Source organism: Hemiscyllium ocellatum, chromosome 7 (assembly GCF_020745735.1).
Source record: "Hemiscyllium ocellatum isolate sHemOce1 chromosome 7, sHemOce1.pat.X.cur, whole genome shotgun sequence".
NCBI classification, from domain to species: Eukaryota; Metazoa; Chordata; class Chondrichthyes; order Orectolobiformes; family Hemiscylliidae; genus Hemiscyllium; species Hemiscyllium ocellatum.
The window spans coordinates 4,272,208-4,344,296 of record NC_083407.1 but is presented as its reverse complement, the minus strand read 5'-3'; the positions used below and the strand labels follow the sequence as shown (position 1 = coordinate 4,344,296).

The window sequence follows — 72,089 nt, the reverse complement described above, 5'->3', positions numbered from 1 at the left end:
CACTCGAGTTCGATCTTCCAAAATGCATCACTTCACATTTATCCAGGTTGAACTCCATCTGCCATTTCTCAGCCCAGCTCTGCATCCTGTCTATGTTGCGTTGCAGCCTGCAGTAGCCCTCAATACTATCGACGACACCTCCAACCTTTGTGTCATCTGCAAATTTACTAACTCACCCTCAACCTCCTCATCCAAGTCATTTATAAAAACTACAAAGAGCCGAGCCCCAAGAACAGAGCCCTGCGGGACCCCACTCAACACTGACCTCCGGGCAGAATACTTTCCATCTACAACCACTCTCTGCCTTCTATCAGCCAGCCAATTCTGAATCCAGATAGCCAAATATCCCTGTATCCCATAGTTCCTGACTTTATGAATGAACCTACCATGGGGAACCTTACCAAATGCCTTGCTGAAGTCCATATACATCCACTGCATGACCTTTAATAACCTGTCTCATCACCTCCTCAAAGAACTCAAGAAGGTTTGTGAGGCATGACCTGCCCCTCACAAAGCCATGCTGACTGCTTTTGATCACACTATGCTTTTCCAAATAGTCATAAATCCTATCCCTTAGAATTCTACCCAAAACCTTGCTGACCACACAAGAACACTGACTGGTCTGTCATTGTCAGGGATTTCCCCGTTGCCTTCTTGAGAAGAAGAACAACATTTGTCTCCCTCCAATCCTGTAGTACGACTCCCGTGGAGAGTGAGGAAGCAAAGGTCTTCGCCAGCAGCTTAGCAACCTCCTTTCTCTCTTCCCAGAGCAACCTGGTCTGGTCCTGGGGACTTATCAATCTTAATGTTTGCCAAAGTTTTCAGCACATCAACTTCATCAATCTTGATCTGTTCAAGCCTGTTTCCCGGCTCTTGAAAGTTCTTATTCACAACTAGATCCCTTTCCTTAGTGAAAACTGAATCAAAAAACTCATTTAGGGCTTCCCCTATCTACTCAGACTCCACGTACAAGTTCCCTCCACTATCCCTGAGCAGCCCTGCCTTCTCCCTGATCATTCCCTTATTCCTCACGTATGAGTAAAATGCCTTTGGGTTCTCCCTAATCCTTCCTGCCAAGCCTTTTTTGTGCCCCCTCCTGGCTCTCCTCAGTCCATTTCTGAGCTCCTTTTTAGCAAGCCTGTAATCCTCTAAAGCTGTGCTAAATCCTTGCATCTTCCACCTTACGTAACTGCCTTCTTCCTTTTGACGAGAAGCTCCTCTGTTCTCGTCATTCAAGGTTCCTTAATCTTACCCCTTCTTACCTGTCTCAGAGGAACACATTTATGCATCACTCACAACAACTGCACCTTAAATAGTCTCCATATGTCTGTTTTGTCCTTTATGTGGAACAATTGCACCAAATCTGTACTTCCCAACTCCTGTCTGATAGCGTCATAATTTCCTTTTCTTCAATTAAATATCTTCCCTCAATAACTGCTTCTTTCTCTCTCCAAAGCTATGGTAAATGTGAGACAGTTGTGATCACTGATACCAAAGTGTTCTCCCACCGCGAGATCTGACATCTGTCCTGGCTCGTTGCCGAGCACCAAATCCAAAATGGCCTCTCCCTTCATCGGCCTGTCCTCATACTGAATAAGGAAACCCTCCTGAACACACCTGACAAAAACGGCTCCATCCAAACCATCTGCACTAAGGAGGTTCCCGTCGATATTGGGAAAGTTGAAATCACCCGTAGTAACAACCCTGCTACACCTGCATTTTTCCAAAATCTGCCAACTTTTGAGTTCTTTAATCTCCCTACTGCTATTAGGGGGTCTGTAGAAAACCCCCAATGAGGTGACTGCTCCCTTGTTGTTCCTAACTTCCACCCATACTGACTCAGTAGACAAACCTTCGTCAACAACCTTCGTTTCTGTAGCTGTGATGCACTCTCTGATTAGCAATGCTACATTCCCTCCTCTTTTCCCCCCTTCCCTGTTCTTTTTAAACATTCTAAACTCTGGAACATCAAGCAACCATTCCTGCCCCCGTGAAACCCACGTCTCCGTTATGGCCACAACATCGTAGTCTCAAGTATTGATCCATCACTCTTATTTCTGACACTTCCTGTGTTAAAGTGGACATACTTTAACCAATCCCTTTGTTTCATCACATGAGAAACCTTCCTGATAGATTCACTACATCCTGTCACTGCCTCATCTACAACTATCCCCTCTCAGATGTGTAGCTCTGGTTCCCACCCCCCTGTCAAACTCGTTTAAACCCTCCCAAATCACACAAACAAATCTCCCACCAGGACATTTGTGCCCCTCCTGTTCAGGTGCAACCCATTCTTCATGTACAGGTCCCACCTTCCCCAGAAGGTATCCCAATGGTCTAGGTATCTGAAGCCCTCCCTCCTACACCAACCTCGCAGCCATGTGTTAAGCTGCACTCGCTGCCTGTTCCTCATCTCACTATCTCATACCCATCCAGATCCTTTTAAATGTTGTAATTATACCCCCCTCCACCACTTCCTCTGGCTGTTCATTCCATACACTCACCACTCTCTGTGTGAAAACTTACCCCTTAGGTCCCTTTTAAATCTTCCTCCCCTCTCAGCTTAAACCTATGCCCTCTAGTTTTGGACTCTCCCATCCAAGGGAAAAGATCTTGTCTATTCACCCCTCATGATTTTATAAACATCTATAAGGTCACCTCTCAGCCTCTGAAGAGTTCCTTTGTCACTCCCATTTCATAATTTATTGCTGCTTCTGGGAGTGTCACCTCAGTAAAGACTGATGCAAAATACCTATTCAATTCATCTGCCATTTCCTTAGTTTCCATTATTAATTCTCCAAACTCACTTTCTATAGACAAATGCTCACTTTGCGAATTCAGAGAAATGCTTATAATCTTTTTTTAAAAATATTCCTGGCTAGCTTTCATTCATCCTCAAAATTTTCACACATTATTTGGTTTTTGGTCATTCTTTGCTGTTTTTTAGATTCTGCCCAATCATCTGATCTGGCACAGGTTCTAGAATATAGGAATCATCTATAATGTGAGAAATGTCAATGACTGTGAGAGATGGAAATATACAATCATGCAAACATGGAGGAGGTGGTGGTGTACTGGTAATTTCTCTGGTCTAGCAATCCAGAAACCGAGGTTAATATTCTCAAGACACAGTTTTGAATCCCACCACGGCAGAATGTGAAATGTGAATTCAGTAGGAAGCTGGATGAATGATGACAATGCAGACACTGTCGACTCTTATATAAAAAGCCAGCTGGTTTACAAAAGTACTTCAGGGAAGAAAATCTGCTGCTCCTTATCTTGGCCAGCATGTGACTCCAGATGCCCACTCTAAGCAAAAAATGCTGACTTCGCCAGCTACACCCACAACTTCTGCACAAATATTAAACAAAAGACTTATATTTTCGCCAGGGGCTCACCGAAGACAGCTTTCTTTTCTGAGTAGAGTGTAATGTGTGGCACAGGGACATGGAATGAGAAAACCATATTGTACAATTACACTCCAACCATACCTTTCAATGTTCCAGTATAACCAGTACACCCCAAGAAACAGCACAGCTGTGGAAAGTATTGCGACGATCTTCCAACTTACTGAACCCAATTCAAACACAGACAGATTGGTAACTCAATTCTAATTGCAACATTTCTGTTCTGTTCCAATTTTACAAATATAATTGAAGTATGATTTATATAGTGAGCATTTGAGATCAGTGAACATAATTCAGCAAGTTTTAATAGAGTTATGGTAAGGATAAAATTGGTCCTTGAGAGAAAATGCTAAATGGGGGGAGGGGAGGCTAATTACAACAATATTAGGCAGGAGCTGGAGAAATTATATTTCGGGGGTGGCTGTTTTAGAGTAAGTCCACATCTGATATGTGGGAGTCTTTTGATGAATGAATGATTTTTATTGTCACAATTATTTAACAGTAAGAATATAACAAAATAGAGCAAAAAGCTTTAATTTGTCAATATGATTTGGCACCATTTAAAATAATTTAAGAACAAGAAAACAAAGAGAGATCCAGCTTAAAGAGGGTCCATTAGTCCTGAGCCAGCTCATCATCATCAATGACATCAGCACAGCCATCCCTCCTTCACTGCGTCATTGTCAGCTACACTAAATCCAAACAATGGTTAAGTCACCGATCCTCAGGTGCTGCCTGGCTGATACTCCTCTGCCACCGCCTTGCCCCATTTGTACTGGACCAAGCAACGTCAGAGTCATGTCACTCACCACTGGGCCCACCTCATCGATGGTGCCATGATGCTCTTCCATTACAACTTCACCGCCCGCCAGCATCAGACCCAACCAACAATGAGGTGAAAGTGAGGGCTACAGATGCTGGAGATTAGAGTTGAGAGAGTGGTGCTGGAAAAGCACAGCAGGCCAGGCAGCATGAGGAGCAGGAAAATCAACGTTTCCAAAAACATTGATTTTCCTACTCCTTGGATGCTGCCTGTCCCGCTGTGCTTTTCCAGCCACGTACTCCCAACCAACAATGAAGTCTCCGATCCTCAGGTGCCATCATTTGCTGCTGGGCTGACCTCACCTCCACCAGAGCAGCATTCACCAATTCTGATGCCAAGCCCTGCACTCACCCTGGAAAAGTAAGTAAGGGCATACTTAGAGCCAGTGCTGAGCCCACTCTCCTCTGTACTGAGCCCACTTGAGATCCACGTTGGGTTCACTCTCCTCAGAGCTAACCCACTCAATATCTGCACTGGGTCCACTCTCCTCAGCACTGGGCCCAATGCCTCAGCAGACGATGGGACACATTTTACAAGGTCTACCCCAGGTTGCCATGTATCTTGATGATATGCTAATAACGTGGAAGGTGAATAAGGAGCACTTGGAGAACTTGGACATATCCTTAGACATTTCTCCCAGGCGGGCATATGCCTATGAAGGGAAAAATGTGTGTTTTAGGTACGCCAGAGTTGACAAGACTGGGTTACACCCATTGAAAAAAAAGTTAGGACAATCAAAGGTATCCCGCTGGATGTCTGTACTGGATCTTAGGTGGTTCCTTGGGCTAGTGAAGATTAGATTAGATTAGATTCCCCACAGTGTGGAAATAGGCCCTTTGGCCGAACTAGTCCACACCAACCCTCCGATTATTACTGAAAGTTCATTCATAAATTGACCTCCAACCTGGCATCTTCACATCAACTCTTTAAAAGGGTCAGACTTGAAAATGGTTGTGTAGCCAAGCCATAGCTTTCAGGAAAGTGAAGAAACAGCTATCACCCCCTATAGTGCTGGCACACGCTGATCTCAAGTGAGATCTGGTATTGAAATGCAGTGCCTCCCCGTACAGCTTTGGGGTAGTATTAGCTCATAGGTAGTCCGATGGAGTAGAATGCTCAATAGCTTATGCATCCTGAATTTTGGCTAATGCAGTGTGTAAATATTCCCAGATAGAGAAGGAAGGTGTGTCAGTCATATTTGGAGTCAGGAAGTTCCACCAATACCTTATGGACATAAGTTTGTAATATTAACAGACCACAAACACCTACAACTTCTATTTAATGAGAACAAGGCAGTGACACCCATAACTTCAGGCTGAGTTCAGCGGTGGGCTCTAATAGTCAGTGTGTATAATTACAAGTTGGAATATCGTCTGGGAGGCCAAGTAGCAAATGTGGATGAACTGAGCCGCCTCCATCTGGCAGATACATCACTGGTCATAACACCGTTGGAAGGGTCCGTAATGGTTTTAAATTTTCTTGACACACTCCCAATGTGTGTCAGACTATGATTGCAGAAAGATCCAGTCCTGGCAAAACTGAAATAACTGGTGGACGATGGGGGAAACCAAAGGGTTGTCCTGACCAGAAATGAAACATTTTTTGAATCCAGAGAGACCAAATCACCAAAAAGAATGGCAAACTATTATGGGGAGCAAGAGTGACTGGCCTCAGGCAAAGGTCCTGACTGAACTCCACTTGGAGAAAGTGAGGACTGCAGATGCTGGAGATCAGAGCTGAAAATGTGTTGCTGGAAAGGTGCAGCAGGTCAGGCAGTATCCAAGGAGCAGGAGAATCAACGTTTCGGGCATAAGCCCTTCTTCAGGAACTCCACTTGGGTCATCCAGGGGTTTGACATATAAGAGAAAGTGAGGACTGCAGATGCTGGAGATCAGAGCTGAAAATGTGTTGCTGGAAAGGCGCAGCAGGTCAGGCAGCATCCTTGGATGCAGTTTGACATATAAGGACAGCCCTATTCCATCAATCACCCAATGGCCTGATAGAAAGAGCAGTTCAAACTTTAAAGGTAGACTTGAAGAAGCAGCCTACAACTTTGCTAGATACCAAACTGTCTTGGTTCCTGTTTGATTTGGACCACTCCTCATGCAGCTACAGAGATAGCTCCAACAGAGTTGCTAATGGGGAGAGGAATCTGCACCAGGTCAAATCTGGGGTGGGGTGGCAAGAGGGTGAAACAGCATCAGGAATGCCCATGTTGAACGCAGGACTCGGCCAAACAAGAGAGACAGTTGGGTGTAGGAAACACGGGAATGGCCCTCTACATGTCAGAGTGTTGGTCAATGCAAGGGCAGGACCACCGATGCAGAGTGTTTGGGTAAGAGCAATGGTCCAGAACATGCACATGGACCATATGAATGTTGCAAAGTTGCTAGTGGTGCAGAAGCAAAATGTGTCCTGCTCCTTGGAACAATTCAAAGGGCTGTTGGAACCTGAGGGTTCTCCATTTTGGTCAAGTGTTGAATACACCTTTGAACCTGCGATCAACATGATGGATCTCACCATATAGATACCTTTGCTCCTGGAAGAAGAATACACTCAGCACACAAGAGGCAAGCTCCTGTCTGTCACATACCACCCCATACCTGCCGCAAAGACGTATCAAACATTCTGACGCTCTGTGAGCTAGTTCTGATGGAGCTGGATCACTGTCAAGGATTTCCCACGTGTAAATAAGGGGTGACTTGGTGACAGGATACCAGAGTTATCGCAACAAGATAATGGATGGGTATGTTGATATTAAAAAGGGAGAGGTGTCTTGTGTCTTGAGAAACAATGAGATAGATATGTCCCCATGGTCTGATTAGATATATCGCAGGATACTGAAGGAGACCAGGGAGGAGATTGCTGGGGCATTGACAGAGATATTTATAACCTTTTTAGCCACAGGTGAGGTCCAAGAGACTGGGGATTAGCCAATGTTGATCCTTGCCTAGATAGGGCAGCAGGGACAATACAGGAAATTACAGGCGGTTGAGTCTTACATCAGTAGTAGAGAAGTTATTGGAAAAGATTATTAGGGACAGGATCTGCCTGCATTTGAAAAAATAATTCACTTATTAGATATAGTCAGGATGGCTTTGGGTAAGGGAGGTCTTGTCTCATAAATTTGTTTAACTTTTTTAAGGAAGTGATGAAGTTAATTGATGAGAGTAGAGTTACTGAAATTGTTTCCATTGTCTTTACTAAAGCATTTGATAAGGTCCATCATGGTAGGCTGGTCCAGAAGATTAAGATTAGAGTGGTGCTGGAAAAGCACAGCAGGTCAGGAAGCATCGGAGGAGCAGGAAAATCGACATGAAGAGCTCCTGCCCGAAATGTTGATTTTCCTGGTCCTCCGATGCTGCCTGACCTGCTGTGCTTTTCCAGCACCACTCTAATCTTGACTCTGATCTCCAGCACCTGCAGTTCTCACTTTTGCCCAGAAGATGAAGTAATAAGGAATCCATGGTGAGTTGGTAATTTGGACACAAAATAGGCTTGATCATAGAAGACAGAGGGTAGTTGTGGCTATTGTATTTCTTATTAGAGGTCTGTGACCAGTGGTGTTCCACAAGTATCAGTTCTGGGATCTCTATTGTTTGTAGTATATGTAAATGATTTGAATAAAAGTGTGTGTGATCTGATTATTAGACTTGCAAACAGTACAAAAATTAGTGGAGTTGTGGGTAGTCACCAATGTTGTCAAAGGAATGTTTGTGAGGAGAAATGGCAGATGGAGTTTAATCTGGATAAATGTGAGGTGATGCATTTTGGAAGGTCAAATGCAAAAGGAAAATATATGGTAAATAGCAGGACCATTAGAGGCACTGATATACAGAGGGATCTTGGGTGCAAGTCCAGAGCTCCTTGAAGGTGACAACACAAGTGGATAAGGTGGTAAAGCAGGCATATGGTATGCTAACCTTAATTGGTAATCATGTGAATAGGAAAGGATTAGAAAATGGATAGGAAAGTATTAGAAGGATATGGGCCAAGTGCAGGGAAATGGGGTTAGCATGGATGGACATTTTGGTCGGTATGGACCAGTTTGGGCCAAAGGGCCTGTCTCAATGCTGTAGCACTCTACGGCTCTATGGTTGGGCAGTTGAGTATAAAAGTTGGCAAGTCATGTTGCAGTTGTATAAAACTTTAGGCAAAAGCGAGGACTGCAGACGCAGGAAACCAGAGTTTAGATCAGAGTGGTGCTGGAAAAGCACAGCAGGACAGGCAGCATCCGAGGAGCAGGAAAATTTTAGTTAGGCCATGTTTGGAGTATCGTATGTAGTTTTGGTTACCACACAATGGGAAGGACGGTTTACCAGGATGTTGTCTGATTTGGAGTGTATTGAGCTATAACGAGAGGTTGAACAAACTTGGATCACTTTTGTAAGACTGCCAGAGGCTGAGGGGCTGATAGAAGTATACAACATTATGAAATGCCAAATACTAGGGGCATTGGTTTAAGTGAGGCAAGGAAAATTTGAAGGAGATACACAAGGCACATTTTTACACAGAAAGTGGTAGGTACCTAGAACCTGTTACCAGGGGAGATGGTAAAAGCAAGTTTGATAACGAGGTCTAAGTGGCATTTAGACAAGTATGGGAACAGACGAATAGTGAGATATGAACAATGTGCAGGAAGATGGGATTACTTTAGAATGGTATCTTGATCAGAGTAGACATGATGGGCCGAAGGGCCTGTCCTTGTGCTGTACTGTCCTGTGTTCTGTGTTCTACATTCTATGATGTTGCAAGTGACCATTTATGGTAATTTGTCCCATTTTGTTAAAAGCACTTGAGTCAATTCTTACGTGGATTCTGCATTTCTTGCTTTTAATTACGTCACATATTACAACACAGGTCCTTTACAGAACACTCAATTCTATTTAACAAGACACACTCTGGACAGTTCTGCCACTCTGAAGCAAGATCTTTATTCATGCCTCCTGACATTGTAGAAGCCTCTGAATGAACTTGCTAGTGTCTAAAAAGTTAGATGGTCAAGAAAATTATATTTTCAGCTTACTTACAGGATACATCAATCACAGGCTGAGAAGGTATGGTAATTTTAATCAGAAGTTTAATTGAACTGATTTTGTAAAAAAAGATTGTGTTTATCTTTGTTTGATTCCTGTTTTATATTGTAATTATGACTGAGCATTCAATAGGAAAGTAAATAAAATATGCCCATATCGTCTCTAAATCCTTATTCATATACCCATCCAGATGCCTATTAAATGTTGTAATTGTAACGGTTTCCACCACTTCCTCTGGCAGCTCATTCCATACATGTACCACCCTCTGCGTGAAAAAGTTGCCCTTAAGTCCCTCTCACCTTAAACCTATGCCCTCTAGTTCTGGACTCATCCATTCCAGGGAAAATACCTTGCCTATTTACCCTATCCATGCCCCTCAGAGTACAACGGGATCTTGATCTGATGGGTCAATAGGCTGAGGAGCAGCAGATGGAGTTTAATTTAGATAAATGTGAGGTGCTGTATTCTGGAAAGGCAAAAACAGGGCAGGACCTATACACTTAATGTAAGGACCTAGGGAGTGTTGCTGAACAAAGAGACCTTGGAGTGCAGGATCATAGCTCCTTGAAAGTGGAGTCACAGGTAGATAGGATAGTGAAGAAGGTGTTTGGTATGCTTTCCTTTATTGGTCAGAGTATTGAGTACAGGAGTTGGGAGGTCATGTTGTGGCTGTACAGGACATTGGTTAGGCCACTGTTGGAATATTGTGTGCAATTCTGGTCTCCTTCCTATTGGAAAGATGTTGTGAAACTTGAAAGGGTTCAGAAAAGATTTACAAGAATGTTGCCAGGGTTGGAGGATCTGAGCTACAGGGAGAGGCTGAACAGGCTGGAGCTGTTTTCCCTGGAGCCGTCAGAGGCTGAGGGGTGACCTTATAGAGGTTTACAAAATTTTGAGGGGCATGGATATGATAAATAGACAAAGTCTTTTCCCTGGGGTCGGGGAGTCCAGAACTAGAAGACATAGGTTTAGGGTGAGAGGGGAAAGATATAAAAGAGACCTAAGGGGCAACTTTTTCATGCAGAGGGTGGTATGTGTATGGAATGAGTTGTCAGAGGATGTGGTGGAGACTGGTACAATTGCAACATTTAAGAGGTTTTGGATGGTTATATGAATAGAAAGGGCTTGGAGGGATATGGGTCGGGTGCTGGCAAGTGGGACTAGATTGGGTTGGGATATCTGGGCGGCATGGACGGGTTGGACCGAAGGGTCTGTTTCCATGTTGTATCTCTATGACTCTATGATGTCTTCCACTGTGAAAACCAATGCAAAGTACCTCTGCCATTTCTTTGTTCCCCATAATTGCTTCTGTATCCTCATTTTCCCAGCCTGCCTCTTATCTTTTATACCCTTGGCTTTCATTAACAGGAGGCTTGAGTTTAAGAACCACGAGGTTTTGCTGCAGCTCTTTAAAACCCTGGTTAGACCACACTTGGATTATTGTGTCCAATTCTGGTCACCTCATTATAGGAAGGATGTAGATGCTTTAGAGAGGGTGCAAAGGAGATTTACCAGAGTGCTACCTGGATTGGACGGCATGTCTTATCAAGAGAGGTTGAGTGAGCAAGGGTTTTCACACTGTTTTGCACCTTCTCTAGTAGGTACATCCACATACTGAATCAGAAAATTGTCTTGTACACTTAAGAAATTCCTCTCCATCTAAACCTTTAACACTATGGCAGTCCCAGTTGATGTTTGGAAAGTTAAAATCCCCTACCATAACCACCCTATTTTACTTACAGATAGCTGAGATCTTACAAGTTTGTTTCTCAATTTCCCTCTGACTATTGGGAGGTCTATAATACAATCCCAATAAGGTGATCATCCCTTTCTTATTTCTCACTTCCACCCAAATAACTTCCCTGGATATATTTCCTGGAATATCCTCCCTCAGCACAGCTGTAATACTATCCCTTATCAAAAATACCACTCCCCCTCCTTTCTTGCCTCCCTTTCTATCCTTCCTGTAGCATTTGTGTCCTGGAACATTAAGCTGCCAGTCCTGACCATCCCTGAGCCATGTTTCCATAATTGCTATGATATCCCAGTCCCATGTTCCTAACCATGCCCTGAGTTCATCTGTTGTGGTTCTGCTCGCCGAGCTGGAAGTTTTTGCTGCAAACGTTTCGTTCCCTGGCTAGGGAACATCATCATTGCTGTTGGAGCCTCGTGTGAAGCGCTGCTTTGATGTTTCTTCCGGTATTTATATTGGTTTGTTCTTGCCGCTTCCGGGTGTCAGTTTCAGCTGCAGTGATTTGTATGTGGGGTCCAGGTCGATGTGTCTGTTGATGGATGTTCTTGCCGCTAAGAACATCCATCAACAGACACATCGACCTGGACCCCACATACAAATCACTGCAGCTGAAACTGACACCCGGAAGCGGCAAGAACAAACCAATATAAATACCGGAAGAAACATCAAAGCAGCGTTTCACACAAGGCTCCAACAGCAATGATGATGTTCCCTAGCCAGGGAACGAAACGTTTGCAGCAAAAACTTCCAGCTCGGCGAGCAGAACCACAACAACTGAGTTCATCTGCCTTCCCTGTTAGGTCCCTTGCATTGAAATAAATGCAGTTTAATGTATTAGTCCTACCTTGTCTTTGCCTGCCATGACTATTTGACTCACTTCTGTTCTCAGCTGTACCCATCTCAGATCATTCTCTTTCCTCACTATCTCCCTGGGTCCCAACCCCCCACCTTACGAGTTTAAATCCTCCCAAGCAGTTCTAGCAAATTTCCCTGCCAGTATATTAGTCCCCTTCCAACTTAGGTGGAATACGATCTTCTTGTACAGGTCACTTCTACCCCAAAAGAGATTCCAATGATCCAAAAATGTGAATCCTTCTCCCATACACCAGCTCCTCAGCCATGCATTCATCTGCTCTATCTCCTATTCCTGCCCTCACTAGCTCGTAGCACTGGGAGTAATCCAGATATTACTACATTTGAGGACTCCTTTTTAAATTTCTGCCTAACTCTCTGTAATATCCCTTCAGAGTCACAACCTTTTCCCTTCCAATGTCATTGGTTCCAATGTGGACAATGACCTCCTGCTGGCCCCTCTCCCCCGTGACAACATTCTGCACCCTCTCTGAGACATCCTTGATTCTGGCACCAGGGAAACAAGACACCATTCTGCTTTTTCTCTGCTGGCCACAGAAACGTCAGTCTGTACCTCTGATTACAGAAACCCCTAACACAATTGATCTCTTGGAAGCCAGCGTACCCCTCATTGTATTAGGGCTAGTCTCAACACCAGAAACTTTGCTGTTTGTGCTATGTTCCTCTGAGAATCCATCACCCCCTACATTTTCCAAAACAGCAGACCTGTTTGAAATGGTTATATCCACAAAAGACTCCTGCACTAGCTGCCTACCTCTCTTACCCTTCCTGGAGTTAACCCATCTATGTGACTGTATCTGAGACTTTCCCCCCTTCCTATAACTGCCATCCATCACATACTGTTGCTGTTCCAAATTCCTCATCACTTCTATCTGTCTCTCCAACTCTATCTGATAGGATTCACATCCAACAGCATTTATGGCAGATATAATCCGCAGTAACCCTTAAACTCTCTTTAAACTCCCACATCTGACAAGAAGTACATATCACTACAAAGGCCATTTTTGCTCCTTCACAATCTACAAACCCAGAAAATAACACCGTCTTATCCCTTTACAAACACTGCCCCAGGTTAAGTTAATAGCTATGACTTATATTTTAAGTTTAATGAAGAGACTTATCTCCAAAAACATAAAATCAAGAAAGAATCCATTATACTCACTACTGCAGCCGTTCTCTTGGACAGACTTAAAGCAACAATTAACTTACCTGATTCTGTGCTGTGAACTTTGCCCAACAGTCCCTCCAAGATTAGTTGTGAGTTTCACTGTTTGTTAATTTTCCCAGATGCACTCCGATGTCCAGCAATACACAAATTCAAACAGCAAAGGCGGTAACTGTGCAGGTTTTCTCTCTCTCTCTCCTGCACTGATTTCACCATGTCCTTCCTTTGTCTGCTCTTCTCCTTTTAAACTGCTGTTGTTTTGACTTTCTTTCCCAAAGTTCCAAAACAATGCAACAGCATATACAACAGTAATTGCTGCTCCTGGAATTCGAAGAAATCACCTCCAACACCTTCAATGCCTCAGAAAAAGGAGCAGCTCTTCCAGCAGAAATTTTTCCAGTCCTCCATCTTGGATTACCTTATCCAGACCAGAAAACATTTGTTCACTGCCACTCTCTGTTTCTAATTATTCATCTGATTTCTGATCAGTTCTAATTCCTTACCTTTTAATACGTGAGCTTAATTTTTTTGCTGACAAGTCCACATGGCACTTTATCAAACATCTTTTGGAAGCCTATACATACCATCATCTGTATTCATTACTCAGAGTAGGTATCTCTGTTACCATAACAACCTGTGAGAGTTCATAGTTCACAGAGAGGTATTGATAGGTTAAGTAAATGGTCAAAAAGCTGGCAAATGGAATGTGATTGTGAAAATTTGAATCATAGAATCATAGAATCCCTGCAGTGTGGAAAGAGGCCATTCAGTCCATCGAGTCTGCACCAACCTTCTGAAAAGGATCCCAAATAGATCAAACCCCAATACCATCCGTGTAATCCTGCGTTTTACAATGGTTAACCCACCTAACCTGCTCTTCCCTAGAACACTACGGGGCAATTTAGCATGACCAATCTACCTTACCTGCTCATCTTTGGACTGTGGGAGGAAACTGGGGCACCCAGAAGAAACTCATACAAACATTGGGAGAACACGAGATTGTGGTTCATTTTGGAAAGGTGAACAAAAGAACAGGGTATTATTTAAATGGAGAAAAACTGCAGAAAGCTGAAATGCAAAGGACGTCATTTATATGAATGATTTGGATGTGAACATAGGAGGTATAGTTAGTAAATTTGCAGATGACACCAAAATTGGAGGGATAGTGGACAGCGAAGAAAATTACCTCAGATTACAACAGGATCTTGATCAGATGGGCCCTTGACTCAAGGAGTAGTACATGGAATTTAATTTAGATAAATGTGAGGTACTGCATTTTGGAAAGGCAAATCAAGACAGAACTTATACACTTAATGGTAAGGTCCTGGGGAAATTTTGTTGAATAGAGACCATAGAGTGCAGGTTCATAGCTCCTTGAAAGTGGAATCGCAGGTAGATAGGATAGTGAAGAAGGCATTTCCTTTATTGGTCAGAGCATTGAGTAAAGGAGTTGGAAGGTCATATTGCAGCTGGACAGGACATTAATTAGGCCATGTCTGAAATATTGCATACAGTTCTGGTCTCCCTGGTATTGGAAGAATGCTGTGAAAATTGAAAGGGTTCAGAAAAGATTTACAATACTGTTGCCAGGGTTGGAGGATCTGAGCTATAGGGAGAGGCTGAACAGGCTGGGGCTGTTTTCCCTGGAGCGTGGGAAGCTGAGGGGTGATCTTATAGAGGTTTACAAAATCATGAGGGGCATGGATAGAGTGAATAGATAGGGCATTTTCCCGGGGTGGGTGAGTCCACAACTAGAGGGCATTAGGTTTAGGGTGAGGGAAAAATATTTAAAAGAGATCTAAGGGGCAACTGTTTCACACAGAGGGTAGTGCGTGTATGGAATGAACCGCCAGAGGAAATGGTGGCAGCTGGTACAATTACAACATTTAAAAGGCATCTGGATGGGTATATGAATAAGTAGGATTAAGAAGGATATGGGCCAAGTGCTGGCAAATGGGACCAGATTAATTTAGGATATTTGGTCAGCATGGATGGGTTGGGCCAGAGGGTTGTTTCTGTGGCTCTTATGACTCTATGACTTGTATACAAGGCACAGAAAGCTCACATATGGGAGCAGCAGGTAATCAGGAAGGCTAATGGAATGTTGGCCCTTATTTCAAAGGGGTTGGAGTAAAAGAGTAGGGTAGTCTTACTGTAACAGTACGTCACTTCACCTGAGGAAGCTGCAGCACTCCAAAAACTTGGATTTCAAATAAACCTTTTGGACTATAACATGCTTTCGTGTGACTTCTGACTTTGTAAGTGTCCAAGGTGTGGTAAGACCACATCTGGAGTACTGTGAGTAGTTTTAGTCCCCATATTTATGGTAAGATATTATTGCACTGGAGGAAGTTCACAAAAAATCTGGGATAGAAGTCTAATGATAACCTTGAAACTGTTGCCAATTTTCTGAAAAAACCCATCTGGTTGAATAATGCCCTTTTGGAAGGAAATCTACCATGATTATCTTGTCTGACCTACATGTAACTCCAGACCCATAGCAATGTGGCTGATTCTTAACTGCCCTCTGGGCAATTAGGAATGGGCAACGAATACTGACTGAGCCAGCAACACCCACATTCCGTGAATGAATAAAAAATGGTGAAGCAAAGATCTGATAGAATATTTCAAAATCTTCGAAATAGATGTGGGGATAGGGAAGAAACTGTCCTGATTTTAAAAGTATCAATAAGGTAGAAGATACAGATTTAAAGTGATTTGCAAATGTAACGAATGTGATGTGACAAATATCTTTTTCACACAATGAGATTTTCTGGTTTAGAATACACTCCTTGGAAATGTGGTGGAGATGAAGACAATTGAGGTATTCAGTAGGGTTTCAATGTAGGGTTTCAATGATTATTTGAAGAGAGCAACATGAAAGGGTACAGGGAAAAGACAAGGGTTTGACACTAAGTCATAATGATCCTTTGAGGCATGCTGGGATGAATGGCCTCCTCTGTTGCATCACTTCTGTGATTCTGTGACTGATACCATATGGCACAGGCAGAACATGCTCAACTCAAAGAAACATAGAACATAGAACAATACAGAGGAGAACAGGCCCTTCGGCCCTTGATGTTGTGCCAACCTGTGAACTAATCAAAGCCCATCCTCTTACACTATCCCATCATCATCCATATGCTTATCCAAGGTCTGTTTAAATGTTCCTAATGTGGCTGCGTTTACTACATTGGCAGTCAGGGCATTCCATGCCCCTCCGAGGCTCTGAGTGAAGAACCTGCCTCTGATATCTATCTTAAATCTATCTACCCCTCAATTTGCAGCTATGCCCCCTCATACAAGCTGACATCATCATCTGAGAAAAAAGACTCTCACTGTCCACCCTGTTTAATCCTGTGATCATCTTGTATGTCTCTATTAAATCGCCTCTTAGCCTTTTTCTCTCCAATGAGAACAGACCCAAGTCCCTCAGACTTTCCTCATAAAACCTTTCCTCCAGACCAGGCAACATCCTGGTAAATCTCCTCTGCACCTTTTCCAGGGCTTCCACATCCTTCCTGTAATGGGGTGACCAGAACTGTACACATATTCCAAGTATGGCCGCACCAGTGTTTTGTACGGTTGCAGCATGACATCACGGCTCCAGAACTCAATCCCTCTCCCAATAAAACCTAACACACCGTATGCCTTCTTAACAGCACTATCAACTTGGGTGGCAACTTTCAGGGATCTATGAACATTGACAACAGGATTCCTCTGCACATCCACACTATCAAGAATCTTTCCATTGACCCAGTACTCTGCCTTCCTGTTATTCTTCCCAAAGTGAATCACCTCACATTTATTTGCATTGAACTCCATTTGCCACCTCTCAGCCCAATTCTGCAGTTTATCCAAGTCCCCCTGCAACCTGTAACATTCTTCCATATTGTCCATTGCTCCAGTGATTTTATTGTCATCTACAAACTTACTAATCCATCCACCTATGCCTGTGCCCAAGTCATTTATAAAAATTACAAACAGCAATGGCACCAAAACAGATCCTTGTGGCACACCACTAGTAACCAAACTCCAGGCTGAATATTTTCTATCAACCATCACTCGCCGCCTTCTTTTAGAAAACCAGTTTCTAATCCTAACTGCTAAATCACCCTCTATCCCATGCCTTTGCATTTTCTCCAACAGCCTAACATGTGGAACCTTATCAAAGGCTTTCCTGAAGTCCATGTACACCACGTCAACTGCCCTACCCTCATTTACATGCTTGGTCACCTTCTCAGAAAACTCAATGAAGTTTGTGAGTCATGACCTGCCCTTGACGAAACCATGTTGACTATTTCCAATCAAACTGTTGCTTGCTAGATGATTATAAACCCTATCTCTTAAACTTCCTAAAACTTTTCCTGCAACAGATGTAAGGCTCACTGGTCTATAACTACCTGGGTTATCTCTGTTGCCCTTCTTGAACAAGGGCACAACATTTGCAATCCTCCAGTTCTCAGGTACTAAACCTGTAGACAATGATGACACAAAGATCAAGGCCAAAGGCTCCGCTAACTCCTCCCTAGCTTCCCAGAGAATCCTCGGATAAATCCCATCCAGATCAGGGGACTTATCTACTTTCACACATTCTAGAATTAATAACACCTCCTCCTTGGTAACCTCAATCGCTTCAAGTATAATCGCCTGTATCTCAGTCTTCTCCTCTACAATATTCTCCTTTTCCTGAGTGAAAACCAATGAGAAATGTTCGTTTAGTACCTCTCCGATCTACACAGGGTCCACACACAACTTCCCACTTCTGTCTTTGACTGGCCCTATTCCTACCCTAGTCATCCTTTTATTCCTCACATATCTATAGAAAGCTTTAGGGTTCTCCTTTATTCTACCTGCTAAAGACTGCTCATATCCACTCCTTGCTCTTCCTAAATCCTTCCTAGCTTAGCTGTACCTCTTTTCTGCTTGACAAGAGATACAATTTCTTTAATAAACTACGGTTCCCTTACCTTATCACTTCCTGCCTGCCTGACAGGGGCATACCTACCAAAAACACACAATATCTGTTCCTTAAACCAGCTCCACCTTTCAATTGTCCCCACCCCCTGCATTTTGCTACACCATTCGAATGAATACTAATGAAAAACTCCACAGAGGTTGGTATCCATCACCAAGACATCTTTTATTTCCTGATTCTTGACTTTAGTACAGACTCTTCACAGTCAGCTCTTAGAGTGTCAGTATCTCTGACACTCCCCTTTTTAATATGCCAGCCAGGGTCCCTGACTGGACCAGATTAAAAGCCCTAAACAGGGACCTAATTTGAGTTAATTTGATGTTTGATTTGATTTATTATTGTTACATACACCTCGGTAGAGTATTGTGTGCAGCACTGGTCTTCTTCTCTGGCTCAGGAGGTTGTGCAACAAACATTTACCAGACTGATTCCTAGGACAACAAGATTTGCGGATGAGGAGAGGCTGAATTAATTGAAACTTTATTTGCTGGCGATCAGTGGTGGATCTCATAGAAACCTATAAACTTTTAACAGGATTGGACAGGGTAGATGCAGGAAAGATGTTCCAATAACCGGGAAATTAAGGGCCAGGGGTCACAGTCTAAGAATTTGGAATAGGCTGAGATGAGGGATTTGCTATCACAGAAATTTGATTTGGAGATGCCGGTGTTGGACTGGGCTGTACCAAGTTAAAAATCACACAACACCAGGTTATAGTCCAACAGGTTTAATTGGAAGCACTAGCTTTCGGAGCGATGCTCCTTCATCAGGTGTTCGTGGGACACAATGACCTGAAGAAGGAGCGGTGCTCTGAAAGCTAGTGCTTCCAATTAAACCTGTTGGACTATAACCTGGTATCGTGTGATTTTTAACAAAAATTTGAACCATCTTCCACCTTGATGTCCATTCAGTTTACCTGTCCATACCTCTTTGTCGTCTCTTTGTGTCTGATTACAAGTCACATTGCAACTTAGCTGTATGATGAACTCATGGGAAATGTTTCAATAATATTGTGTTCAATTCTGGTCACCACATTACAGGAAGGATGTGGAGGCTTTGGAGAGGGTGCAGAAGAGGTTTACCAAGATATTGCCTGGATTAAAGCATATGAGCTATGAGGAGAGACTAGAAAACTCTGGTACTTTTCTCCGGAGTGGTGGAGTCTGAGGGGAGACTTGATAGAAGTCTGTAAAATTATGATATGCATAGACAGGATTGACAGTTAGAAACCTTTTCCCAAAGTTGAAATGCCTAATACTAGAGGGCATGCATTTTAGATGAGGGGGAATTCAAAGGAGGTGCGAGGGGCAAGATTTTTATACAGTGATGGTAGGAGTCTGGTATGCTCTGCCAGGGATGGTGGTACAGGCGGATATTATAATGGGGTTTAAGGGGCTTTTAGATGAGCACATGAATATGCAAAGAATGGTGGGATATGGATCATGGGCAGATAGAAGGGATTAATTTAATTTGGCATCATATTCAGCAGAAAGTGCCAAATGACCTGTTCCTGTGCTGTACGGTTCTATTCAACAGAATTGAGAGTTCTGCAGAAAGAGGTGGAGGGGCGTGGGAATGAGGCTGACAGGAAAATGGCCTTCAGAGCCACCAGCCTTGAATTTATTGAGCAGCATGACATTCTTGAAGGGCCAAATGGTCGACTCCTGCTCATAAACCCTTTATCCCTGTGTGCATTTAGTTTCTCTATGTGTGCCTAGTTCCAAAGTTTTTTAAAACATCATAAATTGGTTTTATTCTGAATCTTCAGTTACAGCTGATTTGCTTTTGGAAAGAGACTTGAGACAAATGGAACAAGCTTTTTGACAATTATGCTGATCATTCCTGATGAAGAGCTTTTGCCTGAAACGTCGAGTTTCTTGCTCCTCGGATGTTGCCTGACCTGCTGCGCTTTTCCAGCACCACTCTGATCTAAATTATGCTGATCATGCTGAAGTTGATGATGATCGAAACACATTTGCCTGTACTTTCAGCAAAAACAAATCAATGAATGCAACACTGACTATTATCTATAGATTGTTCTCACTCCCTGATCTTCTTTCTTTCAGAAAATGGACATCAAGCAGTTTGACCTTGGAGAGATTGACTTTGGTGATTTATTTGAAAATTATACAAATAATTATGATGGTTACAATATTGATTCAGACACGTTACCCTGTACTTCTGTCATGAATGAGTCAATCAACGCAGCTCTGGCTGTTATCTATAGCCTGGTGTGCTTCCTCGCTGTGATAGGCAACGTGATCGTAATGATTGTCCTACTTTATAATCGAAGGGCCATAACATCCACAGACATCTACCTGCTTCATCTGGCAGTGGCTGACCTGCTCTTTGCCGTGACCTTGCCTTTTTGGGCAGTGGATGCCGTATCCGGCTGGGTGTTTGGTGATGCCATGTGTAAAATCATCAGCATGTTACAGGAAGTTAACTTCTACAGTGGGATTTTATTGCTGGCTTGTATCAGTATTGATCGCTATCTGTCCATTGTCTACGCTACACAATCCCACAAGCATAAGGGACCATTTATAATTAAGCTGGTTTGTGCTGCTGTTTGGTTGCTGGCTATTGTCCTGTCTTTACCAGTTTTATACAAGGGTGAATATACTCCACCTGGTCCCAACAGACAGATATGTTACGAGATACTTGATGGGGAATCAGCAAAAACGTGGAGAGTGACCACCAGATTTTTGCGGCATTTTATTGGGTTTCTTATCCCTCTGGCTGCCATGGTATTCTGCTACAGTGTGACAATCCAGAAACTGTGTCAAACGAAGGGATTTCGGAAACATAAAGCCATGAAAGTCATCATCGTGGTGGTGTTGGCTTTTCTCATTTGTTGGTTCCCACACAACATTACGGTGTTCATCGACACACTGATGAGGAGCAAACTCATTGCTGAGACTTGTGACATACGCAGTCGCATTGACAGAGCTCTCATTGGAACTCAAAGTTTGGGATTCCTGCACAGCTGCATTAACCCAATCATATATGGGTTTATTGGGGTGAAATTCAGGAATCATCTGGTCAAACTCTTGGTTACAAAAGGAATCATGAAGCAAAGCAATGATTCACGATATATGAGATCTGTATCCTCTTCCTCAACTGTCATGTAGAATCTTTGTGACATAGCTATTAAACTATCAGCAAGATGGCAACTAAAAAGAAAAAGCCAGAGATGAAAAGGAATGACTGACTTAGTAACTAATTGATTAGCAATACTAGTTTTTAAGTTCTATTTAGAAAATAGATCAGAATGACAGCCCCTTCATTTAAAAAATGAGGTCTGCAGATGCTGGAGATCACAGCTGAAAATGTGTTGCTGGTCAAAGCACAGCAGGCCAGGCAGCATCTCAGGAATAGAGAATTCGACGTTTCGAGCATAAGCCCTTCCTGATGAAGGACTTATGCTCGAAACGTCGAATTCTCTATTCCTGAGATGCTGCCTGGCCTGCTGTGCTTTGACCAGCAACACATTTTCAGCCCCTTCATTTGCTGAGTTAAAAATCATACAATCCCAGGTTATAGTCCAACAGGTTCAGTACTAGCGCCCTTAATCACCTTCACAACCACATGATGAAGTCCAACCCCATCCAACACCGGCACCTCCAATGCATTTGTTGAGTTGAAGATTAGTCCATCACTTTGCCTGTAGAGGGCTCACTCCTTGGTATGTGCTGCATTATTTCTGTCTCTCCACATATGTATAAAGGGTTTGTACTGAAGCTGTAGCTGAGTTAACAAGCAGTTATTGGATGATATTATCACTTAAGAAATAAAGATTGAATTCCTTCAGTGTGATTTCTTGTTTTCTAAGGCTCTCTGGCCATTTTTTGAGATGGTCATCTTTGCATTATTGTTACCATAATGTTCTGCTTTCTGTATCTCTGAGCACATACATAATGCTGACACTTCTAAATAATACCCTTGTTGTTCAGTCATAGTATCATGACAGTAGCTCAATCCTATGGTATAAATATATAGGCTCTCCCACTGATACTTCAACCATTTGCCCAGCATTATTATCTAAAATTAAACCCAGGAACACGCTCTCTCTTGTAAGGTCTTCTCCATATTAACTCAAAAAGCTATTCTGAATGCATTTGAAAATTCCATTCCTTGAAGACCTCCTCGTGGGTCTACTCCTGGGCCTGGCCAAACTGGCCATAAACAGGTCCAGGCAGCGGACCGTGGAGGGGGACGTGAGGGCCGACTGCCTGCCCCTCTTCCGTGGTTATGTTAAAGCCCGGGTGTCCTTGGAGAGGGAGCACGTGGTGTCCACCAACACCCTGGAGTTGTTCGGGGAGAGGTGGGCGCCACAGGAAGTGGAGTGCATCATTTCCCCCTCCAACTCTATTTTGATTTAGTCCTTGCCCTCCCCTTCACTGTTTTGATCACACAGCATTGCCCTTTGATGTGAAGGGCACTGCTTGTCACAGGCCACTTGGGTGTTTTCCTATTTTTCTGGTGGTGGAAATTAAATGAAGATTTGTGCACTTTGTAAAAAAGAAAAAAAAAGGAAAAAAAAGTTAAATTCCACTCCTGCTAAACCTTTCACATAATCACCAGTCCAGATAGTGTTGGAGGCAGACACTTTGCAGTGATACAAACACGGCTAGAGACAAAAAAAAACTTCAGATGCTGGAATCCAAGCTAGATAGGCAGGAGGCTGGAAGAACACAGCAAGCCAGGCAGAAACTAGTCCTGAGGAAGGGTTACACCTGAAACATTGACTTCTCCACCTCCTGATGCTGCCTGGCTTGCTGTGTTCTCTCAGCCTCCTGCTCCTCTACCGGTTAATGTTGGGGCAGATGAAATTCCCTTCTATTACTATTCTATTATTTTTACACTTGTCTGAAAGTTGGCTATATATCTGCTCTTCTATTTCCCTCAGACTGTTAAGGCGCCTATAGTACAGTCAAGATGCCATCATTGACATCATTTGAGAATTTGACAATGGTAAATTTTTCCTCCTTGTCCTATTCGACTTGGCTGCAGCCTTTGACAAGTTGGATCTGGGAAACATTTCGGCAACATCCAGGACTGGGCTAACATGTGGCATGTTACATTTGTGTGACACGAGTGCCAGACAACGACCATTTCCAAGAAGAGAAAATCGAGCCATCATCTCTTGACTTTCAATAATATTGCTTTCACGGAATCTTCCACAATCAATATCCTAAAGGTTATCATCAACCAGAAACTGAACTAGAATAGCCATATAAATGCAGTTGTTGCAAGTGCAGGTCAGGGGTAAGGAATTCTATGGTCAGTAACTCACTTCTTGCCTAAAGTGTAAGCTATAAGTCTAAGTGTTATGCTGGTGACAGAGAGTTGGGCGAAGAGAAAAATAAGTGATAGGTGGAGATGGAGACCAGAGAGCAGACAAAGGGATGGTATTTTTGAAATGGTGTCAATGATCCCTTTGTCTGCCCAACTTTCTTTCTCTCTATCTGGACACCATCTCCATGCAATGGCATATTTGTCTATAATCACAGAAATGCCTGTCTGTTCCCTTAATTAATGAATCCCCTATCATTATTACTCCTGTTTCTCCTTCCTTCCCTCCTGTGCAATCAGATCACGTGTGATGCCAGAAGCCTGGCTCTGACTGCGTTCCCTTGAAGAACCAATGCCTTCCTCAGCTTCAAGAATGGAAGATCAATTACAGAGCAGGACCACAGGGGAACCTGGTGTTATCTGCCTGACTCTTCCTAACCCAACTCATCTTTATCCATGTGACTTTTTCTGTCATTTCTACATTCACTTCCTTCAAACTTCTTAAGATTTGGAGGTGCTGGTGTTGGACTGGGGTGTACAAAGTTAAAAATCACACAACACCAGATTATAGTCCAAAGGGTTAATTGGAAGCACTAGCTTTTGGACTGCTGCTCCTTAATCAGGTGGTTGTAAAGGTGATGAAGGAACAGCCCTCTGAAAACTAGTGCTTCCAAATAAACCTGTTGGACCATAACCTGGTGTTGTGTGATTTTTAAAACTTCCAAATCCTTGGACACATCTTAACTGGCCCTGGTGTTTTGATGACTTTAAGTGCCAACAATCTATCCAACTCTTCTTATTAATTTTAAAATCATCTAGTGACAGAGTTTCCTCCTTTATCACCATGGCCTGGGCAGAATCCTCCTCTTCTATAAAGATAAATGCAAAGAATTAATTTAACACCTCACTCATCCCCTCTGCCTCATCCCCTCTGCCTCTGTCTCTAAATCCTGTTTTGGTCTCTGGTCTATTCCAGTAATCACTCTTTCCGGAAATATGCTTATTTGATTAAATTTATTATAGTTATGTGTACTGAGATACGGTGAAAAGTATTGCATTGCATGCTAACCAAATTAATCATACCTTACCTAAGTACATCAGGGTAATAGAACAGAATGCAGAATATAGTGTGACATCGACAGAGAAGGTGCAGAGAGAAATCAACTTTAATAAATGAGGGGCCCATTCAAAACTCTGATAACAGCAGGGGAGCAGCTGTTCTTAAAACTGTTGGCACGTGTTTTCAAACTTTTGTATCTTCTGCCAGATGGAAGAGGGTGGAAGAGAGTATAACTGGGGTGGGACAGGTCTTTGATTATATTACCTGCTTTCTCAAGGCAGTGAGAAGTCATAGAGTTCTACTGCATAGAAACAGACACTTTAGTCCAACCAGTCCAGCCAACTGTAATCCCAAACTAAACTAGTCCCACCTACGCCTGCCCCAAATTCCTCTAAACATTTTTATTCATGTACTTAACGAAATGTAACTGTACTTGCACCAACCACTACCTCTGGAAGTTCATTCCACACACAAACCATTATGTGTAAAAAAATTGTCCCTCATGTCTTTTTTTAAACGTTCTCCTCTCATCTTAAAAAAATGCCCTCCCATCTTGAAATGCTCCACCTTAGGGAAAGACACCTGTCATTCATCTTATCTATACCACTCATGATTTTTTAAACCTTCATAAGGTCACTCCCCCCCACAATCTTCTACACTCAAGGAAACAAACTCCCAGCCTATCCATCTCTCCTTATAAATTCAAACCCTCCATTCTCAGCAACATCTCTTTTGCAAATTCTCCAATTTAATAATCTTCTTTCTGTAATTTGGAGACCAGAATATGACACAGTACTCCAGAAGAAACCTCACCAACATCCTGTACAATCTCAACATGACTTCCCAACTTCTATTCACAATAGTCTGTGAAATGATGGTAAGCATGCTAAACGCCTTCTTAACTACCCTATCTACATGTGGTGCAAATTTCAAAGAATTATATACTGGATCTCCTAGATCTGTCTGTTCTATAACACTACCCAAGACCCTACCATTAATTGTATAAATCAATGGTGTTTTTGAGATGGACAGGACTGTGTTCACAACTCTCTGTCATTTCTTGCCATCTTGGGCAAAGTAGTTGTCATGCCAAACTGTGATGCATCTGGATATGATGCTTTGGAAAGTACATCCAAAAAAATTGGTAAGAATCAAAGAATCACACAACATGGAAACAGACCCTTCGGTCCAACTCAAGAGTACTGACTAGACATCCCAATCTGACCTAGTTCCCATTTGCCAGCATTTGGCTCATATCCCTCTAAACCCTTCCTATTCATGTACCCACACAGATGCCTTTTAAATGTAATTACACCCACCTCCAGCACTTCCTCTGGAAGCTCATTCCATACACCTTAAACCTGTATCCTCAAGTTTTGGACTCTCCCAGCTGGGGGAAAAGATCTTGCCTATTTACCCTATTCATGCCCCTCACGACTTTACAAACCTCTAAAAGGTCATCCGCAGTCTCCGATACTCCAGGGAAATTAGCCCCAGCCTATAAAAGGCAGCATGGTTAGCATTGCTGCCTCACAGCACTTTAGGACCTGACTTCAATTCCATCCTCGAGCGACTGTCTGTGTGGAATTTTCACATTCTCCCTGTGTTGCGGGTGTTTCCTCTGGATGCTCCGATTTCCTCCCACAATCCAAAGACGTGTCCACAGTGTCCAAGGATATGCAGGGTAGGTGGTTAAGCTTTGGGAAATGCAGGGTTACAAGGATGGGCTATGGAGGTGGGTCTGGGTGGGATGCTTTGGTCCAGTGTGGACTTGATGGGCTGAATGGCCTGCTTTCATGCGGTAGGTATTGTATGAATCTATGACTTTATTCAGCAATAATGGACTGGCTGAATTTCAAAAGCCTTCTGATGAAGTTCAGGCGATGGTGTGCTTTTTTGACGGTGGTATCGACATGGATAGACCAGGACAGATATTTGGTGATACTTACTCTGAGGAACTTGAAGCTATTGACCACTTCCACCTCAGAACCATTCACACAGATAGGGTCAGGTTCTCCACTCGACTTCCTGAAGTCGATGACCTGCTCCTTCATTTTGCTGACATTGAGGGAGAGATTATTATGTTTCCACTATGTCATTAAGCTGTACTCTGTCTCCTCATTGTTTGAGCTCTGACCCACTAGGATGGTGGCATCAGGTAATTTGTAAATGGAGTCAGTGATGAATTTGGTCACCTTAGGGTACAGGTGTTGAAGATTATTTTGGAGGAGATGTTGTCACCTATCCAACCAGCCACACTATCCATGCGTATCATAGTTTTATACACTGCTATCAGGGTGCCCCTCAATCTCCAAAGCTCTTGGGAAAACAATCCAGGTTTGTCCAACATCTCCTTATAGCTCATACACTCCAATCCAGGCAACTCTGATAAAATTCTTTTGTACCCTCTCCAAAGCCTCCCCATCCTTCCTATAGTGTGACAAACAGAACGGCACACAATACTCTGAATGTGGCCTGACTAAAGTTCAATATATCTCCAATATGACAACTTTTATACTCTGTGGCCAAACTGCCTCTTTTAAGCAGCTGTGGACTTGCCCTTTCTACCTCAATCAGATCTCTTTGTGTATCGATGTTAATATGTCTTGTCCTGCATATTTACCTCTTGCATTTGACCTTCCAAAATGCACCACCTCACACCTGTCTGGATTAAACTCCACTTGCCATTTCTCCAGCCAATTTCCCAACTTATCTTTCCTAATATTCCCTGACACTTATACACGCACACACACTCAAAGAGAGAAGACAAGGTACCACTATTATGGGTGGAGAAGGAAGAAGGGTCAGAAAAACTCAGTTTTGGCACTACTATGGATCACTGGCATGAATCAGTTGTTTTCTTTCATTTCCCTTTGATTCCTTTCAACTCTTTGATGAGGTCACGAGGACATGCCAATTCTTGATCTTTAGCAGTTCTTGGCACACATGCCCATGTCTGATAACATGTCTTAACTTTACTGTTACAAATTCACTTCTGGCTAGATTTATTACTAAGCTAGCAAACTGCACTTACTTAAACAGGTTCTCTAATTGCTTTACACATTCTTTCAATATGTTAGTGCATATTATGACATCATTTAAATAAATTACATGGTTAGATATTTCAGCTTTGACTTGTTTCATAAGTATCCAGAAACTAACTGTGACATTTTGACATAAATGACATCATTCAACATTCTTATAACCCATTCTGTTTAACAAAGGAACTACCTCTTCAGCTTTTGTTGTTTAGTAATCTTCAATAGATAAATTTTAGAATGAAATGAAGAACTGCCACCTCTGTTGACATATACTTATAACCAAGGAATAGGATAGGAATCTGTTTAAATTACTGCATTTACTTTTCTGTGGTCTATGTGGAATATAGTTGATGCATCTCGTTCAAGAACCAACAACAGCGATATCTTTTCCCATCTGTAGCTCACAGTGCAAAACATATCTCTGAAACAGTACAAGGTTAGAAACTGCAGATGTACAAAGGGATCTAGGTGTCCTCTTGATAAGTCACTAAAGGCTAACATATACGTCCAGCAAGCTATTATGAAGGCTAATAGAATGTAAGCCTTTAACCCAAAAGGATTTGGACAGGAATGGTGTAGTCTTGTTTCAATTGCAAAGGAGTTTGTTTCCACAATACTGTGTGTAGTTTTGTTCTCTTTACCTCAGGAAAGATATTATTGCCATAAAGGCAGTCCAGTGAATGCCCACCAGCCTTATTCCCAGGGTGGTGGGGCTACCTTGTGAAGAGTGTTTAGGCAAACTGGCCCTGTATCCTCCAGACTTGCAAAGATTGAGAGGTGATCTCATTGAAACTTATAAAATACTAAAAGGGATAGACACGGTAGATGCAGGGAACTTAAATATAAGGGGTACCAATTAGAGCCAAAATGTGGAGAATTTCCTTTCACTCAGAGGGTTATGAACTTCTGGAATTTTCCACTGAGGTTGTGGGAGCAAAGACGTAAGACTTCCTTGCTCCTATATTCATGCCCTGGCTAATGAAGAAAAGCATCCTTTGGTAGATGAGTCGAGCTTTAAGTTTGTCCAGCTTGTTTTCAATAGCTTGGACATTTGTCAGGAGTATGCTGGAGAGGTGGGGACGACATGAAATCACATTGTTTCAGTCTCACCTGTAGACTGGAAAAAATGTAGGCCAACATTTCATTAGATTGCTTACAGTGTGGAAACAGGCCCTTCAGCCCAACAAGTCCACACCAACCCTCCAAAGAGCAACCCACCCAAGCCCATTCCCCTACATCTACCACAAGGGGAATTTAGCATGGCCAATTCACCTAACCTGCACATTTTTGGACTGTGGGAGGAAACCGGAGCACCCAGAGGAAACCCATGCAGACAAGGGGAGAATGTGCAAATTCCACACAGACAGTAGCCTGAGACGGGGATTGAAGCCAGGTCTCTGGCGCTGTGAGGCAGCAGTGCTGACCATTGTGCCACTCATATGTTGCCCACATTTCCTGGTAAGTGACTGTGTTTGGGATTTCCTTTCTGTTTCTTTATTGGTTCTGGGACACCAAGCAAACTTAAAGTAGTCTTCATGTCATTACATTTATTAGCAAAAGGAAATTTTGAGAAATCTTCTGTCACAAGTATGCAATTATGCGCAGCACTGGGGCTCAGTGGTTAGCACTGCTGCCTCACAGTGCCAGGGACCCAGGTTCAACTCCAGTCTTGGGTGACTGTCTGTGTGGAGTTTGTACATTCTCCCTGTGTCTGCGTGGGTTTCCTCAGGGTGTTCTGGTTTCCTCCCGCAATCTGAAGATGTGCCGGTAAGGTGAGTTGGCTATGCTAAATTGCCCATAGTGTTCAGGAATGTGTAGGTTAGGTGCATTAGTCAGGGGTAAGTATAGGGTAGGGGATTAGGTTTGTGTAGGTTACTCTTTGGAGATTTGCTGTGGACTTGTTGGGCTGTAGGGCCTGTTTCCACACTGTAGGGATTCTATGATTCCATGGAGTGTGAATAAATTAGCTGCTATTTTCATCCAAGGAGTGGGTAGAACATTATAGCAGGGCTGATAATGTTTGGCAGATCTCACATGCATTCATGAGTTGTTCAATGCCCGAATTCAACTCTGCCAGTACACAGACTGACCTGCTAACTGCTTTGTGTGTTCAATACCTGCATGTCCCTAAGGTAACACAGTGATGACATTGTAATATTTTTGGTTTGCCTTGGAAAATCATGTTTGAATAAAACAAGTTTGTTTCTATGGCCAAAATGAAAGCATATTCACAGGAATATTCATTAGTAAACTCAGGCCATGAATGGTTTTTCGAACTTTTGTAGTTACTCACCTTCAATGTGATTGTAACTGTTCCCTCTTGTTCTAGAACCACTGAGAATGTCTTCAGTCCTCGAGTCTGCAGCATCAATGTGTAGATCAAGAGGAACAGAGAACATAGAACAAAGAACATAGAACGTTACAGCGCAGTACAGGCCCTTCAGCCCTCGATGTTGCTCCGACCCGTGAAACTCATCTGAAGCCCATCTAACCTACACTATTCCATTCTCATCCATATGCCTATCCAATGACCATTTAAATGACCTTAAATTTGGCGAGTCTACTACTGTTGCAGGCAGGCCGTTCCATGCCCCTACTATTCTCTGAGTAAAGAAACTACCCTGACATCTGTCCTAAGTCTAACACTCCTCAATTTAAAACTATGCCCCCTTGTGTTAGCCTTCACCATCCGAGGAAAAAGGCTCTCACTATCTATCCTATCTAACCTCTGATTGTCTTATACGTCTCGATTAAGTCACCTCTCAACCTTCTTCTCTCCAACGAAATCAGCCTCAGTTCCCTCAGCCTTTCCTTGTAAGACCTTCCCTCCATACCAGGCAATATCCTAGTAAATTTCCTCTGAACTCTTTCCAATGCTTCCACATCCTTCCTATAATGTGGTGACCAGAACTGTACGCAATACTCCAGGTGTGGACTTACCAGTGTCTTGTACAGCTGATGCATGACCTCGTGACTACAAAATTTAATCCCTCAACCAATAACTGTCAATGCACCATATGCCTTCTTATCCAACTCTATCAACCTGGGTGGTAACTTTCAGAGATTTATGTACCTGTAATCTATCTGTTCATCTACTGAGATCTCTCTGTTTATCTGCCCTGCCAAGAATTTTAACATTATCCCAGCACTCCACATTCCTGTTATTTCTTCTGAAGTGAACTACCTCATACTTTTCTGCATTAAACTCCATTTGCCACTTCTCAGCCCAGCTCTGCATCTTACCTATGTCCCTCTGTAACCCACAACATCCTTTGGCACTATCCACAATTCTTTCCACCCTCGTGTCATCTGCAAATTTACTAGCTCATCCTTCCATGCCCACATCAGGATCATTTATAAAGATAACAATCAGCAATGGCCCCAAAACAGATCCTTGTGGCACACCACTGGTAACTGAGCTCCAGGATGAACATTTCCCATCAACCAGCACCCTCTGTCTTCTTTCAGCTCGCCAATTTCTGATCCAAACTGCTAAATCACCTTCAATCCCGAAACTCCATATTCTATGCAATAGCCCACCGTGTGGAACTTCATCAAATGCCTTACTGAAGTCCATATACACCACATCCTCTAGTCTTCTGGCACTACTCCTGACGGCAATGATGACACAAAAATCAAAGCCAAAGGCTCAGTAATCTCCTCCCTGTCTTCCCAGAGAATCCTAGGATAAATCCCATCCTGCCCAGGGGTCTTATCTATTTTCAGATCTTCGAAAATTTCTAAAACCTCCTCATTGTCAACCACAATCCTATCTAATCTAATAGCCTATATCTCCGTATTCTCACTAACTGCTCTTTTCTAATGTGAATACTGATGAAAAGTATTCATTAAACGCTTTCCCTGTGTCCTCAGATTCCACACACAACTTTCCATTACTATCTTCGATTGGCCCTAATCTTACTCTAGTCATTCTTTTATTCCTGATATACCTATAGAAGGCCTGAGGGTTTTCCTTGATCCTATCTGCCATCAACATCTCATGTCCCCTCCTAGCTCTTCTTAGTCTTCCCTTTAGATCTTTTCTGGCTAACTTATACACTCAACCCTCCTATCTGAGCCTTTTCGCCTCATCCTCAGATAAGCCTTCTTCTTCCTCTTGACAAGAGCTTCAACTTCTTTAATAAACCATGGCTCTCTCTCTCGACCACTTCCTCCCTGCCTGACAGGTACACACGTACCAAGGACCCGCAGCAGCTGTTCCTTGAATAAGCTCCACATTTCAGGTGTGTCCATCCCCTGCAGTTTCCTTCCCTATCCTATGCATCCTAAATCTTGCCAAATCCCATCATAATTGCCTTTCCCCCAGTTATACCTCTTTCCCCACGATATATACCTATCCCTGCTCATTGCTATTGTAAATATAACCAAATTGTGGTCACTATTACCAAAGTGCTCACCTACCTCCAATTTTAACACCTTCATTACCCAGTACCAGATCCAATATGGCATCTCCCGTTTTGGTCTGTCTGCATACTGTGTCAGAAAACTGTCCTCACACATTGAACAAAAACTGATCCATCTGAACTGCTTGAATTATAGTCTTCCTAGTCCATGTTGGGGAAGTTAAAGCCCCTATAACAACTACTCTCGTTCCTATTGAGAATCATCTTTGCTATCCTTTTCTCTATGTCCCTGGAACAATTCAGAGGCCTATAGAAAACTCTGAACAGGGTGACCTCTCCTTTCCTGTTTCTAACCTCAGCCCAAACTACCTCAGAGGATGAGTCCTTACATGTTATCTCAGCTGCTGGAATACTACCCTTGATTCATAATGCCATCAGCACCACCACGGACTCCAACCCCCTCCCTTACCATCTTCGCTGTTCTTACTAAAACATCTTAATCCTGGAATCTGCAACAACCATTCCTGTCCCTCCTGTAGCCATGTCTCTGAAATGGCCACAGCATCGAAATTCCAGGTACCAACCCATGCTGCAAGTCCACCCACCTTATTCCAGGTGCTCCGGGCATTGAAGTATACTCATTTCAAACCAACATCCTGATTGCTGGCGCCCTCTCGCGACCTTATAAACCTATCCCTGACCTCACTACCATCAACTGCCTATACACTGGAACTACAATTCAGGTTCCCATCCTCCTGCTGCATTAGTTTAAACCCCCTTGAAGAGCACTAGTAAATAACTCCCCAGGATATTGATACCCCTCTGATTCAGGTGAAGACCATCCTGTTTGTAGAAGTCCCTTCTTCCTCAGAAAGCTCAATTATCCAAGAATCTGAAACCCTCCCTCCTGCACCATCCCTGCAGCCATGTGTTCAGCTCTGCTCTCTGTGTTCCTCGCTTCACTAGATCCTGACACGGACAACAAACCAGCGATAACAACTCTGTTTATTCTAGCTTTAAGCTTCCACCCTAGCTCTCTGAATTTCTGCCTTAGATCGCCACCTTTCTTCCTACCTATGTCGTTGGAATGTCTTGGCTTTTGTGTGTATTGGACATTCTGTTCAATGCCTCAGATGTAATCATGTCACCTGTCTGGTATCTGTCATCAAAGTCATATTTTGTGCATCTCAACAAGAAAACACTGTAAATGTGGGGCACACATTGGTGCTTTCTGGCAGATCATTTATAATGTCCTATGATCTGATTCAACAATGAATTCAATACTGAATATGCAAGTAGATAACTGAGTGATGCCAAACACCAGAGCAAATGTCTTGGGCTCCATATTGACTATTGCGTTGCACAGATTATTGGAGTTTTGAACCAAAAGCAAGAAAAATTCATCTTGCAAAAGACACAAGTCTCGGCTTTTATGTGATTCATCTGCTTCCAGAATCATTCTTTCTGGTGGGGGGGTTGCAGTATCGCAGTCAGCCAGAACCTGCATCAGAGAATTGAAGATGGTCATTTTGTCGCATAAGAACAAAGAACAGAGAACAAAGAAAATTTACAGCCCAGGAACAGTTCCTTCAGCCCTCCAAGCCTGAGCAAAGATGTTTCTCAATAGGAACGAGAGTAGTTGTTATAGGGGCTTTAACTTCCCCTACATGGACTAGGAAGACTTTAATTGACTGTCTAAACCTCTCAGTCAATTTCTGAGCATCTGAATCCCTCTACTCCCCACCTACATATGCATTTATCCAGACGCATCTTAAATGAATCTACCGTGCCTACCTCTACCACCTCTGCTGGCAACGTGTTGCAGACACCCACCCCCTTCTGTGTGAAGTACTTGCCATGTGTATCCCCCTTAAACTTTCCACCTCTCACTTTGAAAGCATGACCTCTCGTTATTGAATCCCTCACCCTGGGAAAAAGCTTATCTCTATCCACCCTGTATATACCCTTCATGATTTTATAAACCTCAATCAAGTCCCCCTCAATCTCCTTTTTACTAGTGAAAATAAACCTAACCTACACAACCTTTCTTCATAGCTAGCACCTTCCACACCAGGCAACATCCTCATAAACCTTCTCTGCACCCTCTCCAAAGCGTCCACATCCTTTTGGTAATGTGGCGACCAGAACTGTACACACTATTCTAAATGCGGCCGAACTAATGTCTTGTACAATGTTAACATGACCTGCCAGCTCTTATACTCAATACCCCGTCCGATGAAGGCAAGCATTCCATATGCCTTCTTGACCACTCTACCCACCTGTGCAGCAACCTTCAGGGTACAATGGATCTGCACTCCCAGATCCCTCTGCTTATCAACTTTTCCCAAGGCTCTTCCATTCATTGTATAATTCGCTCAAGAATTAGTCTTGCCTCAATGCATCACCTCACATTTGTCTGGATTGAACTCCATCTGCCACTTTTCTGCTCAACTCTCCAGTCTATCTATATCCTCCTATATTCTCTGACAGTCCCTTATGCTTTCTGCTACTCCATCAATCTTTGTGTCATCTGCAAACTTGCTGATCAGACCAACAGTGCCCTCTTCCAGATCATCTATGTATATTATAAACAACAGTGGCCCCAACACTGACCCCTGTGGAACACACTGGGCATCTTTCTCCATTTCGGGAAACTCCCTTCAACTACTACGCTCTGTCTCCTGCTGCTCAACCAGTTCTTTATCCACCTAGCTAGAACACCCTGCACACCACGTGACTTCACTTTCTCCATTAGTCTATAAAGTCCATGTATATGACATCAACAGCCCTTCCTTCATCTATCAACTTGGTCACTTCCTCGAAGAACTCTAATAAGTTGGTAAGGCACGATCTCCCCTGCACTAAAACATGTTGCCTATCACTGATAAGCCCATTCTTTTCTAAATATAAATACATCCTACCCTTCAGTACCTTGTCCAGCAACTTTCCCACCACTGACGTCAGGCTCACTGGTCTGTAGTTACCCGGAATATCCCTACTACCCTTCTTGTACAGGGGGACAACATGAGCAACCTTCCAGTCCCCCGGCATCTCGCCTGTATTTAAGGATGCCACAAAGATATCTGTCAGGGCCCCAGCTATTTCCTCTCTCGCCTCCCTCAGCAACCTGGGATAGATCCCACCCGATCTTGGGGATTGGTCCACTGTAATAACCTCTAGCCTACCCAACACATCTTCCCTACTTATTCAACGTGATCCAGACTAATCAAACTTCTATCTCTGATCTCAACATTCATCATGGTCCTCTCCTCAGTGAACACTGATGCAAAGTAATCATTCAGAATCTCATCCATTCCCTCAGGTTCGACACACAGCCTTCCTTCGTTATCCTTTAGTGGACCAATCCTTCCTCTAGTTACCCTCTTGCTTCTTATATTAGAATAAAATGCTTTGGGATTCTCCTTAATTCTGCTCGCTAAAGCTATTTCATGACCCCTTTTAGCCTGCTTGATTCTTCGTTTAAGACTTGTCCTACTCTTCCGATATTCCTCCAGGGCCCGTTCCGTTCTTAATAAAATGGATATCCATTTGAGCAAACCTTTCAGTGAAGAATATTTTTCCATGAAGTTGGGTATATGATGACAGGAGGTTAAAACATTTCACACAAAAGTTGCAGATCCTCTTTATTCTGTGGGGTCAGCATTAGGTTATTGCCTTTGATCTTAAACATCTTGTCTTAAGATGGCCTCTATTAAGGATTTTAAGGCTGACCTTGACCTGGCACTTTATGTCATGGTGCTGCTGCCATTATTGTGGGCGGCACGGTGGCACAGTGGCTAGCACTGCTGCCTCGCAGCGCCTGAGACCCGGGTTCAATTCCCGACTCAGGCGACTGACTGTGTGGAGTTTGCACATTCTCCCCGTGTCTGCATGGGTTTCCTCCGGGTGCTCCGGTTTCCTCCCACAGTCCAAAGATGTGCGGGTCAGGTGAATTGGCCATGCTAAATTGCCCGCAGTGTTAGGTAAGGGGTAAATGTAGGGGTATGGGTGGGTTGCACTTCGGCGGGTCGGTGAGGACTTGTTGGGCTGAAGGGCCTGTTTCCACACTGTAAGTAATCTAATCTAATCTAATCCTCTGATTAATTCTTTGACCAAAGATCATGACATCACCAGCTTTACAAAGAGTCAGGTACACTCTCAGTAACCCTGCCCATGGGCTGCTAAATATGCCTTGGATAACTGATAGCCCAAACAGTAACTGTCAGAGATAGTACAGTCAACTTGGCATCCTAAGTATCATGAACTCTTGGAGTTCTCTAGTAAATGGATAGACCAGGAGCTGTGCATCTTTCAAAAAGAATCTGAACCTGAAAAATTTAGGATCAAATTATTTGGTTTTTACTGGAACACCTGGCTAGAATAAAATCTGACACATAGGAAGATGGCCATGGTTGTTAGATGTCAGTCATCTCAACTCCAGGTCATTTCTGCAGGAGTTCCCCAGGGGAGTGTCCTAGGCCCAACCATCTTCAGCTGCTTCATCAATGACCTTCCCTCCATCAGAAGGTCAGAAGTGGGGATGGTCCCCGATGATTACACAATGTTCAGCCCCATTCACCTCTCCTCAGGGACTGAAGCAGTCCGTGTTCAAATGGAACAAGATCTGGATGAACAAAGAACAAAGAAAATTTACAGCCCAGGAACAGGCCCTTCGGCCCTCTAAGCCTGAGCCGATCCAAATGTACTGTCTAAACCTGTTAGCCAATTTCTAAGCATCTGTATCCCTCTGCTCCCCACCTACTCATGTGTCTGTCCAGACCCATCTTAAATGAATCTACCGTACCTGCCTCTACCACCTCTGCTGGCAACGTGTTCCAGACACCCACCCCCCTCTGTGTGAAGTACTTGCCGCATGTATCCCCCTTAAACTTTCCACCTCTCACCTTGAAAGCGTGACCTCTCGTTATTGAATCCTTCACCCTGGGAAAAAGCTTATCTCTATCCACCCTGTCTATACCCTTCATGATTTTGTAAACCTCAATCAAGTCCCCCCCTCAATCTCCTTTTTTCTAGTGAAAATAAACTTAACCTACTCAACCTCTCTTCAGAGCTAGCACCTTCCATACCAGGCAACATCCTCGTAAACCTTCTCTGCACTGTCTCCAAACCATCTACATCCTTGTAGTAATGTGGCGACCAGAACTGTACACAATATTCTAAATGATTTCCAGCTTTGGGCTGGAAAGTGGCAAGTGACAATCTAACCACTTCCCTTCGACATTCAATAGCATTACCATCACTGTGCCCCCATTATCAACATTCTGAAGGTTACCATTGACCAGAAGCTGAACTAGACTCGGCAGAGAAATACAGTGGCTATAAGTGTAGGTCAGAGGCTAGGGGTCCAGCTCTACTCCTGGCTGCCAAATTACTGTCCACCATCTACAAGGCACAAGTCAGGACTGTGTTGAAGTATTCTCCACTGGTGTGGATGAGTGAAGCTCCAACAACACTCAAGAAGCTTGGCACCATCCAGGACAAAGCAGCCCACTTTATTGGTACAATAACCATAAACATCGACTCCCTCCACCATGAAGCTTCGTAGCAGTAATGTGTACCATCTACAAGATGCACTGCAGAAATTCACCTTGGCTACTTAGTCAGCTCCTTCCAAGCCCATGACTACTTCCATCTAGGAGGACAAAGGTGGCAGATATAGGGGAACAATGCCACCTGCAAGTTCCTCTCCAGGCCACTCACCATCCTGACTTGGAAATAGATCACTGTTCCATCTCTGCCGCTGCTCAAAATCCTGGAACTTCATGTTGCACCAGAACTGGAGGAGCACCAACATCCTTGGCAGAAGGTTTGGTAGAGCTCTGCGGGAGTGTTGAAACTAATTTAGTAGGGGGGTGGGAATTGGAGCTATGGATCTGAGGAAGGAATAGCCAGATATAGCATACAGAGAGTCTGTGAGACAGTTGATAGCGCAAAGTAGTAGTCTGTGTGATGGGTTGAAGTGTGTTTACTTTAACACAAAAAGTATCAGGAATAAGGGTGATGAACTTAGGCCATGGATCAACACTTGGAACTATGATTTTGTGGTCATTACAGAGACTTGGATATCACAGGGACAGGAATGGCTGCTGGATGTTCCAAGGTTTAGATGTTTCAAAAGGAATAGGGGGAGTAAAAGAGGTGAGGGAGTGGCATTGCTAATCAGGGATAGTATCACAGCTGCAGAAAGAAAGGAAATCGAGGAGTCAGTGTGGGTGGAAGTCAGAAACAGGAAAGGAGCAGTCACTTTATTGGGAGTTTTCTACAGATCCTCCAATCACAACAGAGACACGAGGAACAGATTGGGAGGCAGATTTTGAAAAGGTGCAGAGGTAACAGGGTTAGTGTCATGGGTGACTTTAACTTCCCTAATATTGATTTGAACTTCTTTAGTTCAAATAGTTTGGCTGGAGCAGTTTTTGTCAGGTGTGTCCAGGAAGGATTCCTGACTTAATATGTAGATAGGCTGACTGGAAGGGAGGCCATATTGGATTTGACACTTGGCAATGAACCAGGCCAGGTGTTAGATCTCTCAGTTGGAGAACATTTTGGTGATAGTGATCTCAACTCCCTGACTTTTACTCATGGAGAGGGATGGGCGCAGATGGTAGGGGAAAGTATTTAATTGAGGGTGGGGGAAGTACAATGCTATTAGGCAGGAACGAGGCTGCTTACATTGGGAACATATGTTCTCAGGGAAAAGCACAACATAAATATGGAGGCTATTTAGGGAGCACTTGCTGATAACGCTGGATAGGTTTGTCCCAAGGTTTGTGAAGGTTTGTAGCTCAGGTTGAGGTTTAGTGTGTAGGTTTGCTCGCTGAGCTGTAGGTTTGATATTCAGACATTTCATTACCTGGCTAGGTAACATCATCAGTGGCCACCTCCAAGTGAAGCGAAGCTGTTGTCTCCTGCTTTCGATTTATATGTTTGTCCCGGATGGGGTTCCTGGGGTTTGTGGTGATGTCATTTCCTGTTCATTTTCTGAGGGGTTGATAGATATTATCTAGATCTATGTGTTTATTTGTGGCGTTGTGGTTGGAGTGCCAGGCCTCTAGGAATTCTCTGGCATGTCTTTGTTTAGCCTGTCCCAGGATAGATGTGTTGTCCCAGTCGAAAAGGTGGTTTACAATCGGGAAATTGCGTGCCAAAAACCGTTATTGAAACAAGCAACACCAGGTTACAGTCAAACAGGTTTATTTGGAAGCACTAGCTTTTGAAGCACTGCTCATTCATCAGGTAGCTTCTTCTAAACTCCTGTGACGAGATTCCCAGTCTGTTTAGGTTTTGCTCATAAGACAATCTCTCTATATCAAGGATCATCCCAGTGAACAGCCTCTAATGAAATTATATCTTTCCTTAAGTAAGGGACCAAAACTGCTCACAGCACTCCAAATGAGATCTCACCAGTAACTTGTACAGGTGTGATAAGGCTTCCCCAGTCTTATACACCAGTTCCCTTGAAATAAGAGCCAACATTCCATTAGCCTTCATTATTATCTGGCTGCACTTGAGTGGTAGCTCTCAGTCTTACATGTACAAGTTCCACCCCCCCCACCCAAGTCCCTTTGTTTTGCAGCTTTTTGCAGTTTATCTCCATTTAAATAATACTGTTCTTTCTTTCTCCTTTTGAAAATGAAAAACGTTTTCCCCCATTGTACTCCACTTGTCAACTATTTGCCCACTTACTTAGCCTATCAATATTTCTCTGTAACCGCTATCCCTCTCATAACTCGCCTTTCCACTGTTTTTTTGTGTGATGTGCAAATTTGTCTGGATTACATTCATTCCTCACTCCAAGTCATTAATATTCATTGTAAAGAGTTGCAGTCCCAGAACTGCTCTCTGTCGAACCCCACTGTTCATAGGTGACCAACCTGAAATAGCACCCCTTATCCCCACTCACTGTTTCCTGCCTATCAGCCAACTCTGCACCCATGCCAATGTACTACCTTCAATACTGTGGGCCCTTATCTTATGACTTAACCTTTCGTAAAGTACATTGCTGAATGCTTTCTGGAAGTCCAAATGCATCGTATTGACTGGTTCTGCTCTATCCACTCTGCGTGAGACTTCCTCAAGAAACTCCAGTAAATTAGTCAGACACAACCTCGTTTTCATGAGGCCATGCTGACTCTGCTTGACTAGATTATGATTTTCCAAATATACTGCTATTACTTCCTTAATAATTGATTCAAACACAAGACCAACATAATCAATAGCAGATGTGGTTTGTGAAACGTACATAAAACCCACCCAGCTTTTCCTCACATCTCCAAACCATGTGGCACTTTTCTAACAGGGACAATACTTTCTCAGATACTTTTATTTCAGGAAGAGTAATAATAATGTATGGACATCAGCTCCTGTGTTGATTTTAGCTTTTAAGATTGGCCAATTATGCTATGTTATGACACGGAGTAAACTCTCCCGATTAATTTATAATCAGCAACACAGATAAGTTTTATCCCGTTCAGTAATCTGTAAAAGATCGAGTGGCCAAGGACTATTTAAAGTAAAAATTAACAACTTTATTTCTTAAAGTATAACAGAGAATAATTAACTAACCACTATTTATGATTCATTCCTCTAACCTGTCTTTTACCTTCCCTTCTATAATACTAGTCCGATAAAACTCCCTATTAAGATTTACAAAACCACACTTCTTATCTCAAAACCAGGCAGCATTTATTCTACTATTCGGATTTTCCTGTGTCTTCTTTTCTTTTTCTTAAGAATTTCTGCATCACAGATTACTAATCGAAAAGGTACTTTTAAGAGAGCTGTTTTTCAAGTAGTCTGTTTTCATGCTGCGCTTGGCAGCTCTCCTCTCAACTGTTCAATTTTCCTGGTCATATACCCCCAGAGCATTGGATAGGCTTTTAAAATTGTCAATATACTCAATTCAAATTGGATTGAATTTTGATAGTTTTTTTTGGGGTATAATTTAAACCAATTGGCCGAATTCGAATTTGTATTTTTGTCTCATAGCAACTCAGTGAGTGCTATTGTTCGGAATCCAATGTTACTTTGTAAATTCTCCAGCACTCAGTGTACTTGCCAAGTCCTTCACTCTCTTAAATGTACACACGCATATTCATAACAGCTATGTAAATGTTTCTGACTGCCTTGTACCATTGACATAGTGTATGTGGTTGACAACATGGCATCTTTCCAAAGCCCTGACATGGCTTCATGAAAGGAAAATTTTATCTGACTAATTTACTGGAGATTTTTGAGGAAGTCTCAGCCAGAATGTAGAGAGAGGAACCAGTAGATAGAGAGTATGATCATCTGACATTTGTCTATTCTTCTGTTAACTATGTACTGCATCAATGAGCTTGTCTTTGTATCCTTCTTAACATTCTCCTGCTGCCAGTGTTGTGGTATCATACTGTCTTGTTGTTCACCTGTGCTTTCTTCTGGGGTCTGGATCATTTTGAAACTAGATTTCCTGCATAAGCATGTCCAATGTTCCATATAGTTTGGAGACGTGAGGAAAAGCTGGTTGGCTTTTATGTATGTTTCACAAACCACATCTGCTATCAATCTTAGAACATTGAACATAGAACAGTACAGCACAGAACAGGCCTTTCAGCCCACGATGTTGTGCCGACCACTGATCCTCATGTAAGATAAACTTAATATATGAACCCTCAAATTTCTGTGACCATATGCATGTTCAGCAGTCTCTTAAATATCCCCAATGACCTCACTTCCACAACTGCTGCTGGCAACGCATTCCATGCTCTCATAACTCCCTGCATAAAGAACCCGCCTCTGACATCACCTCTATACTTTCTGCCAAACAGCTTCAAACTATGACCCCTTGTGTTAACAATTTCTGCCCTGGGAAAAAGTTTCTGACTATCAACTCTATCTATGCCTCTCATTATCTTGTACACCTCAATTAGGTCCCCCTCCTCCTTTTTTCCAACGAAAAAGGTCCAAGCTCAGTCAACCTCTCTTCATAAGGTACGCCCTCCAGTCCAGGCAGCATTCTGGTAAACCTCCTCTGAACCCTCTCCAAAGCATCCACATCTTTCCTATAATAGGGCCACCAGAATTGGACACAGTATTCCAAGTGCGGTTTACCCAAAGTTTTATAGAGCTGCAACAAGATCTCACGACTCTTAAACTCAATCCCCCTGTTTATGAAAGCCAAAACACCATATGCTTTCTTAACAACCCTGTCCACTTGGGTGGCCATTTTAAGGGATCTATGTACCTGCACACCAAGATCCCACTGTTCCTCCACACGGCCATGAATCCTGTATTTAATCCTGTACTCAACTTTCAAGTTCGACCTTCCAAAATGCATCACTTCGCATTTATCCAGGTTGAACTCCATCTGCCACCTCTCAGCCCATCGTTGCGTCCTGTCAATGTCACACTGCAGCCTTGTTGGTCTTTTGTTTTTTTTTGCTGACTGCAATAGTATTGACAGCACCTAAACATGTAATTGTTATGATGGCCTTTAGATTCTATTCATCTCCAAATAATATGTCAATGGCATCACCCTTATCCTTATCTGAAGATCCTTTCTGAAGATTGTAATTGGTGTAGAGGTGATTACCAATTTGGTGAATTTCTGGAAGAGGTCTTCTTCAGAGAAACCACACTCTTTGTTGAAGTATCTTCCGACAAACTGGTCAATAGTTTTCTGTTTTTAGGACATTTGTTAGAATATGTTAAACCCGAATTAAATTCTTACCTGGAGTTTGTCATAAAGTGGGTCAGGCAGCATCCAAGGAGAAGGAGAAATGACATTTCAGGCATAAGCCTTTCATCAGGAATGCAACATCGATTCTCCTGCTCCTTGGATGCTGCCTGACCTATTTTCCTTTTCCAGCACTACACTTTTTGACTCTGATCTCCAGCAACCGTAGTCCTCACTTTCTCTCTCTATTTGTCATAGATCCATAGTCATACAGCATGGAAACAGACCCTTTGGTCCATGCCGGCCATAATCCCAAACTAAACTAATCCCACCTGTCTGTGCATAGTCCATTTCCATCTAACTTTTCTTATTCATGTACTTACCTGATACATTTTAAGTGTTGTAACTGTACCTACATCTACCACTTCGTCTGGAAGTTTATTCCACACATGAATCACTTCTTGTGTAAAATATTGCCCCTCATGTCATTTTTAAATTTTACTCCTCTCATCTTAAAAATGTGGCCCCCAATCTTGAATTCCCCACTCGAGGGAAAAGACACATGTTATTCACCCTATCTATACCCCTCATAATGTTATGAACCTCTGTAAGATCACCCCTCAATCTCCTACAGTCTAGTGAACAAAGTCTCAACCTAGTCAGCTCTTCCTACAACTCAAACTTTCCATTCCCGGCAACATCCTGGTCAATCTTTTCTGAAACCTCTCTAACCTGATAATTTCCTTCCAATAACAAGGTGACCAGAACTGGTCACAATACAACTGAAGAGGCCTCACCAATGTCCTGCATAACCTTAACATGACTTCCCAACTACCTCCCAAACTGTGGACTCTTATCATATGACTTAATCTTTTGTAAAGTACCTTGTCAAATGCTTTCTGGAAGTCTAAATGCATCATACCTACTGGTTCCCCTCTATCCACTCTGGGTGAGACTTCCTCAAGAAAGGTATGAGCAATAAATTTAAGAATGCTAAACATGTTCTTAACCACCCTGTCCACTTGTGACACAAACTTCAAAGAATTATGCACTTGAACTCCTAGACGTCTTTGTTCTTGTTGACTGTAAATCCAAATACAACAACTAAGGTCCTACTTTTAATTGTGTAAGTCCTGTCATTGTTTGTTTTACCAAAATGGAATACCTGATATTTATCCAGATTAAACTCCATTTGCCATTCCTCAGCCCATTGACCCAATCAATCAAGATTTCTTTGTGATCTTAAACAATTTTCTTTGCTGTCCATTATCCCACCCATTTTGGTATCATCTGCAAACTTACTAACCATGCCTTCTATATTCTTATCTAAGTCATTTAGTTAAATGACAAACAAGTGATCCAGGACCAATCCCTGTTGAACTGGGTGCTCCGGTTTCCTCCCACAGTCCAAAAATGTGCAGGTTAGGTGAATTGGCCATGCTAAATTGCCCGTAGTGTTAGGTGAAAGGGTAAATGTAGGAGAATGGGTGTGGGTGAGTTGCTCTTCGGCGGGTCGGTATGGACTTGTTGGGCTGAAGGGCCTGTTTCCACACTGTAAGCAATCTAATCTAATCTAATCTAATTGCTGGTAATAGGCCTCCAGTCAAAAAAAACCCTTCACCCCTACTCTCCATCTCCTGCCATTAAGCCAATTTTGTATCCAATAGGCAAGCTCATTCCGAATCCCATGTGACCTAACTTTACTAAACAGTCTTATCGCATTTTCAGATCCTTTCTGGGCCTTTCTAATTGTCCACAAAGACCAGCTGTATTAATTCTGTGAAATAGAGATTCATACATAACTTTTTTTTAGATATTTTTATTAGAAATTTAACATTTTTACAAGTTTACAAAAATGAACAAAACTCTCAAATACAAACATTGATGTACAATTAAATCAAATATACAATAGTCAAAATTTAACAAAGGAAAAAAAAATTACCAAAATAAAAAAAAAACAAAACTCAACTTTCTACTAATCTAACCTATAACTAACCAGAGTGTATACTTAAGTCTCTTACATGCTCGGAATGTAATAACATCAAATGTAATAAAACCCGTATTCGTGCGGGATTCCTCTCCTAAGGGCCCCGGAGCAGCCAGGTTTGTAATCTTCATTAAATAAAAGCCCTTGTTAGGATGGTCGAAGTATCTGCATTTATGTAATTCAAAAAGGGCTGCCATATTTTATAAAATAATTCAGTCTTTCGGTGCACCATATTTGTAAGGAAGTCAAGGGGAATACATTCCATAATTAATCTGTGCCAATTTGAAAGTCCAGGGGGGCCCTCAGCCACCCAGTTCACCAAAATATTTTTCCTTGCACAGAAAGAGAGAATAGAAAATAGTCTCTTCCCGTGCATATCCAGGGAGGAAAAGTTCGAAAAGCCCAAAAGGAGAGATACAGGGTCCACTCTAATTTCTGTTCCTAAAATTTCTGTCAGGGTACTTGCTACTTTAATCCAATATCTACGGATCTTATGACAAGTCCATAGGCAATGTACAAGAGTGCCCACCTCTATTTTGCATTTGGGACACATTGGGGATACTCCTGCCTTAAATTTTGCCAATCGAGCCGGTGCTATATGGGCCCTATGAAGTATCTTCAGCTGGATAGCCTGGGTTCTGTTACAGATAGTAATTCTTTTAGCATTTTCCCAAATATCATTCCACATTTCTATAGAGATTTCTAGTCCCAAATCTTGATCCCATGTTTTAAGCAGATTGTCCATATCTCCCGATACTTCATCATGTAGTAAATGATAAATAGTACTGACGGAGGATACCCCCACTGGTCGTAGGACATTACATTCTCTATCTGATTTATAAAGACTATCTATTAACGTAGTCTTCTTCTGTATATAATCTCGAATTTGGAAGTATCGAAAGTGGTCTCCATTGGGTAATCCGAATTTCTGACGCAGCTGTTCAAAAGACATCAGGACCCCATCTTTAAATAGGTCCCCTAAACATGAGATACCCCTGGATCTCCAGAGTTTAAAAGTGGCATCTGTAAACACCGGTTGGAATCCCCATGCCCCTACTATTGGTGCATAGGGGGATGTTTTATGTAAATTACCCTCATTTTGCTGCATTATATTCCAGGCCTTAATTGTGTTTAGTATTATGGGGTTTTTACAGTGATCTGTAATGATTTTCCTCTTGTCTGAAAATAAGAGGTTAATAAGTGGGTATTTTACTTGAGAGGCCTCGATGTCCAGCCAGATTGATTGTGGGTCGGACAAGACCCAATCAGCTATGTAACTTAGTAGGGAACTTAACTGATATTTCCTAAAGTCTGGGAAGTCCAGTCCTCCCCTTGCCTGTGGAAGCTGTAGCTTCTTCAGCTTAATGAGGGGCCGTCTATGATTCCAAATAAAGGAACCCAGCCAGCCATATAATTTACGTAGGGCTATCCTTGGCAGCATCACCGGGAGCATTCTCATAGGATATAGGAGACGGGGCAGAACATTCATTTTAATTAGTGCTATTCTACCTAACCAGGAAATTGGAAGGTCTCCCCATCGCTGGAGGTCCTGCCTTATCCTTTCCAGTAATTGCACAAAATTAACCCTATACAACTGACCAAATACTGGAGTAATAAAAATACCTAAATATAAGAAACCCTCCAGGGACCAACGAAAGGGAAAAAGGGATCTGTCCACTAAGTGGGGTGTCATAACCAGGCCACCCATTGGCATAGCCTCCGATTTTGAAAAATTAATTTTATAGCCTGAGAATGCACTAAATGTATTAATAACTTGAATTAGACGAGGTACGGACATCAGAGGATTATTGAGGAATAAAAGAACATCATCTGCATAAAGGATAATTTTGTGTTTACCTGTACCAATCCTCGGGGCCGTTATATTAGGATCAGTCCGTATAGCTTCTGCTAGTGGTTCAATTATTAGCGTAAATAATAATGGCGAGAGAGGACATCCTTGACGGCAGCCCCTACCCACACTGAAGCTATCCGAACCTAATCCATTGGTAACCACAACTGCTTTGGGATCACTATACAATGTTGAGACCCATTTGGTAAACACCTGTCCAATGCCAAACCTTTCCAAAGTGTAAAACAAATATGACCATTCAACCCTATCGAAAGCCTTTTCCGCGTCTAATGAGACTACTACTCCTGGGATCTTTCCCTGATGACAGGCTTGGATCATGTTCAAAACCCTTCTAATATTATTGGATGATCTACGGCCCTTAATAAATCCCGTCTGATCGTCCTTTATAATATATGGCAGTACCCTTTCTAGTCTCAGTGCTAACATTTTAGAGAGGATTTAAAAATCTACATTTAGCAAGGATATTGGTCTATATGATGTACAGTCTTCTGGATCTTTTCCTTTTTTAAGGATAAGAGAGATATTTGCCTCTTTCAGCGAGGGCGGGAGACAGCCCTGACTATATGCATAGTTATACATGTCCATAAGTGGATCAGCCAATATTTCTGTAAATTCTTTATAGAATTCAGCTTGAAAACCATCTGGGCCCGGTGCCTTTCCACTCTGGATTTGCCTAATTGCATGAAGTATTTCTTGGACTGTTAGAGGAGCATTTAGGACCGATACCTGTTCTTGAGTCAAGCCCGGAAAGGTCAAATTTTTAAAAAATCACTGCATCCTCATAGTCCTATCTTCACAATCCTGCGATTTATATAACTCAGAATAAAATTCTCTAAAGATCGCGTTGATCTTTTTATGGATCATGAGTCAGAGTACCTGTACTTTCCTTGATGGACGTAATAGTCTGAGGGGCCTTCTTTTTCTTTGCAAGAAATGCTAAGTATCTACCCGGTTTGTCACCATATTCATATAACCTTTGTTTTGCAAATAATATTTCCCTCTTAGCCGTTTGAGTAAGCATAGTGTTTAGAGCTGTCCTAAGAGCCATAATCCTCTGCAATTTTATAATAGAAGGTCTATCAGCGTATGCTGTTTCAGCTGCTTTTAAGCGTGCTTCGAGCAGGCGCTGTTGCTCTCCCTTCAGTTTTCTCTGGGTCACTGAGTAGGAGATGATCAAACCTCGTGCATAATCTTTGATGGTCTCCCACATCATTGATCGGTTGCTAGCCATACCTGAATTAATTTCTAAAAAAGTTTTAAATTCTTGGGAGAAGTACTTTACAAATTTACTATCTTTTATCAGGAAGGGGTCCATACGCCAATGCCGAGCGGATGTCCCATTGTTCCTTGCCTTAGTTTCCATATATACAGCGGCGTGGTCGGAAATTGCTATAGTACCTATTTTACAGGATGATATGGAATTTTAAAAAATCGATGGGGCAAAAAACATATCAATTCTTGTATGACATTTACGTGGATTAGAGTAGAAAGAAAAATCTCTACCCTGTGGATGGAGACATCTCCATACATCTACCAATCCTAGTTCTTTATTCAGATCCGCCAGTTGTCTGGATCTGGGAGATACTCCAGCAGCACTCTTGGGAATCCTATCTATTTCCGGATCCATAATACAATTAAAGTCTCCCCCTATAATTGTATGACGGGCACCAAAGGCCATCAATTTTGAAAAAGCTTCCGTTATAAATTTAGAGGGGTGTGCCGGGGGGCAGTACAAATTTAGAATCCCATATTCCTCTCCATTTACGAGGGCTTTAATCAAAATATATCGTCCAGATTTGTCTTTTATCTGATTTAGAATTTTGAAAGGGAAATTCTTCCGAACAAGAATGACAACTCCCCTGCTTTTTGAGCTAAAAGAAGAGAAAAAGGCCTGATCAAATCCATCCTGCCGTAATTTTAAGTGTTCTTTATCCGACAGGTGTGTCTCCTGTAGGAGAGCTATATCAACTCTTTCTTTCTTAAGATTTGATAATATTTTCTTCCTTTTAACTGGAGAATTACTCCCCCTGACATTCCAGGTGCACCACTTAACCGACTGATCAACCATAATCATCTGGGCAGATCCGAGACCCCTCGGGAGGGGAAACCCTATCTGGAACATCCCGAGCATGGAGCATATAAAATTTACAAAAATAAAGGCTCTCTAATACACTCAAAACAATATAATAAAAAACTATTTCTAAATAAAAAAAATATAAAACGTACCTAAATGGAGATTTTCCCCCTTGTTCCCAGGGAGCGTCACTTCCTCTCCAAAAGTCCATCTTATCCTCTCCCAACCAATGCCCCACCCTTGACCCAGGTGCTCCTCAATAAAATGAGGAGAATTCAAATATAATACAAAGCTAGAGTTAACAGTGAGCACCCTACCCCTGCCTTCTCTGGTGATCCGAAGTTATATATGGATCCTTCGTGGTTAAAGCGTAGTGTCGCTGGATAGCGTAAGGAGTACTGAGTATTTAAGTCCCTTAAACGCTTCTTCACCTCATCGAATGCCTTCCTCTTTTGGACCAGAGCTGGGGAAAAGTCCTGGAATAGCATGATCTTGGATCCTTTATAGATCATGGCTTGGGGATCTTGGGGATATATTTGGGAATGTTAATACCATATATAAATATATAACTATAAAATTACAATCTCAACAAAGTAATAATTAAATATAACAATACAAAATAACAGGGGAAAAACAACCCCGCTCCTAAAGACAGAAGTAAAATAGAATAAGGTAACCACCTCCCCCCACCAACATTAACCAAACGCCCCAACATATATATACATACATACATACCCACATATATACATAAAGTAATAAAAGAAAACAAACCCACACGGGGGGGGGGGGGGAGAAAATCAAATCCCTCTCCCCGCCCCCATGATAATATTAAACAATAAGGTAAGAAAAAAGAGAAACAAAAAAGGTGGGGGGATGTAAACCAAAGTAGAGGGAAAGGCAAACCAACATCCACTATCTCTTACAGTTTATTTAAGAGAGTCCAAGAATTCCTTAGCCTTCTCTGGTGATCCGAAGTTATATATGGATCCTTCGTGGTTAAAGTGTAGCGTCGCTGGATAGCGTAAGGAGTACTGAGTATTTAAGTCCCTTAAATGCTTCTTCACCTCATCGAATGCCTTCCTCTTTCGGACCAGAGCTGGGGAAAAGTCCTGGAATAGCATGATCTTGGATCCTTTATAGATCATGGCTTGGGGATCTTTTCCAAGATTTCTTGAGGCTTCCAGGAGCATCTGCCTCTCCCTATAGCTCTGCAGCTGGAACAGGACCGGGCGTGGGCGCTGGTTTGAGCCGGGCCCACGTATTGCGACTCGGTAGGCCCATTCCACCCTTACCTGGCCTGATCCAGCATGCAGATTCAAAAGCTGTGGCAGCCACTGCTCCAGGAATGCTGTAAGCTGGCCTTCCTCTTCCCGTTCGGGAAGGCCCAGCAAACGAATATTTTTTCGACGACCTCGATTATCGAGGTTGTCAATATGATTTTCTAAGGTCTGGACTCGCTGCTCGAGAGCCCGGACCTGATCGGCAGCCGATTGAGCTGCAGTTTCGGAGGTCGCGGCCTTTAACTCCGCCCCTACGATTCGGCGCTCGAGTTCCTGGATGTCTCGGCCGTGCTTCTGCAGCGCGGCTGAGAGTGATTCCCAGCGATGTCAGGACTCCTGGATAAAGGCATCGATCTTCGCGTCCAGCTTGGTGATCATCTCCACAAGGCTTGTTACCGTCGGTAAGTCCCCCGGGACGGCTGTGGGCGCCTCTGCTGCAGCTGAAGAGGGAGAGGGTGGGGGAGGGGGTCCTGCTTGTTGAGAGCTGCGGGCTCCTTTCCCTTTGGTCATTTTTCACTAAATGTTAGATTATTTAAATGTAATACTAAGCAGCTATTTAAAGTTAACAGCTATTATGAATGATTTGGTGAGTGTGGTGGGGGTGGGTGACCCACTTTGCCCAAGTCTTGGGAAGAGCACTATAGACTCAGACTTGCTGGGTCGCCGCCATCTTGGATCCCCCCTTCATACATTACTTGAATAGATATAGTTTAGTGAAAGAATCATTGACTGTCCAATCCATATTTAATATTGGCCTTCCAGTTTTTGTTGAAGGTATTTCATTTTATTTTAGAGGTAGAGAGCAGGGTTTGTTTGTTCTTTTTTCTTTTGCTTATTTTGCTTTGTCTATTCTTTCATGTTTCCATTTTCTTTGAGTTGATTTGACTTATTATTGTCATGTGTACCTCAGTATAGTGAAAAGTTTCATTTTACTTGCAGTACCGCAGATCATACCATACAAAGACACAAAGATCTTTGGGTGATTAAATAGAGCAAGGAAAACAAAGTTAGGCTGCAAAGAAGGAGCATAAAAAGCAATATCAACATTACATTTGAAATTTCTCCTTCTATTTCACTTTATTTTTGATATTGCTGCACATTTCGGAATGGCAGGCAGCGACCAGTGGGGAGAAAGTGAGGACTGCAGATGCTGGAGTCCTCTTCGGGCCTTCTTCGGGCATGAGCCCTTCCTTTGCTCTTTGGATGCTGCCTGACCTGCTGTGCTTTTCCAGCAACACATTTTCAGCTCTGATCTCCAGCATCTGCAGTCCTCACTTTCTCCTGACAGAAGGCAGAGAGTGGTTGTAGATGGAAAGTATTTTGCCTGGAGGTCAGTGTTGAATGGGGTCCCGCAGGGCTCTGTTCTTGGGCCTCTGCTCTTTGTAGTTTTTATAAATGACTTGGATGAGGAGGTTGAGGGGTGGGTTAGTAAATTTGCAGATGACACAAAGGTTGGAGGTCCTGTTGATAGTATCAAGGGCTATTGCAGGCTGTAGCACAACATAGGAGAAAGTGAGGACTGCAGATGCTGGAGTACCAGAGTTGAAAAATGTGGTGCTGGAAAAACATAGCAGGCCAGGCAGCATCCGAAGAGCAGGAGAATCGACGTTTCGGGCATAAGCCCTTCTTCAGGAACATAGTCTGTCTGTAGCACAACATAGACTGGATGCAGAGCTGGGCTGAGAAATGGCAGATGGAGTTGAACCTGAATAAATGCGAAGTGATGTATTTTGGAAGGTCGAACTTAAATGCTTAATATAGGATTAAAGTCAAGATTCTTGGCAGTATGGAGGAACAGCGGGATCTTGGTGATCAAGTACATAGATCCCTCAAAGTTACTACCCAAGTGGATAGGGTTGTTAAGAAAGCATATGGTGTTTTGGCTTTCATTAAAAGGAGGATCGAGTTTAAGAGCCGTGAGGTTTTGCTACAGCTCTACAAGTCCCTGGTGAGACCACACTTGGAATATTGTGCCCAGTTCTGGTCGCCCTACTATAGGAAAGATACCGAGGCTTTGGAGAGGGTGCAAAGTAGGTTTACCAGGATGCTGCCTGGACTGGAGGGTTTGTCTTAAGAAGAGAGGTTGACTAAACTCAGACTTTTCTCTCTCAACAGAGAGAGAAGGAGGAAAAGAGGTGACCTGATTGAGGTGTACATGATAATGAATGGAATGGCTAGAGTCAATAGGCAGAGACTTTACCCCAGGGCAGGACTGACTGGTATGAGATGTCATAGTTTGCAGATAATAGGAGAAAGGTGTAAAGGCGACGTCAGAGGTTGGTTCTTCATGCAGAGAGTTGTGAATGCATGGAATATGTTGCCAGCTGTAGTGGTGGAAGCAGAGTCACTGGGGACATTTAAGTGACTGAGTAAAAAGTGAGGTCTGCAGATGCTGGAGATCAGAGCTGAAAATGTGTTGCTGGTTAAAGTGCAGCAGGTCAGGCAGCATCCAAGGAACAGGAAATTCAACGTTTCGGGCATAAGGATTCCTGATGAAGGGCTTTTGCCCGAAACGTCGAATTTCCTGTTCCTTGGATGCTGCCTGACCTGTTGCGCTTTAACCAGCAACACATTTTCAGCTCTGATCTCCAGCATCTGCAGACCTCACTTTTTACTCACACTGTGCATACTCAAGTTGCAGGTACAGGCTCCTGAGGGAAGCTCTGAACCTTGGGGGCAATGTGAAATTCCGTCCAAGCAGGGGTACACGCAGATGGAATCCCACCTGCACCCCTGACCATCCTCCAGCTGGTGCATGACGTCAGGTCTGAGTACTGCCATTTTCAGATGACGGATGGCATCGGCTGTAAGCTGGATGTCTGACAATGAGAATCTGCAGCACTTTGCTTGGGTTTAATAGAATGAACCTGACTGATTTCAATCAGCATTTCTCTCTTTTTTTCTCTGCAATGATGGACCTGATTATAATGTTCCGTAGATGGTTGGGTTTTAGACAGGCAAAACCTTGCCATTTGTTGTCATGTGTTGGGTGAAGTAATCCTCTTCGAATATTGGCAATGAGCTGCACTTCTTTCCCAAAACTAATTTTGCAATTCCATGTAAATGTGATGAAAGATTAATGCTGCTTCATGCAATGCACAAACAATTTGTGGTCAGCCCAGTTGCTAAGAATTGTTTACCTGGTATTTCCACTCTATAATCATTATTCTGAGGAGGACCCAGGAGACCTGAAATGTTAAAGTTTGCTTTCATCCAACAGATTCTTTACCAGCAATTTCTGTTTTTGTTGTGGATAATATTATGATTGCCACAAATTGGTGACCAATTATTAAGGAGGAATGTCATTGTGCTGAATTGAGGCTGAATCGTTTGCAGGGGTCACTCTGCATCCATTGGAAGTATGTCAGAACAATAATAATTGATTTAAATAGCATCTTTAATGTAAAACACCTGAAGAAGTTCACTGGAGAATTCCCAATGCAATTTAACATGAGTCATAGAGCATGGGAACAGGCCCATCGGTCCAACCAGTCCATGCTGATCATAATCGCAAACTAAACTAATCCCATCTGCCTGTGCTTAGCCTATGTCCCTCCAAACATTTCTTATTCATGTACTTCTCAAAGTATATTTTAAATTCTGTAATTGTATCTGCATCCATCACTTCCTCTGGAAGTTCATTTCATATATGAAAAACTCCATGTGTAAAAGAATTGCCTCTTATCTCCTTTTTAAATTTTTCTCTTCATGCCTTGAAAATTTACCCCCTAGTCTTGAAATACCCCACCATAGGGAAAAGACACCAGCCATTCACCTCATCTTTACCCCTCGTTACTTTATAAAATCTCTATCGGGTCAACTCTCAACCTCCTAGACTCCAGTGAAAAAGGTGCCAGGGTATCCAGCCTCTCCCCGTACCTCAAACCCTCCATTCCCGGAAACAGCCTGGTAAATCTCTTCTAAACTCTCTCCTCCTTAATAATACCCATCCTATAATGCAGTCGAAGAAAGATTTAAAATTTGTGCATTATTGTGGATGACTTCATGTTCCAGGTTCTTCATTGCAGCACTAAGGGCAGACTGCATTGTGTTAGTGGATGAGTCATTTTGATATAAGATATCTGAGTAGAATTGGGTCAATTAGCCCATCGAGTCTGCTCTGCCATTCAACCATGGCTAATATGTTTCTCAAACCCATTCTCCTGCCTTCTCCTTGTAACCGATAATTCCCAGATTAATCTTGGAAAGGGTGGACGCTAGGAAATTATTTCCTTTAGGCGAGGAGACTAGGATTGTGGACACAGCCTTAGAAATAGAGGGGGTCAATTCAGAACAGAAATGCGGAGACATTTCTTCAGCCAGAGAGTGGTGGGCCTGTGGAATTCATTGCCGCGGAGTGCAGTGGAGGCCGGGATGCTAAATGTCTTCAAGGCAGGGATTGATAAATTCTTGATGTCACGAGGAATTAAGGGCTACGGGGAGAATGCGGGTAAGTGGAGTTGAAATGCCCATCAGCCATGATTGAATGGCAGAGTGGACTTGATGGGCCGAATGACCTTACTTCCACTCCTATGTCTTATGGTCTTATGGTCTAATCGAGTACCTATTTATCCACCATATATACTCATGTATAGGTCGAGTTTTGAAGACCGTTTATTAAGCTGAAGTAAGGGTGTCAGTTTATACACAAGATATTGTTTTCAAAGGGATGACATTCATGCTTGACGTGAGTCAAAAATGGCCAAACAAGAGCCAGATCTCCAAATAAAATAATAAACAACAAAAGGAAAACAAATTATGGGCATTATTGAATACTTATCTACAAACTAGCTCTCCACATTCTGCCTGCTACAGTGGAACAGTACTGTCGCACTGTATTCCAGTTACCAGTACAGTAAAGTATATGTAGGTCAACACATGTGTACAAAAGTTAACAGGCATACCAGCAGGTGGTCAGACCATCTACCAGTTGTACAACACAATTCATGAAATAAAAACAGAGGAGCAGTAGAAACAAAACTAAAGACTGATAGCATTTTATTAACATACCACATAAAACTGTTAATATTATATGATAAACACTTTACATCAAAGAACTGACATTCACAGCAAAAAACTCTTCTCACCATATATCACAAATGTTATGGGATAGTCAGGAAGAGGATCCGATAAACTAGGGTCAACTTATACACGACGTATATGAAAAATACCAGATTTTTTGACCAATAATAATGGATCTACTTATATATGGGTTTGACCTATACATGAGTATATATGGTATCTCTTAAATACAGCTGAAAATGTGTTGCTGGAAAAGCGCAGCAGGTCAGGCAGCATCCAAGAAGCAGGAGAATCGATGTTTCTTCAGGCTCATGCCAGAAACGTCGATTCTCCTGCTCCTTGGATGCTGCCTGACTTGCTGCGCTTTTCCAGCAACACATTTTCAGCTCTGATCTCCAGCATCTGCAGTCCTTACTTTCTCCTAGAAGATCTCTTAAATACAGTCAATAAGTAGGCCTCCACAGTCCTCTTTGACAATGAGTTCCACAGATTAATCATGCTCTGGCTGAAGAAATTTCTTCTCATCTTAGTTTTAAAGGGTTATCCCTTCACTCTTGGGCTATTCTCTTGGGTCCTGTACTCTGAAACGTCTTCTCCACATCCTCTATCTCCAGACCTCTCAGTATTCGGTAAGTTTCAGTTACATCACTCCCCCCCCCGCCCATCCCATCCTTCAAAGCTCCATCGATTACAGACCCCAAGTCCTCAACTGATCCTTATCTGACAAGCCCTTCATCCCTGGGATCATTCTTGTAAACCTCCTCTGGACTCTCTCCAGAGCGAGCACATCCTTTCTTAGGTATGGGACCCCAAAACTGCTCACAATGTTCCAAATGCGATCTGACGAGATCCTTATGCAGCCTCAACAGTACATCTCCACCCTTGTATTCCAACCCTCTTGACTTGAATACTAACATTGCATTTGCCTTCTAACTGCCAATTGAACCTGCATGCTAACCTTTATGGAATCCTAAACTTGGATTTCTGGTCCCTTTGTGCTTCAGTTTTCTGAAGCTTTTCCCTGTTTTGGAAAATAGTCTCTTCTTCCTATCAATGAGCATAACCTCTCCCTTTCCCCCATTGTATGCCATCTGCTGCTTCTTTGCGCACTCATCTAGCTTATCCTTCTGCAACCTCCCCCACTTCCTCAACACTCCCTAAGACCTCCACCTATCTTTGTAATATCTATAAACTAAACAACAATGCCCTCACTTTTTTCAAACTGATCATTAATGTATAACTTTTTTTATTCATTCACAGGGTGAGGGTGTGACTGACTAAACCAGTATTTATTGCCCATCCCTAATTGCCCAGAGGGCAGTCAAGAGTCAACCATATTGCTGTGGGTCTGGAGTCACATGTAGGGTGGCAGTTTTGTTCCCTAGAGGACATTGATGAACCAAATGGCTTTTTCTGAAAATCAACAATGGTTTATGGTCATCATTACAGTCTTAATTACAGTTCTTTAAAAAAATTCAAATTCCACCATCTTCTGTGGCGGAATTCAAATCTGGGTCCACAGAACAGACTTCTGGATTAACACTTCAGCAACAATAACACTAGGCCATCACCTCCCCCGCTATAGCAGTGATCTGAATACCCTGTAGAACTCTACTAGTCACCAGCTGCCATCCTGAAACACACTTAATGCCTACTCTTTGCCTTCTGCCACTCTGCCATTTCTCTATCCATGGCAGTACCTTGCCCCTAACACCATGGGCTCTTGTCTTATTTAGCAGTCTCCTATGAGACCCATTGTCAAAGGTCTTCTGGAAATCCAAACAGATGATATCCACTGGGTGTCATTGGTATAAATTGTTGTTACCTCCTCAAAGAATTTTAACAGATTTGTCAGGCATAACCTCCCATTGATGAAGCTATGCTGACTCAGCCCTATTCTACTGTACACTTTTAAGTACTCCACAATCTCATCCTTACTCATGAACTCTCAAATCTTACCAATGATGAAAGTCAGGTTAACCGACCCAAAATTTCCAATCTTCTGCCTCTCTCTCTTTTCAAACATTAGCCATTTTCCGGTCTCCTGAGACACTCCCTGCCTTCCAATCATCACCAATGCCTCTGCAATCTCCTCAGCTGTCTGCTTCGGAGGTGTCATCCATCTGGTCCGGGTGAATTATCCACATTCAGACCTTTCTGCTTCCCTGGCACCTTCTTCTTAGGGATGGCCACTACCTTCACCTCTGCCCCCTAACTCTGTTGAAGTTGCTGGTGTCTTCCACTGTGGAGAATGATATAAAATTCCCGATGCAGTTCCTCCACTATTTCTTCCTTCCACATTACTACTGCAGCCTCATTTTCGAGCAGCCTAATTCCTCTCTTTTTGCCTCTCTCTTATCTTTTATATATTTAAAAAAAGCTCTTGCAATCTTCTTTTATATTACTAGCTAGGTTACTCTCCGCATTTCATCTTCAATATCCTTACTGCATTTTAGTTATCCTTCAATGGTTTTTGAAGGTTTCCCAATCCTCTGGCTTCCAACAAATCTTCACCTTATTGTATGCTTTTTCTTTTGCTTTTACACTGTCACCAACTTCCAATGTCAGCCACAGTTGTCTCATCCCTTTCTTAATATATTTTTGCCTTCCATGGGCTGGATTTCTACTGTGTCTTCTGAATTACCCACAGAAACTGCGGCCATTGTTGCGCTACTGTCTTCCTGTTAGTGTCCCCTTCCAATCAATTCTGGCCAGCTCCTCCTCCGTGTTTTTATGGGAGTAGTACTCAACTGTAATAATGTTACATCTGATTTAAGATTCACCCTCTCAAACTTCAGGATGAATTCTATCATGTTATGCCATTGCCCTCTAGAGATTCCTTCACCTTAAGCTCCCTAATCAAGATGGGCAGCATGTGTGGTTAGCACTGCTGTCTCACAGCCAAGGACCCAGATTTGATTCCAGCCTCGGGCAACTGTCTGTGTGGAGTTTGCACACTCTCCCCGTGTCTGCGTGGGTTTCCTCTGGCACCTCTGGTTTCGTCCCTCAGTCCAAAGATGTGCAGGTTAGGGTGAATTGGTCATGCTAAATTGCCCATAGTGCTGGGTACATTAGTCAGAGTGAAATGAGTCTGGATGGGTTACTCTTTCGAGGGTTGGTGTGGACTTGTTGGGCAGAAGGGCTTGTTTCCACACTGTAGGGGAATCTAATCTATACATCACCTAAATCCAAAATTGTCTGTTTCCGAGTGAGTTCTAACACAAAGCTATTTCAAAAAGCCATCTTGTAGACACTCCATGAATTCCTTTTCTTGAGATCTTCTACCTTCTGATTTTCTCAGCGCACCTGCATATTGAAGTCCCCATGAATCTTGTAATAGTGTCTCTCACATGCCTTTCTACTTATTGGTTTATTCATCTCCCCACATCCTGACTATAGCTAGGAGACCGATACACAACTCCAATCACAGTCTCTTTTACTTTGCGGTTCCTCAACCCCATCCACAGATTTTATTCCTTCTGGCTCCAAATCACTCCATTTCTCACTAACAAGGCAACACTACCCCAAGCTCATTTGTCTTCCTTTCAATAGGACATGTATCTTTGGATATTCAGTCCCCAGCTCTGATCCCCTTGCAGCCACACCTCTGTGATACCCACAACACTGTGCCTGGAAATTTCAATCTACGCTACAAGCTCGCTTACCTTGTGCCATATACTGCATACATTCAAGTACAACACACTAAGTCCTGCATTGACTGTCCCCTTCTCACCGTTGGCCCCACATCTGCTATGCCTGAAGTGAAATTGCCGACCCTTTCAATACTCTCGGTCTTATTACTTGTTTGAGAAACTTTAATAACCTCTGCTGAGCCCTCTCCAAATTTAATGTTTTCCATAATTTTCTATGCAACTGGATCTACTCCTCCACCCCCCTATTTAGTTTGAAGCCTGACCCACAGCCCTGGTTATGCCATTTGCCAGGAGTCTGGACCCAGCATGAGACTCATCCCATCAGAACCCCTCCCACCTTCCCAGTACTGCAGCCAATATTCAATGAATTCAAACCAGTTTCTCCCACATGAATCTTTCAGCGATGTGTTGACCTCTTTAATCTTATTGATCCTGTGCCAATTACTTTGTGGCTCAGCTAGTAATCCGGGAATTATCATCTTTTTGTTTCTGCTTTTTAAACTAGTCCCTACATGCTCATATTCCCTCAGAAGAACATCTTCCCTCTTTCGACTTAAATCATTGGTACCTATCTGGATCACAACAACTGGATCTTTCTCCTCCCACGCCAAATTCTTCTGCAGCCCGGGTGAGATATCCTGAACCTGGGCACCAGGCAGGCAACAAAGCCCCAGCCTAAACCTTACCTTAACCCAAGCAAACATTTCTCCCTTAACCAAGCAAAGCACATTGTCTCAAAGCTAATTTCTGTTTGTCCCGGCTACAGTATTTGTTCACGTAGCAATAATGACTGCAACTCGAAGACGATCCACTGTTTATAACTTAGTTATAAGTTTATGGGAATATTAACTAAAAGTTCTTTATTTCTTTCTGTCTTTTCTTTTGATTTTCCTAAATAATTTTACTTGGAGTGCACCATGTATAAACAACATTGACATGCCCTTTCAAAATAGCTCTAATTGAGGGGCCTAATTGTGGCCACTTCAATTGACAGTACAGAGACAAATATATTTTGTGGGGTGGACACCATATATTGAGGACATCAAGCTTCGTTCCATAGGATATTAATCTGTTGCTTTCATTATTCAACAGTTTTTTTTATTGATACCAGGGCTTTCTTTCCAAATTCTCTTTACAGTTGTCGGACTGTCATGGTGAGGTCAAAACTCCATCAGATATTAAGTCTATATGAATACATTTAGAGTGAGTTAAAATTGGGCATTTGGATCTTCAGGCTAAAGGAATCTAAGGGTATGAGGAGACTGCAGGAAGGAGAGAATGAATTGTATGATCAGCCATGATAGTTTTGAATGGTGGAATGAGCTTGAAGGGCCAAATAGCCTACTCTTGCTTAAAGTTTCTATGTTTTTATGTACTCTAGACTTTGGATTACTGTTACAGTGAACATAAGCCTTATGCTGTTGTCAAATACCACACCCTATGAAAGGGGTTCAGAAAGGTTCACAAGTAGCAAAATCTGCAGAGTTATCAATTTCATCGGAAATTACAATCAGGAACAAACACTCACCCTAATTTAACAAACACGCTGCAAAAATGGGCATCCATAATAGTATGATTTCAGGTCATGACCTGTTTTTAACAGTACAATGTGTAACATATTCTCATGGATTTTACCCAGACCTGTTGAATCACTTCTCTTTCAGATTCTGTATTTTCTTCTTTCAGTTTCTTAATGCCTTGCAACACTCTTCGCATTTTACAGAAATCTATTGCAATTTGACTGGACTCATACTTTGTTATTGTACAAGGCTGTGCTTATGTCACCAAACATTGTGTAAACATTATATTAGGCTGTGAGATGCTCTCTTGTTTGCATCTGGCGCGCGAAGCAAATCATTTTACCAACTTACAGTCAGACAGCTAACATCAATCATCTTGTGAGAAGGTACGTATATTTAATCAACTGATCAATTCAATCCAATTGACAGACATTATTTTGCTTATTCGTGCAACTTATATTGGAGAGTTCCTGCAAATAGTTTGATATCTGATTTGATTTGATTTAGAGATGGTTGGTAGATCTCTGACAATAAATGAGATTAAATAATTAAATAAATAAGAAATGGACTATAAAAAATAACTTTACGAAGAGAATCAAGAGAAGAAAGAATTTTACTTTTGCTCATAAGATGATATCTGATGGAACTGCATACTAGACCTGAAAATAAATATTTATTCAAATTGTTTGACTCTATTCTGACACAAGTATGAGAAGAAAAGAAAATTAGGTTAATCCACGTCTTTTGTAATTCTCAATTCATCCCAGACAGTCTTACAGAAGCATTATGACTTTGTGAAAAGACAGAATGTTGCAGATTATGGAAATAAGACAAGTAAATACAAAATGCTGCAAATACTCAGCTAGATTGGAAGGATCTGTGGAGACATTGACCAAGCTCACATTTCAGATTGGTGATGCCAACTCTGTTTTTCTCTTCAAAGATGCTGCCTGACCTGCTGAACTCCAGCATTTTCTGTTTTTATTAAGGATACATATAAATGTACGAATAAGGAGCAGGTATAGGCTATTCAGCCCTGCAAAACTGTTGTGCTTTTCAATAAAATCAAAGCTGATCTGATAAAGTCCACAGAAAGTTTTAGTCTGTGTTCCCTCTTCTAGGAGAAATTGGGGAATGCAGATACTGGAGATCAGAGTTGAGAGTGTGGTGCTGGAAAAGCACAGCAGCTCAGGCAGCATCTGCGGAGCAGGAGAATCGATGTTTTGGATATAAGCCCTTCATTAGGAAAGAGGCTTATGGTCTGGAGGTTGAGAGATAAATGGGAGGGGGATGGGGTTGGGGGGAAGGTAGCTGAGAATGCAATAGGTAGATGAAGGTGAGGGAGAAGGTGATAGGCCGAAGAGGAAGGTGGAACAGATTCCTGGATCTTTCCATCTCCATCTCCAGTGACTGACTAACCACAGACATCTATCCACGTGGTCAACGATGCCTTTCAGCACATCTCCTCCACTTCCCACACCTCCACCCTTGAACCTCACCCCTTCCAACACAACAAAAGCAGAATTCCTCCCTGGTCATAGAGATGTACAGCACGGAAACAGACCCTTTGGTCCAAGTTGTCCATGCCGACCAGCTATCCCAACCTAATCTAGTCCCACCTGCCACATCCCTCCAAATCCTTCCTATTCATATACCCATCCAGATGCCTTTTAAATGTTGCAATTGTACCAGCCTCCACCACTTCTTCTGGCAGCTCATTCTATACACGTACCACCCTCTGTGTGAAAAAGTTGCCCCTTAGGTCTCTTTTATATCTTTCCCCTCTCACCCTAAACCCTCTAGTTCTGCAGTCCCCCATCCCAGGGAAAAGACTTTGTCTATTTATCCTATTCATTCCCCTCATCCTATTCATTCTCTATGTGCAGCAACACTCTTATGACCTTACCGTTAAGTGTATAAGTCCTGCTCTGATTTGCTTTCCGAAAATGCAGCAGCTTGCATTTATCTAATTTTTTTTAGATCAGATTACTTACAGTGTGGAAACAGGCCCTTTGGCCCAACAAGTCCACACTGACCCACTGAAACATAACCCACCCAGACCCATTCCCCTACATTTACCCCTTCACCTAACACTACGGATAATTTAGCATGGCCAATTCACCTAACCTGCACATTTTTGGATTGTGGAAGGAAACCGGAGCACCCGGGGAAAAGCCACGCAGACACGGGGAGAACGTGCAAACTCCACACAGAGGATTGCCTAAGGCAGGAATTGAATGCAGGTCTCTGGCACTGTGAGGCAGCAGTGCTAACCACTGTGCCACCATGCCACCCACAAAGTAAACTCTATCTGCCACTTCTCAAGCCCATTGTCCCACCTGATCCAGATCCTGTTGTAATCTGAGGTAACCTTCTTCGCTGTCCACTACACCTCCAATTTTGGTGTCATCTGCAAACTTACTAACTATATGCAGTTCCCCTTATGGTCACATCCAAAACCTCCATATACATCACATCATCCTCCGTCATTTCCGCCATCAAAAATAGACCCCACCACCATAGATATATTTCTTTCCCCACTGCTATCAGCACTCTGGAGAGACCATTCCCTCTGCAACTCCCTCGCCAGATCCACGAGCTCCCCCCCCCACCACCACCATCACCAGCCCACATTCACCTCCAAACACCTTTCCTTGCCATCGCAGGAAGTGCAAAACCTGTGCCTACACCACTCCCGTCACCTTCGGCCAAGACCCCAAGAGTACTTCCAGTCCAAGAGAAATTCACCTATACCACATCAATGTCATCTACTGTATCCATTGCACCCGATGTGATCTCCTCTACTTCAGAGAGACAGAATGTCTACTTGCGGCCATTTGAGAGAATATTTCTGGGACACTCGCACCAACCAACACCACCGACCCGTGGCTGAACACTTCAGCTCCCACTCCCAGTCCATCAAGGATATGCAGGTTTAGATTAGATTAGACTTACAGTGTGGAAACAGGCCCTTCGGCCCAACAAGTCCACACCGACCCGCCAAAGCGCAATCCGCCCATACCCCTACATTTACCCCTTACCTAACACTAGGGGCAATTTAGCATGGCCAATTCACCTGACCCGCACATCTTTGGACTGTGGGAGGAAACCGGAGCACCCGGAGGAAACCCACACAGACACGGGGAGAATGTGCAAACTCCACACAGTCAGTCGCCTGAGTCGGGAATTGAACCCAGGTCTCAGGCGCTGTGAGGCAGCAGTGCTAACCACTGTGCCACCGGAGGTCTTGAGCCTCCTCCATCACCAAGCCCTTACCACCTGACACCTGGAGGAAGAATGCCTCATATTCCACCTTGGGACACTGCAACCAAATGGGATCATTGTGGATGTCACCAGTTTCCTCATTGCCCCTCCCTCCACATTATCCCAGTCCCAAATCCTCAATCTGACACTGCCCTCCTGACCTGTCCATCACCTTTCCTCAAATCTTCTCAAAATTTTCTATCACCTTTCCTATATATCCGCTCATACTTCCTCTCTGACCTATAACCCTTGAAGGAAACTCCACCTTCATCTACCTCTCACATTCCCAGCTACCTTCCACCCAACCCCACCCCTCCTCCCATTTATCTCTCAGCTCCCCGGCCCACAAGGCTCCCCTCATTCCTGATGAAGGGCTTACGCTTGAAATGTTGATTCTTCTGCTCCTTGGAGCTGTCTGACCTGCTGTGCTTTCCCAGCACCATACTCTCACTCCCTTATATACCCAGCAACCTTGCACCCCTTTCTTTAATTTGTTGCATTGAGAACTATAGCTATTTGCATAGCAGTGAGATAAATGATCAGTTTGTGGCTTACTATTTGTTTTCAAAATAACTGATCTCCAGCATCTGCAGACCTCATTTTTTACTCGAAGATTTTAACCTACTGCGAATCCTCTTACAAGGATGCCTTCCTTGAAGAAGCTCTCTTCCTCCCTCTACAAGGATTTCAGTGAGTCCCTCTCTCACTGCACCCCCCAGGTCATCTCCTCTGCACAGAAGCTCTTCAGCCACATTCTCAAACAGACCCGTTACCACAGCACCTTGACCTCCTTCCACCTATCCCACCTCCATCGCCCCTCCCCCTAGTCCCTCCTCCCTACCTTTTATCTCAGCCGGCTTGGCTCTCTCTCTCTTATTCCTGATGAAGGGCTTATGCTCGAAACGTCGAATTCTCTATTCCTGAGATGCTGCCTAACCTGCTGTGCTTTGACCAGCAACACATTTGCAGCTGTGATCTCCAGCATCTGCAGACCTCATTTTTTACAGGCAAATATTACAGTTCTGTTCAAAAAAAGGTTGTAAGGATAAACTGAGTAAAGACAGGCCAGTCAGTTTAGCCTTGGTAGTGGGGAAGCTTTTAGAAATGATTATTCGGGGTAACCTTACTGTCACTTAACATACAGATTGTTAAGGAAAACCAAAATGTAACATTTTCAGGACAAATTGTATTTTACTAACTTGCTTGAATTTTTAATAAGGTAACAGAGATTAATGTCGATGGCCTCGTGTGCATTTAATCAACAAAGTGTGTGTTCCCTACATAGAAAAAGTGCTGAAAAATGTGTTGCTGGAAAAGCGCAGCAGGCCAGGCAGCATCCAAGGAGCAGGAAAATCGACGTTTCGGGCATAAGCCCTTCTTCAGGAATGATTCTCTTGTTCCTTGGATACTGCCTGACTTGCTGCGTGTTTCCAGCAACACATTTTTCAGCTCTGATCTCCAGCATCGCAGTCCTCACTTTCTCCATAGAAGAAGTGTACTGCTATTGGAACTGGCTGCTGAGGTTCAGTTGCAAATGCGGGTTGTAGCTTGACAGCTGGAGTTTAATTTGATAAATGGGATGTGTTGTATTTTGATAAAACAAACTAGGGGCAGGACCTACACCTTAGTGGTAGAACCCTGAGTAGTGTTAGGAGAAAGTGAGGACTGCAGATGTTAGAGAGTCAGAGTTGAAACGTGTGGCACTGGAAAAGCACAGCAGGTCAGGCAGCATCCGAGAAAGGGCTTACGCCAAAATTACAACTCTCCTGCTCCTCGGATGCTGCCTGACCTGTGACTTTCAACTCGGGTCGTGTTGTCAAACAGAGGGACCTAGGAGTTTAGATACTTGAAAGTTGTGTCACAGTTAGACAGGGTGGTTAAGGAGGCACTTAAGCACACTTGCCTTCATTGTTCAGACAGAATGGAAATTGAAATGTCATATTGAGGCTGTACAGGACACTGGTGAGGCCACTTTTGGAGTACTGTGTACAGTTCTGATCGCTCTACTACGGCAAGGATATTATTAAATTTGAGAGGATTCAGAAGATTTACCAGGATGTTGCCAGGACTGGAGGGTTTGGGGTATAAAGATAGGTAGGGACTTTTTTCACTGAAGTGGAGGAGGTTGTGGGGTGACTTTATAAATAAGATGAAGAGCAAAGACCGTTCATCTAGGTTGGGGGAGTTCAAAACTAGAGGGTATATTTTTAAGGTGAGAGGTGAAAGATTTAAAAGGGACCTGAGGTGCATTCTTTTTCACATGAAGGGGAGTTCATATGTGGAATGAGCTGCCATAGGAAATGATAGATGCAATTAGTTAAAACATGTAAAACATATTTGGTCAGGAATATGGATTAGAAAAGTTGAGAGGGAAATGGGCCAAACAGGGGCAAATGGAACTAGTTTAATTTCGGAAACCTGGTCAGCATAAAAGAGTTAGGTGAGCTGGTCTGTTTCTGTGCTGCATGTCTCTATGAATCTATGACTCAATTAAACTCCATCTGCCATTTCTCAGTCCATTGGCTTAGTTGATCATAGTTGTAATCTTAGATAGCCTTCTTCACGGTTGACTATATCACCAGTTTTGGTGTCATCTGTGAACTTTCATTCCTCCTAAGTTCTCATCCAAATCATTTATATAATTGGCAGGCAACAATGGAGCCAGCACTGATCCCTGTGGAACTCTGGTGGTTGCAGGTCTCCAGTCTGAAAAACAACCCTCCACCACCAAACTCTGTCTCCTACTGTCAAGTCAATTTTGTATCCGGTTGACAAGTTCTCCCTGAATCTCAACTTTGTTGGGCTAGTATATTAGCATGGATAGATATTGGCTAACGAATAGAAAACTGAGAGTTGGCAATAAAGGGAACTTTTTTAGTTTCATAACCTGTAACAAGTGGTGTGCCATAGAGATCAGTGTTGGGATCACAAATATTTACAATATTATTGACTTGAATGAAGAAAGGGAATGTGGTATAGCCAGGTTTGAGGGTGGCATGAAGAATTTACAGAGGGAAATAAGTTAAGTGAATCAGCAAAAACTTGGTAGATAGGACATAATGTGGGAGAATGTGAGGTCATGCACTTTTGCAGAAAGAAAAGTGGAGTTGAATATTAATTAAATGGGGAAAGACTGTAGAGAGCTACAGTACAGAGGGATCAATGATCACAAAAAGCTTGCATTGAAATTCAGCAGGTAATAGAGAAGGGTAGGTAACGATGGCCTTAATTTCGAAAAGAATGGAAGCTAAAAGTAAGGGAGTCTTGTAAACTGATTGGAATTGATTAGTCCTGTACTCATTGGAGTTTAGAAGAGTGATATGTAACATTTCAACTCCCCCTCCCACTCTGCCGAGGACGTGGAGGTCCTGGGCCTCCTTCACCACTGCTCCCTCACCACCAGACACCTGGAGGAAGAACGCCTCATCTTCCGCCTCAGAACACTTCAACCCCAGGGCATCAATGTGGACTTCAAGAGTTTCCTCATTTCCCCTTCCCCCACCTCACCCTAGTTCCAAACTTCCAGCTCAGCACTGTCCCCATGACTTGTCTGGACTTGTCCGACCTGCCTAGCTCCTTTTCCACCTATCCACTCCACCCTCTCCTCCCTGACCTATCACCTTTATCCCCTCCTCGACTCACCCATTGTACTCTATGCTACTTTCTCCCCACCCCCACCTTCCTCTAGCTTATCTCTCCATGCTTCAGGCTCTCTGCCTTTATTCCTGATGAAGGAACTTTTGCCCGAAACGTCGATTTCGCTGCACTTTGGATGCTGCCTGAACTGCTGTGCTTTTCCAGCACCACTAATCCAGAATCTGGTTTCCAGCATCTGCAGTCATTGTTTTTACCTCGACCTTAATGAAAAGTCCAAGACTCTTAGGAGACTAGACTGGGTAGATGCAGAAAGGTTCTTTCCCTTTGTACAAGACTGTAGAACCAGAGGCCATGATCTCAGTCACCCCATTTTAGACAGAAATGAGGAGCAATTTCTTTTCTCAGAGAGTAGTGAATCTATGGAATTCTTTAACATGAGGGCTGTTGAGGCAGAGCCATTTAGCCTATTCAAAAAAGGCTATGGGCAAAAGGCAGGCTAGCAGAGGTGTGAATTATCAGTCAGGGTCTTATTGAATAGTAAAGCAGACTTGATGGGCTGATAGCCTACTTCTGTTCCTACGTCTTATGGTCTGAGTATTGATGACACCTTCCATCACATTTATGATGAATGAAAGTAGACTGATGGAGCAGTACCAAAATCAGAAATTGCTGGAAAAACTAACAGGTCTGTCAGCATCTGTGGAGAAAAAACAGAGTTAAAATTTTGGGTCCAGTGACCCTTCAAAATAATCCTTCAGACCGTTTATGAGAAAAGATCACTGGATCTGAAAAATTAAGTCTGCTTTCTTTCCACAGATGCTGTCAGACCTACCGAGTTTTTCCAGCAATTTCTAATTTTGTTTCTGATTTTCAGAAACTACAATCTGTGATTTTCTGATGGGCTGGGGCAGTAATTGGCTGGGGTGGATTTGTCCTACTTTTTGAGGACAGGGCTTAGAAGTTGTTGGTTGGCTTGTTGAGCTGGTTGATTTTCTTGCAAACATTTCATCTCCTTCCTGGGCGACATGTTGAGCCTGTGTAGCCTCCAGATGAAGCACTGTCATTGTGATCTGCCCTGAATTTATATGGTTCTGTCGGTGCAAAACTGAAGATATCACCCAGGAGTGAGATGAAATATTTGCAAGCCAACCAACAACTTCAACCACAACACCAGCTACAGGTCTTCATAAAATTTTGTACAGGATTTTCCACACTGTTGGGTAGGTGTAGCATTGTAGCTGTATTCGAACAGCTTGGCTAGGGGAGCAGCAAGTTCTGAAGTACAAGTCTTCAGTGCTATTGCTGGAATGTTGTCAGGACCCATAACCTTTGCAGTATCCAGTGTCTCCAGCTCCTTCTTTATTTCATGAGGAATGAATTGAATTTGCAGAAGGTGCTGAGGATATCTGAAGGGAGCTGAGATGGATGATCCACTTGACATTTCTGGTTGAAGATTATTGGGAATGCTTCAGTCTTTGATGGCAGGATCGAATAAGTAAAGATACAATGCTTGCCTCAACTCAAAGATGACTGTTGGAAGTAAATCTCTTCAGGAGCGTGCTTTTCTCTCATCGCCAATGAAGTAACTCCACAAAGGCAGGTATTCTGTCACCAGGTCACCATTTATTTACATGGGGAGATTACATGACACTGATCCAGCTTCTTCAGAGATAGCTCTCAAGAGTAAACAGAACCTCTGACCCTCCTGTTTGTATCTGTCAGCCAGGACCAGATTAACAGCCCCAATCAGGGAACCCATATCCTATGAGGTCCACTTGACTGACCTGGTTACAATTGCTACATATGTCACTGCTATTGTCAGCCAGGATGTTATCAGGGCCCTTTACCAGTGTTTTCAATCAGTTCCAGACATCATTTGGTATGATTCAATTTGCTGAAGATTAGGATTTATGGTGCTAGGGAACACAGTACATGACAGCTATTACAAAGAGAATGCATTGCCTCATTGTCCAGTGTTTTTGCAGCATTAGAGAATAATTTATTCTATCTCAATGAGAGTCAACCATCTTCCACCAGCCATGCCAGAAAGGCTGTTAATCTGAAGTCTCCTGTGCATGTAGAGAATGCCTGCACAAGCACACTTATCAACATGGTATCATCCAGCCATGGCAAAACTGGTGATTATAGTGCCAGCCTCTCGGGCTGATTTGATGCCTGCTCTATGCATCAATACCATGTGGGTCATGTTGGCATTGTCTCCTAACACTCCCATCTGAACAGAAACCTGCCTATTGGCCCATGAACAAACATGAGTGATCTTTAAAGGCTGAGCTGTTGAACTTGTAACTCAGGTGCTTTTGTCTCACTTTTACTCTTCCAAGGTTTGCGTTGGTGACTTGTTGAATTTGATGCAATCTGACAAGGAGAGAGTGGAGTTTTCTTCCCTGTTTCCGGAGAGTCTAGAAATGATATGAGGGTTAAAACTGACGAAGGACAAAATCTTGGCCTGAAAACATGGTGGCCATTCACAGTGAAGAGAGGGGAAGCTGTGTGCGGAGGTGTTTGCATTTAGTGTTCAAGTTATCTTTGCTAACACTCGTCAGCTGGTGGTATTGAAACATGCACATTAGATAAGGTTTAGTGGTAGAGGAGGCCCAGGACTTGCATGTCCTTGACAGAGTGGGAGGTGGTACTGATGGGTGCGGGTATCCCAGAGATGTTCCCTGAAACAGTCCCCAAGAAGGTGTCTTGTCTCTCCGGATCATTTCGGAGAACATATGCAGGTCCTGGGCCTCCTCCACTGCCAAACAGTTATCACCCGACACCAGGAGGAGGAACGCCGCATATTCTGCCTTGGGACCCTGCAACCACACAGGATAAATGTGGATTTCAACAGTTTCCTCATTTCCCCTCCCCTCATGTTATTCCAGTACCAAGTCTCCAACTCAGCACTGCCCTCTGGACTCATCCATCACTGCCCCCTCTGACTTATCACCTTCTCCCTCACCTTCATCCACCTATTGCTTTCCCACCTCCCTCCCATTTACCTCTCAGTCTCAACCCACAAGCCCCTTTTCTGATGAAGGGTCCCGCTCGAAATGTCGAATCTCCTGCTCTTTGGATGCCTGACTGGCTATGCTTTTCCAGCATCACAGTCTCGACTAATAATGTAATGGGAGAAATATTAAAAAGACATCTCAGAAGATAAGTGTAGCGAGCAATGAACCCTTTGAGCAAAACTTTCTGCTTCAATAAATGTAACTCAAACTTTGCTTTCTGTCTGTGAACCCATTTCTATTCAAGCAATAGTGTTTCCTTCCATTTAATGTGTTTGAAATTTGCGATCAGCCTCACATGAAAACCCATATACTGTAATGCATTTTGTTTATGTAGCTGATCATTCACTGCATCAAAAATCTCTAGTAGGACAAGTCTAAGTTGTCATACCTGATCAACACATTCCTTTCCAATTCACACCAACAATAATTACAATTTCAGATTTGAAGAGTTTGCACTTAGCCAGAATCACACATTCTTTGCAGAATTTTTCAAAATGACTTAATATTTGAATTAGTTTTATTCTCAATTACTGATCTGTTCTTTGTTTCTTTTAGAAATGGGAAGCATTACCATTAATTTGGATGACATGGACTTCAGCGATATGTTTGACAACTACAGCAGTGATTGGTACACTTATTTTGATCCTGACATAAGTCCCTGCACCCTCGCAGTTAGTGGTAATTGGATCAACACAGCTCTGGCTGTTATCTATAGCCTGGCGTGCTTCCTCGCTGTGACAGGCAACATTATCGTAATGATTGTCCTACTCTGGAATCAACACACAATATTATCCACAGATATCTACCTGCTTAATCTGGCAGTGGCTGACCTGCTCTTTGCCATGACCTTGCCTTTTTGGGCAGTGGATGCCGTATCTGGCTGGATATTTGGTGATACCATGTGTAAAATCATCAGCATGCTACAGGAAGTTAACTTCTACAGTGGGATTTTATTGCTGGCTTGTATCAGTATTGATCGCTATCTGTCCATTGTCTACGCTACACGGGCCCACAAGCAGAAGAGACCATTTATAATTAAGTTGGTTTGTGCTGCTGTTTGGTTGCTGGCTATTGTCCTGTCTTTACTGGTTTTGTACAAGGGTGAATATACTCCACCTGGTTCCAACAGAAAGATATGTTATGAGATACTTGATGGTGAATTTGCTGCAAAGTGGAGAATAATCACTAGATTTTTGCGGCATTTTATTGGGTTTCTTATCCCTCTGGCTGCCATGGTTTACTGCTACAGTGTGACAATCCAGAAACTGTGTCAAACGAAGGGATTTCAGAAACATAAAGCCATGAAAGTCATCATTGTGGTGGTGTTGGCTTTTCTCATTTGTTGGTTCCCACACAACATTACGGTATTCATCGACACATTAATGAGGAGCAAACTCATTGCCGAGACTTGTCAGAAGCGTAATCACATTGACAGAGCTCTTTTTGGAACTCAAAGTTTGGGATTCCTGCACAGCTGTATTAACCCAATTGTATATGCATTCATTGGGGTGAAATTCAGGAGGAATCTGCTCAAAATTTTGGCTCGTAAAGGAATTATTAAACAAAGAAGAATGGCAATATATAGCAGATCTGTATCTTCCTCCTCTGAAGCTGGACTCATTTCAAGCAACATATAGAATCCTTGTGGTCAGGTTACTGCAACCAATCAGTAAGGTACCAAATGTAAATAAATAAAATGAATGGACTGAGCTGTCCAAGACTCAGTCGATGTTAATGCTGTGTTCTGAAATGATGAAAATAAATTGGCATATCCTGCATGGTTCACTGTGTTAATATCTGATGTATAATGCTCAGAAATAATGCATGCAATTTCCAATGTACAAGTTCTGGACCTGATGGTCCCCAATCTCCATTGTATTATCTGATTAACTTTGAAAAACAAAATTAATAATGGTGTGGTCTGGTGGACATATATTGCCTGTCCCCTAATTATCTGAACTGGCATCCACACTGCTGTGATTCTGGAGTCAGATGTAGCCCAGACCAGATAAGGATGTCAAATTTCATTCTCAAAAGGAAACTTCCTTAAGCAAAAAGCAAATTAATGTGAATGTTAGAGGTGGAAAATAAAAATGGAGAAAATTGGAAATTCTCAGCATGTCTAACAACAATCATGTTGTGAAGAAATGTCATCAATCTGAAATAGTAACTCTGTGTTACTCTCTTATGTTGAAAGGCATACAGTGCATTATATTTTTGAGATTTTTTTATTGAAATAGAGATAAATAGATATGGACAATTTCTGTGAATTAAATACTTTGAAGCATGTCAGAAATTATTTGCATCAGCATAGAGCCACAGAGTCATA

General features: G+C 42.8%; 2 protein-coding genes across 2 annotated transcripts; both read left to right on the top strand.

Moving 5' to 3' along the window:
• The first annotated feature begins 9,183 nt into the window (after positions 1 to 9,183).
• On the top strand, positions 9,184 to 21,166 carry LOC132817307 (C-X-C chemokine receptor type 1-like). Its single transcript, XM_060827718.1, has 2 exons — positions 9,184 to 9,287; positions 20,102 to 21,166. Exon 2 carries the CDS (start codon positions 20,105 to 20,107, stop codon positions 21,164 to 21,166), a length of 1,062 nt encoding a protein of 353 aa, XP_060683701.1. The 5' UTR covers positions 9,184 to 9,287; positions 20,102 to 20,104.
• A 39,045-nt stretch (positions 21,167 to 60,211) lies between these two features.
• Positions 60,212 to 71,400, top strand: LOC132817367 (C-X-C chemokine receptor type 1-like). The gene is made up of 2 exons (XM_060827779.1): positions 60,212 to 60,265; positions 70,316 to 71,400. The coding sequence occupies exon 2, from the start codon at positions 70,318 to 70,320 to the stop codon at positions 71,395 to 71,397; it is 1,080 nt and encodes a 359-aa protein (XP_060683762.1). The 5' UTR covers positions 60,212 to 60,265; positions 70,316 to 70,317; the 3' UTR covers positions 71,398 to 71,400.
• Positions 71,401 to 72,089: the final 689 nt, after the last annotated feature.

Bases quoted from the DNA above. Each gene is read 5' to 3' on its own strand.
- LOC132817307 (XM_060827718.1), top strand. From the start codon at position 20,105: ATGGACATCAAGCAGTTTGACCTTGGAGAGATTGACTTTGGTGATTTA.
- LOC132817367 (XM_060827779.1), top strand. From the start codon at position 70,318: ATGGGAAGCATTACCATTAATTTGGATGACATGGACTTCAGCGATATG.